This window comes from Martes martes, assembly GCF_963455335.1.
Source record: "Martes martes genome assembly, chromosome: 7".
In the NCBI taxonomy this organism is placed as follows: domain Eukaryota; kingdom Metazoa; phylum Chordata; class Mammalia; order Carnivora; family Mustelidae; genus Martes; species Martes martes.
The window spans coordinates 100,961,723-101,033,811 of NC_137894.1; the positions used below are offsets into that span (position 1 = coordinate 100,961,723).

Consider the following 72,089-nt stretch of genomic DNA (forward strand, 5'->3'; position numbering starts at 1 on the left):
ATGCTCATTAACAGATTGATAAATTTTTTAAAATGTACTATATACTGGGCGCCTGGGTGGCTCAGTGGGTTAAAGCCTCTGCCTTCGGCTCAGGTCATGATCCTGGTGTCCTGGGATCAAGCCCCACATCCGGCTCTCTGCTTAGCGGGGAGCCTGCTTCCCCCTCTCTCTGCTTGCCTCTCTGCCTACCTGTGATCTCTGTCTGTCATAAATAAATAAATAAAATCTTTAAAAAAATATATATATATACTTACAGTGGAATATTATTCAACCTTTAAAAAGAAGAAAATCCAGTCATATGCTACAACATGGATGAGTCTTGAGAACATTACACTAAGTGAAATTAAACCAGTTACAAAAAGACAAATACTGTATGATTCTACTTATATGAGGACTCTAAAGTAGTCAAACTCAGAAATAGAAAGTAGAATGGTGATTACCAGGAGCTGAGGGGAAGAAGAAAAAGAGTTCAATGGATATAAGTTTTCAGTTTTACAAGACGAAAAAATTCTAGAGATCTGTTTTGCAACAATACACATATAGTTATTACTAACCGTACACTTAAAAATGTTTAGAATAGTAAATTTTCTGTGGGTTTTTTTTTTTTTTAAGATTTATTTTAGAGAGAGTGTGTACAGGCGGGGGGGGGGGGAGGAGGGGGAGGAGAAAATCTCGAGCAGACTCCCCTGCTTAGTGTGGAGCCCACTGTAGGGCTCAATCTCATGACCCTGAGGTCATGATCTAAGCCAAAACCAAGAGTTGGGTGCTTAATGGACTCTGCCACTCAGAAACCCTTACGAATTTTTTTAGAATTAAAAAAACATCAGATCAACCAATTGCAATGTATGGATCTCATCTGTCCCTTGATTCAAATAAGCAATGAATAAATTTATTAGACAATAGGGAAAAAGTGAATGCTGACTGGATATTTGATATTAAAGCATTAATTTTTTGTGTGATAATGAATGTGGGTTTTTTTATGTGATTGTTCTCCTTTTTGATAATCTGAAATATCTTATGGGTGAAATAATATCTGAAATTTGCTTTGAAATAATCCAGTGGAGATAGGAAGTACAGGGGAATCAAGATGGCCATGAGTTGAGACTTACTGAAGCTGGGTGATGGGTAGAAGGGGTTCATGTAATTATGTACAGTCTATGCTGTATATGTTTTTTTCTGTAATAAAGACTAAAATAAAGCAAGTGCCTCTGGAGGGTTGGGGCTATTGGGTATTTACACTTGGCATTGAACTCATCTACTGAGACTCCCTCTTCTCATCATTGGCAACTTCAGGGTGAATCTAAGTTTGTACTGATGACATTCTCTCATACCTTTGGTGTTTGCAACTGCTCTTCCCATAAGTAACAAAACAAGGAACTCAGGCAATCTTTCGTGAAAAAACTCAGTAGCAGCAACTCAGGCTTACGTGAGCAGCTCACTGTTTTACTGACACCTATGTGTTGTGGTTTTAGGAATGTTTATACAAGAATCATCCCTAGTTTGGGTGACTAGATTCACTACCCAACAGTCTACGAAGTCCTTTGGGGAGCAGCAGGCCACTCCAGAGCCCTGACACCTGGGCATGCTGACATCAGCGAGTGCAGGGGCCGCTGCCTGGGTAGAGCAGAGAATGGGGCGAAGAACAGCCTGAAAGAGGGACTGATGAGGTCACCAGCCACAGACAGAAAAGAGGCAGCAAAACCTTTGCATTTATTCAGAAGTCTTGTCCAGGGCAGGTTCTTCCCTAGAAGAAGGAGTGAAAATCTCTTCCGCTCCCTGCACTGCCCAGCTCCCTGCCCTAGCCTGCTCTTCCTTCTCCAATAGCTCCCACACAGAAACAGTGCCAGTTCTCAGAAGGCTGCAGCTTCCCAAACTTAGATTTAGGATAACAGAGGCATGAGGGCCACTCAGATTCCTCACTCTTACCCCAGATCTCCTGTCCCTTACCAGCCAGAGGGTGAGGACAGTAATAGCCAAACCAAATACCAAAGGAAGACAGAGAACCCCAGGTTAATTTCTACCACTACTGGGATTTACATTCTAATAGCTTGATGACCATCAGGGAAACCCTTATGATGGGTATCTTTGGTAAAAGAGAATACAATTAAAATAATCTAATTTATTGGCATATTTATACAAATGGTTCAAAAAGAAACTACTTCCACAAGAAACTAAGTTATAACACTTTAATAATTTCAATAGAACCAACTTCAGGAACAGATACACACACACATTAAATTCAAACAATTTAATTGAACAGTGTACTTAAATGCATCAACTTCTTAAAAATCCCCAAAATGGAGTCGAGGCCACGGATATGAAAAGGTAATTTTGAAGTACTACAGACTAGAGTAAAACAGACAAGGTTATTACTTTGCATTTACTAATAAGATGACAGCCTGCAGATACATTAGACCTTTATGAGAACACTTCCAGGCAATGTTAGAACAGAGACTCATTCAAAAGAAATACAATTGATCTCAGAAAGATGAATTTATAGCTAACAATTTCTTTAGTCCTCCAAGTCACATCTGTTTTTACTTTAAAATACCAAACATGAATAGAGTGTTTAATTCTACTTCTAAGTGTCTATTAAGCAGGATAATGTTTATATCACATTAGATTTTATAGGGAACTTAAAATAAATTACCATTGTACTTCAGAAACTCCATAGAAAAATATAGGAAATAGACATAGGGAAGTTAAAAAACAAAAAACAAACAAACAAAAAAACACAAAAACAAAAAAACAGCACTTCTGCCACCCTTGTCCCCATCCTAAGGCAAATGACATCAAAATGGCAGAGGTAGGACTACCAAGGTTAGAGTAATCACTGTAGTTAGTTCTTCTTAAGGTAATGGAATAAATTTGAAGGATACAATGTCAACCAAATAAAAGACTTTTCCATGGAATGACTGTAGCTTTGTTTTTGCAGGGAGTTGGGTTTGTTTTTTGTTTGTTTTAATTTGGCCCACACTGCCCCAGTAGAGGAAATTTTAAGTAGTCATTAATAAGGCAACAGCTTCCTGGACAAAAAGACTTGTCTACCACTTGAACAGTTACACTGAGGACGAGACCCATATGGAGCACGAGAGGAACCAGTATGGGGCTTCTAATAATTTCCAGTAATTCCAGAAAATTATAGAACATTTTCACAGATACCAACAATACAGCTTTCATTGAACATTGGCTATCACTCACAGTGTAGTCCGCAGTTAGTTCATTCTGCATGCTTTCCTGTACACAGAAGCCAAGGTTCTGCAGACCTAAAAGTGATGAACATTTTTAAAAGTTTCTGGAAATACTTAGAAAAATATTTGTTAAGATAAAAAAAAAAAAGTTTTGAGACATCTCCAAGGAATACACAAAGTAAACTTGCAAGAAACTCCTAAAGGTAAAACTGTGAGGACTAGTTATTTGCAGGGTCAGTACTGAAGTCTCATAAAATAATGGCTTTTTAAAAAAGGCAAAGATATCTACACTCTAAGTGGTGTGATATTCTCATCAAGGCACAGAGAGTTAAATGTCTAAATCCCTGTATGTTCACATGAGAATACACTTGTAAACAATAGGAACTAATTCCCTGTACTTGAATTTTAAAAAGAATAGAAAGTAGAAATGTGCCTTTTTAACTCACAAAATCAAAAACATAGATATTCCACCACCTTCCTTTGGTGACTAACGTCACAGCTGGAGAGTCAAAAAATAAATATATAAAAAATAAAGTGCCCTGGCAGTTTCATAAATGTGATTAAAGTGAAGCCTGTTGGACTGTGAGTTTGCAGAGCAATGCTGCACAGTGTACAAAAATTCTTTTAAGCACTACACCATTTTTGTTTGGGGAAGGAAAAAAATAGTATTGGCCATAGTTTTCCCCCATTCCCAACATTCCTATGCTTAGGAACCCAATTATCATAGTATTTGAACAAAATACTTGAATTTTTCTTCCTTCCCAGCACCCTCAAGTTTATCCAAATGGCAGTGGTTTTGTGCATGTAACTTACACGATGGGCAGTTTCTTTGATAGTTACCACTAAAAGGTGGCAAGAAGAAAGTAGAGGTCTCACCCCTTTGCTAATTATTTTTATTTGATTTGCTATAAATAATTATTAAACACCATTAGTGACAAGGAATAACGTTCATGTCTGAAACAATTGAAAATGCAATGTACAAACAATTAAGACCAAACAATGCTACTAGTGGCACGATCCTCAAAGCACATGACATACGCTGAAGTTCAGCTCTTAATGAGAGTTAGAAACTCTTCCCGAGTCTTTGGATCTTCCCGGAACACACCCAACATCGTGCTGGTCACAGTTTTGCTGTTCATTTTCTGTACCCCTCGCATTACCATACACATGTGTCTACAAAACAAGACAACAGAGGTGGCTTAAAGGAATAGACAGTTGCTGGTTTGGTTTTTAAAGTCAAAAGCAGCTCCCAAAATTAAATCTGGTTATACTGAGTTCACAGCTACCAATTGTACCCAAATGTCACTTCTAGGACAAACGTGACCTAAAATGTTTTATTTATGTTTCTTAGTCCCACGGCTCTCATTCTCAGCAGTGGCTGAATCTTTGACGCATTTAGCAGAAGGGGAAACAAGGGAATTTTCTCCCTAGGTGAAAATAATACAAGGGATCCATAGAGATAAAACAACTTTGGTATAAAAAGCAATTCAGAATTCTCACTTGCTCCATCTGTAAGACCCAAAGAGCATAATCTTAGCTTAGGTATTTGGAGAAATACTGAAGTATGTGGTATCACCAGGCAGAATCTAGAGAACAATGGCCCCAGTGCACGTGAGCAACCTGGTGAAGCTAGATGGCGTGCACAATACAGAGCTCATGCTGTCGGAAGAATGGACAAGATGTGTGCCATTCTCGTAATTCATTCTAACTTAAGGAAGTGTCTTCAGATGCCCTTTACACCCAGTTTTTGCTCCATTTTTAAAAATGTGTGACAAAATATTGGGAAAAGCCTGCTTGGAGCAACAAAGAGCTAAAGAAGAAATCAAGGGAAGACATAAAATGCTTCTGGTTGCACACATCGCTCCGCTTAGGCTGATGACTCCCGACACGGCCACCAGCCCCATGGAAAACAAAACAAAACCCGTTTCCCATCTGGTTCCTGTATCGGCCACGCAGTCAATGCAAGAGGTAAAGAAAGCTTCGGGTCAGAGGCAGAAAACATGACAGTGTCAATGATGTGACATCACGGGGTGCTGGAAAAACTGAGCAACGCTAAATACCACTACCGGGCACCACAAAGACAATCGTTAAGGGCAAGCGTGGACTTACGTGGCTTCCACCACCACCCCGACTCCAGCAGGTCGCAAGGCTTCTGTGATTGCTACGGCAATTTGCTTCGTCAGCCGCTCTTGAACTGTGGGGGTGACAAGAAGCTCCGTTGGAGAGTCTGACACAAACAGCGGTCTTGAGAATATTTGTTGTTTCTAGAATATTTGAAATCTTAAAAAGCAGACTTTTGTGAGGCTTCAGAACCCAGACGCACCAGCTTTTACAGGTCTGCTTTGTCTGCGGCCCACAGGAGGCAGCCGTTCAATTCCCTCACCCGCAGACCCAGTACTGAAGAGCGTTTGGCACCCCCGCAGGGAACCGGTGCGAGCGACAACTGTCCCAGGCGTGCAGGAAGACCAACTGATAATGAGCTCCTCCACGCAGATGAATAAATAGCTCACGACAGGATTAACAGAGGCACTAAACCCAATTATTGAATTGTACATGGAGCTCAAAGCCAACAATCTAACCTAAACAATGCGGTCCCTGTGCTGAATAAACAGCTCATCTTTGAAAACATATTAAGAGTGTTCACTGCAGCATTGTGTCTATTTGAAAACTGACAAAAATCTGCAAACTTCTATTAGAGCAGGGATTGGTTAAATCAAGCCCCAGCACAGCTGGACAATGGAATGCTAAACAGCCAGCAAAATGAATGAGATAGTTACACGCATGTAGGAAAAAAAATGTTTGATTTGTTAAGTGGAAAAAAAAATTGGGGCAAAAAAAGCCCATTACATACAATATGAGCCCATTAAAAAATGTAATATATTGATTTCAAAATGTTGGTAGACACACAAAATATGAGGGAATATGCAAATACAACAATGATTTCTTCTGGAGGCCTGAAACACTGCAGACTTTCCCTTTCTATATTATATTCCTATGAGGTTTTAAGTCATATGTATTACACGTGAAATAAGAGCAACAAAAAATACTTTTTCCTTAAGAAGAAAATGTTTTTCTGTAAATAAAAGTTTAAAAGCTTACCTTGTAATCGTCTACTATAGATTTCTACAATCCTAGAAAAGAAAGAATTGTTTTAGTTAATCATAAATTTGTTTGAGAAATGGAATTGGCTTCCTCAAAGGACCAAAAGGACTTTTTTGAAGAAATTGTAGGGTTGGGCAGGAGATCACTGCTTCTAAGAGGAAGAAAGATACAAAAACTACATGGAAATGAGAAGAGGGAGGGTCTTGAGGAAACCACCAAGAGCGACACAGAGTGCTAGTACCCTATGTCTCCAAAGAGAAAGAGAATGACAAGAATATTCACTTAGGAAAAACACAGTGATTTTAGAGCTCCCAAGTCATCAATTTTAGACCAAGTCTCAAGTGTTCTAATTAGTCATATTGTTTAACCAGAGCTTAAAGTTCAAGTTAAAAATAAAAAGACTATTTGTTAATTAATAGCAGGCCATTGTCAGCTACTGTACCCACTAAACCTATTAGGGTAATCGGATTAGGACTGAACAGACTTCTTCAGACATCTCTTTATAAGCTACGTCTATATAAGCACTCTGTATGATTAATTCCCCAAAATAAGAGCCTCCTGATCTTGGCTTCTAACACAATCTGTCAAGTGACAGATTTTCCCCTTTTAACACCTTTCACTCTAGTTGTGAAATGTAAAGATGGGCACATGAATTACATATTTGAGGATAACAATTCACATTAAGGATCTTTTCTTTAAATTTGGCCTTCTAGTCATGAATTTGGACTCGATTTAAGGATCACTTCACCGAGGAGGCATTTTACAGCTCTTCCCTCTGCACCCCCCTCCATATGGTGTTCAGATAAAATTACAAAGTTGCTCCTTTATACCCTTTATAACCAATAAAGTCAGTAACAAATATGGTGCCCTGTTTACCACTCGAACTGAAGGCAGGATGCACTCTGACTCTTCTTGTTTCTAGGAGATTTAGAACATTGAATGAATACAATTATATATTTTTAATTTTGAACAAAAACCTGAAGAAGGATGCTGTTCAAGCTCCTGGATAGGAAATATGTCTTATTTCTTCTGAGTCAAATCTGTATATATTACTTTTTATAGTTTGCCAGGTAATTAATTTCTGTTGTATGACTAGGAGATGCCACTGACTTAAAAATTAGTAATATCTTCTTTCTCATAGTCATCATTTCCTTCTCTAGAGTAGAATTTCAGGTACAACATTAGATAACATTGGCAATATTGGACACCCATATTTTGCTCTATACTTTAACAGGAATGTCTGTAACATTTTACTATCATCCATGATACCTGCCTGTTTCTGGTAGACAGCCACTCTCACACCAAAGGAAGGCCATTCACACAGATCATTATTGAGTGCCTTCTACGTATATGATTATGGGATGAACAGGATCCCTATACTCAGAGTTTATAATCTATTCCTGGTTTATTCAGTTTTCCACGTAAGCAGAAGGCATTGAATTTTTTTCTTCTCAGCGCTAAAGATAACTATATAGCTTCCCTGAATTTAAAAAACAAAAAACAAAAAAACAAAAAAGCCCCCAAACCTCTATTTTGCCCTCTTTCTTGAAGATAATGTGTTTAGAGGTATTTGTTGAAAATAGAATTCTAATTTGACACTAACATTCATCTGACTTTTATTACTGCCATTGGCAAATAATCGTCAATCTAATTGCTGTTACTTTGTAGGTTATGTTTTCTATGAAGCTGCTTTAAGATATTTCAGTATGTGTACTCTGAGGTTTTCTATGTCATATCTAGATGGGGATTTAATTTTTTTATCCTGTTCAGGATTCATTAGGGTTCCTAAATCTGAAGACTGATGTTTTTTTAGCATGTGCTCCAGAAACGTTTTTAGTCATCACCTTCTCTAATACTGCACCTACTCCATGGCCTCTGTTACCTCCAGGAATTTCAATTAAGGACATATGAGACCTGCTCAGTTCTCCACATCTCTTACATTCTCACCTATATACTCCACCGAGCTCTGAACACAATTGCTTCAGACCTTTCTTCCAGTTCACTATTTTTGGCTGTGTCTAACCTGCTATCTATCGATCTGTATTTGCTTGTATTATTTATTTGTATTTATTTATTTGAGAGAGAAATAGAGTGCACGAACCTAGGGAGAGGCAAAAGGAGAGGGAGAGAGAGAACCTCAAGCAGACACCCCACTGAGTGTGGAGCTCGACTCGATCCCAAGACCCTGAGATCAGGACCTGAGCCAAAGTCAAGAGTCAGATGCTTAACTGCCTGAGCCACCCAGGCGCCCTTCAGGATTATTATATTCTAACATCTTTGTTGTATGTTCTGTATCTGTTAGCACCAGCCTCTGCCCTCTTTGACCATTTGTTTTAGCTGACTCTGCCTCATGGTGGCTTTTCTTTTACTTTTGGTGAGTTCATGCTCCTTAGAATATCATTTGTGGGAATTCTCTGAAGCCAAAATAAAAGTGCATCAGAAAAAGAGCACTTGTTTCTGCTAGGTGCTAAAAGCCTACTTCCTTGGCAACATTTTAAATTAAATTACTGCCCTGGGTGTTCTGAGGACCACCCATGGTGATATGAATTCTGAGCCTTTTTCAGAGGGTCCTTTTTCCTGCTTTTCCCAGAACAAAGCTAACAGGTAATATCTCTTCCAATTTGGGGTTGAATAGGGAGGACAGAACCCTGGCTTTGACTCCAGTGCCAGCTAATTCTTGCAAATTCTTACTGGAATTTCCTCCAATGTTTGAAATATTCATACACATTATAACTTTGTATGCTATACTAGGAGGTATATCATTACCGTCTAGTTTACCACAGTCCCAGAATCAGTAGTTCTTAATTTTAATCTAAGCCATTTCTGTATTCTTAGAATAAATCTCCCTGGGTTGTGATGGAAAGAGTACTTGTGCCTGTTAAAGTAGGAATTGATATTGGAATTCTTCAACTATATTAATAAGTGGGATTAGTCTATCATCTTCTTAAATGCTAGTTTTATCAGACTTTCATCAGGGATATACAGCTTCATCAAATTAATGGTGTAGCTTTTCAGGTTTTTCCATGCTCTTGAATAATTTATACAACACTGGAATTAGTGGTTACTTGGAAGTTGTCTATTAAATTGACCATCCACCCCTTTCCCTCCCACCCCACTTCTAACATTAATTTGACTTTTTCCAATGGTTACTAATTTATCCAGGTTTTCCAACTCTTGGTTCATTCCCTTCTCTCTCCAACTTTTTTAACTAATTCATAAAGATTGAAAGTTCTTTAAACATATTTTTAGTTATACAGCCTCTCATTTCTAGATATATTTCTCCTTTAATCAGACCACTAAGCAATCTATGATATATGATCTTTTGGATGTATGTTTTCTGTTCTTTTTTAAATTTTATAATTTAATCGTTTTATTTTTCTTTCTTCTTTCCCATGTGTCCTATTAAGCTTGCTTTTTCTTTAAAAATGTATTGAAGTTTAGTTTATTTGTTGGGTTTCTTATTCAATAATGAAAGCATTTGTGGCTATAAGTTTATCTCCAAAGCACAGGTTTTTTTTAAATTTTAAAATTTAAAATTTAAAATTTTTGAAATATTATTTTAATTAATTTAATTTAAATTAAATAAATTTTAATTAATTATACCTTTACTGAGCTATAATTGACAAAGATTGTAAAGATAAAGAGGTATAATTGTAAAGATAAAAGGCATAATTGACAAAGATTGTAAAGATAAAGTATACATTGTGATCTAATATATGTATACATTGTGAAAAAAATCCCCCATCTAGTTAATTAATACACCCATCACCTCACATATTTATCTCCCCCACCCCACCCCAGTGAAAACAATGAACACTGAAGTAGAGCTATCTCTTTAATATTCTATCTTCACTTCCTCTGGATATATACCCAGAATTAGGATTGCTGGATCATATGTCAGTTCTAGACTTAATTTTTTTGAAGAATCTCCATACTGTTTTCCATAGTGGCTGCACCAATTTATATTTCCACCAACAGTGTACAAGGGTTCCCTTTCTTCCACATCCTCACCGACACTTACATCTTATCTTTTTTATAGTACTGTAGCCATAGTTGTGCAATGATATCTCATTGTGGTTTTGATTTGCATTTCCCTAATGATTAATGAAATTGAGCACCTTTTCATGTACCTGTTGCCCATCTGTATATATTCTGTGGGAAAATGTCATTCAGTTCCTCTGCCCATTTGGATCGATTCTTTGCTATTAAGTTGTGTGAGTTCTTTATATTTTTTGCACATTAACCCCTTACCAGATACGTGATTTGCAAATATTTTCTCCCTTCTGTAGGTTGCCTTTTTATTTTGTTGATGGTTTCCTTTGTTATGAAGAAGCATTTTAGTTTGATGGAGTCTCACTTGTTTATATTTTATTTTGTTGCTTTTATGTTTGGTGTCAAATCATCACCAAGACTAATGTCAAGAATCTTACCCCCATGTTTTCTTCTAGTTTTATGGTTTAAGGTCTTATATTCAATCCCTTTTAAGTGGATTTTTGTGTACAGTATAAGAAGGGAGTCTAGTTTTCCCAACATAAATTTTAAAGTTTTATTTATTTTTAAGTTTTATTTATTCGAGAGAAAGCAAGCAAGCACATAAGCAGGGAGAGCGGCAGGCAGAGGGAGAAGCAGGCTCCCCACTGATCAGGGAGCCCAATGTGGGAATCGATCCCAGGACCCTGGGATCATGACCTTAGCTGAAGGCAGACGCTTCACCGACTGAGCCACACATGCTCCAAGTTTATTTTTTAGTAATCTCTACACTGAACGTGGGGCTCAAACTCATGAACCTGAGTCGACTACATCAGCTTAGTCACACACTCTACTGACTGAGCCAGCCAGGTGCTCACCAACACTATTTACTGAAGATACTATCCTTTCCCTATTCTTTCTTTGTCATAAATTAATTGGCCATAAATGCGTGGGTTTATTTCTGAGCTCTCTATTCCATTCCTTTAGTCTATGTATCTATTTATAGGGCAATGCCATTCTGTTTTTTATTATTATAGCTTTGTAATTTAGTTTGAAATTAGAAAGTGTGAAGTCTTCAGTTTTTACAGTTTTTCTCAAGATGGCTTTGACTATTTGGGGTTCTTTGTGGTTCTATTCAAATTTTAAGATTGTTTTTTCTATTTCTGTGAAAAATACCATTGAAATTTTGAGAGGGATTGCATTGAATCTGTAGATTTCCTTAGGTAGTATGGACATTTAAACAATATTAATTCTTCTAATCCAAAAACATGAGATATCTATTTTTATCTTCTTCAGTTTTTCTCATTAATGTCTTCAAGTTTTCAGTATACAGATCTTCCACCTGTTCGGTAAAATTTATTTCTAGGTATTGGTGCAATTGTAATTGGACTGTTTTCTTAATTTCTCTGACAACTTGTTGTTTAATGTGTTGAAATACAACTAACGTTTGCATATTAATTTGTATCCCTTAACTGAATTTATTAGTTCTAACAGTTTTTTTTTAAAGATTTTTTTATTTTATTTATTTGACAGATCACAAGTAGGCAGAGAGGCAGGCAGAGAGAGAAGGGAGGAAGCAGGCTCCCTGCTGAGCAGCAGAGCCCAATGCGGGGCTCGATCCCAGGACGCTGGGATCATGACCTGAGCCGAAGGCAGAGGCTTTAACCCACTGAGCCACCCAGGCACCCCTCTAACAGTTTTTTGATGGGGTCTTTAGGGTTTATATATAATATAGAGGGGTATATATAATATCATGTCATCTGCAAATATAGTTTTCCCTCTTCTTTTCTGATCTGGATGCCTCATTTTTGTCTAACTGCTCTGGCTAGTATTTCTGATGCTATATTGAATAGAAGTGGTGAGAGAGGGCGTCCTTTTCTTGTTCCTGATATTAACTGAAAGCTTTTCATTATTGTTATGATGTTAGCTGTGGGCTTCTCACATATGGCTTTTATTATATTGAGGCACATTGCCTTTATATCTAGTTTGTGGGGAATTTTTGTCGTGAATAGGTATTAAATTTTGCCAAATGTTTCTCTACATCTATTGAGATTACCGTATCATTTTTATCCTTCATTTTGTTAATGTGGTTTATCACTGATTGATTTGCAGATATTGAAATATCCTTGTGTCCTTGGAATAAATTCCAGTGGATCATAGTGTATGATCCTTTTAAAGTATTGTTGAATTCAGTTTGCTAATATTTTGTTGAGAATTTTTACATACATGTTCATCAGAGATATTGACTTGTAATTTTCTTGTAGTTTCCTTTCTGTTTTGATATCAGGTTTAATGCTGACCTTGAGAAATGAGTTGGAAAGTATTCCCTTCTATTTTTTAGAAGAATTTGAGGAGGATTAGTATTAATTTCAAAGTACAGTTTTTTACTTCGAATTATATACACTGACATACAGTGTTTGCATCATTATGATTGTCTGTCATATCAAAGGAATTTAAAAGAACTTTAACTTCCAAAAAGCTAGTTTTTAAAAATAGTTTTGTATTAATTTCTAATTTTCTTGTTACACAATAGCCTGTTCACTTTCTTTTTTAACTTAAAGTCTATCTTTTGGCCAAAATCCTATTACTCTGCTTTGTATAATCTTTTGTCTGCCCCAACCAAAGGCTGAGAGGTAATTAGTGTTTCACTCATTTCTTTCAGGTTTGTCAGTTTCTCTATGCATTTAGTCCAGTTTCTGTTTTCTGTTTTAAACCAATTTGACCAAAAAAAAAAAAAATTTCATGACCACTTTTTATTATACAAACTTCCTCAATATAAGAAGGCCAACCCAGTCTCCTTTGATAAACTTTCCTTTTTATTGTTAACTTTTATAATTTTTTTAATAAAGGGAACATGATTAGGTATTGGATTTAACCCAGTAGACATCTTATTGGACTTGCCCACTTATTGGTCTTATAAAATCTATGCTAGGTCCTCTGTTTCCTGTATTGCATTATGCTTCCTCTCCTCTTCTTCCTCCTCTGGTAGCTAGGAAAGTAATCTGGTAACTCCTTTGCAGGTGGATGGTATAATTTAACCCTTGCAAATCTTAATGGTATTTTTGATGCCTTCATATAACTTGACTTGTCACCAAGCTGCAAATTCTCAACTGCAAATTCTCACCAGCAAAGAGCAAAACGCAGCAGGAGGTAGAGGTGGATCACAGTGGGGCTTGTTGGCTAAAGTCAGGAGTTTGAACTTTATCTTAAAAGGTATGGGGAGCTACGAAGGAGCAGCATCATCAAACCCACACTTTGGAAAGTACATCCTAGCAATGTAGGAGAGCAGGTTTAAAGACACTGAGAGATTAGAGTCAAAGAGGAGTTCAGAGTCTTATAATCCAAAAGAACATAAGTAAGACCCAACAGAGAGTGGCTGCAAGGACAGCAGGAAGGCAGCATGGTAACAGGAAGGAAACGGCGGCGGGGGGGGGGGGGGGTGGGGGGGGTGGCTGGGTAGGTCAGTGAGGATACAATGGCAATGGATGGATTCCTCCCCACTCCTTGCACCAAACGCATTCCAGATGGAGTGAAGACTTAAATATAAAAATAAGGCCATAAAAATAAACCAAAAACATGAGTTTATGACTACATAAAAGTTTTAAAACTTCTTTGGGGAAAAATGATATCTTAAAACAAAACCAGAAGACAAATGACAAGCCTGGAAAAATTATTTGCAGCACCTGACCTAACATTCAAAGAGCTCATACAAATCAGTAATAAAAAGACAAGCAGTACAACGGGAAAATTAGCAAAGGTTAACTAAAAGCAGGAAGCTTCTATAAAGATTCAAATTCTATTAAAGAAATGCAAGTTTTACAAATGTGCATTAAAACACTAGGTACCCCTTTCCACTTATCAGTTCAGCGAAGACTGAAAAGTGTGATGAAACCCAGTGTTGGCAAAAGTGCAGAAACAAACACCATTTGACCATATAAATGGATATGCTTTTCTTTGTAGAGCAATTTGACAACATCAAAAATTCAGCTACCCTGAATCCAGCAATTTAATTTCCGTAATTTACAATATACAAAACATGTTCATGAAAGTATTTTCCCCTTTTCTGACAATAGTCTCAAACTATAAAGTATACTTCTATCAAAGACTGGTTAAATGAATTATATTGAACAATTAAAGAGATACTATGTGGTCAGTAAAATAGACTCAGACTTTTGGGACTAAAAGATCTCCAAGGGATTTCAAAGTTTTTTAATTAAAAAAACAAACAAGGGGAGGGGGGGTGCGCCTGGGTGGCTCAGTGGGTTAAAGCCTCTGCCTTCGGCTCAGGTCATGATCCCAGGGTCCTGGGGTCGAGCCCCACATCAGGCTCTCTGTGAAGTGGCGAGCCTGCTTCCCTTCCTCTTTCTCTGCCTGCCACTCTGCCTACTTGTGATATCTGTCTGTCAAATAAATAAATAGAATCCTTAAAACAAACAAACAAACAAAAACAAACAAGGGGCAACTGGCATGTGACTCTTGATCTTGGGATGTGAGTTTGAGACCCATGATGGAATTATTTTTTAAAAATTAAAAATTAAAAAACAAAAAACGTAAGGTTGTAGTACAGAATGTGGGTATGAGCTCCCTTTTTTGCTGTTTAGTTTTGCTAATTTTAAGGAGTTCCACATTTGTGTTTGCAAAGAAATTTTCCAGAAGGACAATCTCCAGTCAAGAGACAAGAAATCTCTAGTTTTAACTATGGGGAATGGAAATAGAAAGGAAGGCTTTCCCTTTACTCACTCATTCGTATTTAAGCTTAATTGGTAAGTATGTTACATTTATAATAAAAGAGGAAAAAAGAATGTTCTCCTTGTAATCTAATACCCACCCTATCTTTCCAACTATCTTACATTCATCCCTGCCTAAATCTCTTAGTTCTATCAATTAATCAGCTCCACATTCACTGGAATATGCCTTGTGCCTACCCTCTTATTTGCTTTTGCTTATTATGTATTAACCTAAAGGAATTTTATATTATGTATTAACCTAAAGGAATTTCTCTTCCATTCAGAATTCTGCTCAGTCTTCCACCTCTCAGTCTCTTCAACCCTGCCACACCACAGTCGTCTTGGCTCCTCTGAACTTGAAGCTCCAAACCAGGAATCTCAGTGGTACCTGCTACCTCGTACTGTCCACCCTCCTTGAAGACAGTGGCTGTGTCCTCTCTAGCAGTCATCGTAGCCGACACAATACCCTTTCACAGTAGATGCTCAATTGGTAGATGAACCATGGCTACCCTGAGGCACTTCAGTTCTATATTCAAGATTTAATTATGTTCACTCAGTTATTCTAAGGCAAGAAAAGGAAGATAAATTCAATGGATTTTCAGTAACAAACAGACTTTTTTCCTAAAAATAAGATTTTATTTTATTTTTTAAAGATTTGTTTAAGTAATCTCTACACCCAACACAGGGATCGAACTCATGATACTGAGATCAAGAGTCACATGCTCCTCCAACTGAGCCAGCCGGGGACCCCAACAAAAGGAATTTCTATTCAAACTGCATTTACTCTGGACTTCTACTAGAGTTAAACCAGATCAACTCACTTCTGGCATTTTCTTGTTACTTAAGGCTTTACTGTTTGATATTTGACTTCCCTGGCACTGAAAGGTCATTCATTTAAAGGCAAGCATATAACAGACTTCACATACAAGATTAAAATGAGCAGTGAAGTTTTGCTAAGACATCCACCTTTCTTTATTACTCTTCATTTCCTAAATATTCCTACTTCTTATAAGAAATAAGCAGTTGGATAAAATCTTAGCCTCCTTTCCTGTTTAATTGACCCTTCAGTCAATTTTTTTTTTTTTTTTACAAATACCTGAAAGTAACATACACTCTGTTCTTTGGTTTAGTGTTCTTTTAAGTTTTAATCCCATTAGCATAGGACAAATCCCTATGCTAATAATCAACTCCTTTATATTGTTTCATAAAAGCTTAATTATTGGAGATCTTTCCATTTCACTAGGAAATGAAGTAACCAAAGATTATTCCTTTCTACCCCTAAATTACCATTTATTCCAGGGTCTCATTGGATTACTCAAGAATCCATTTCCATAAAGTATTACCCGTGGTCTACACAGTGTGGTCTTCTAGGGAAGGCTACTTACATTAAGACCAAGGCCTAATATGGTCTATCAAGCTTCCTTATAATCTGGAAACTATCCACAACCTACTTCTCACATATGGACAGTGTGTTAAAAGCATCAGCAGTGCCAGAATTTCTACATAGGAAAGGCAGAGGGTTAGCAATCTTGCAGGAAAGGAGCATGCCATGGGGCTGGGGCTGGGCCTGGAACTAAGTTTATACAGCAACCACACTGACTTCATTTAGACTGTGTCTTACAAAACAGTAAGAATAACCAATTTTAGTAAAGACACTTCCATTCTCTGTTGACATGACTTTATTTATTATTTAGGAGTAAGTTGCTAGGGAGGGGGTTGCTAATAGAAATTATAGTGGGATTATTTCCCCCCCCATCACCACCAATACCCTTTCTCTGCCACCCCTTGGCATTGCCGCTAGGTACAGATCACTGAAAAGCGGTGAGATGTTTCTGTATTTGTGTAAAGAGCCTTTCTTCAGTGAAGCAATTACAGCCATGATGTAAAAACATCTTTTCATGGTACCAAGTAGCCCTGTCGGATGAAGAAAGTGCTGAGCAGGCATGAGGTCAGAAACTAGGGAACTTAAATGGCTCTCTTCTACCTACTCTCTCTTTAATTCATAGAGGAAATGAGTGAGAAAGTGGAAGTGAAAACAAAGTAAAAAGAAAAGCTGTGGAGAGCAGCTGTCAGATTGGCAGGGTGGTTTTTACAGATTCCAACACAGAACTGAAAAAGATCTGGACCACCATTTCAGGACGGTAGTAAATCCTAATGTCTAAGTGAAGAAGCAGGAACCCAACAGAACCATAGAATAGTTAGTCGGTCACAAAGACTCATTTATTCCAATTTTGATACAGTCACTACAACCTCAAATTATCCGCACCTAGCTTGGTTTATTTTAAGGGGCAAGGGGCATTTGACTATATTTTCATCACCTATTCCCTCATTTTGTTCTTTTTTCTTTCACATTTTATTTTTCTTTAAGATTTTATTTATTTATTTGAGAGAGAAAGTGAGTGAGAGTGCACGTGAGAGACCAAGCACAAGCAGAGGGAGCGAGAGGGAGAAGTAGGCTCCCCGCTGAGCAGGGAGCCTAAGGTGGGGCTACCCTGGGATCAGGACCTGAAGTGAAGGCAGACGCTTAACCAAATGAGCCACCCAGGCACCTCTCCCTCATTTTGTTCTTAATTCTCTCCACACATACACACACACCTCCCAACATTTGCCCATACCTAGGACTCACTAACTCCATACAAAAAAATTACAAAAAAAGAACATTTAGGGGCAATAAAGAATTGGTGACTGAACTTAGCAGAGATATACGAACACTGATCCTCAAGCTGATCTCCACTTAAACACAGATGACTGTACTTATCCATTACTTCTCCTTCCTAAGGCTGAAATAAAAATAGGAGCAAAGGAATTTTTTAAAAGGCATGAACCCACAGGATAAAGAATGGAAAAGGAGACTGTAGTAGAAAAGAAAGAAATAGGAGAGTAAGTATTATTTTGGAATATTGCTGAGAAAGCCAAGAAAGGCACAGCACAGTCATGTGTCTGCAGAGGTAAAGAAACCAGAAGTGAATGAATGGCCCTGCAAGAACCCCCAAGAGATGCCTGGAGACACCCAGATGCAGTGGAAGACAGGGTTGAGACTCCAGTAGTAGTCTGATTAAAAGCCTGAAAACAGTGTAGTGCAATTAGATCCCTGCACAGATTTCCTTTTCCCACCCGCTAGCTAAACCACCCTTAAATATGGGGGCTGGACTGAATGTACCCTTGGATCCTTTCCAGTCAAGAAAGGTCCTACAGAGAAAGGTATGAGCTAAGACTTTTTAAGGATGTGTTGGTGGAAGAAGGGTGGGAGGTGGGGGAGGAAGGCAGTGAGGGCTGAAAAGAAAAGGGATTTGTGTTTCAGGTCCTCCAAATACGTTTGTCTTTACAACCATAAATTTTAGCTAGCAATGTGACTTCCAGGTTAGAGCCACACCAGTCAAGAAAGCCTTATGAGATTCTTGCCATATAGGGACAGGTCCTACAAATCTGTTTTCCTATTCACCACACAGTCATACTTACCTCGCAAGTTTGCTGAGGCCAAGGACTTGCTTGTTGGGAAGATAACCAATATGGACCTTCAAAGAAGAGACAGAAATCATGAGACATCATGAGTGAAAATCCAATGCTTCTTTGTAACAAAATAAGGAAATAAGGAAACATAATACAGTGTATGCATTATGTAATTCAACACAATGAAAATGTATCTTTAAGATATCTATATTAAGACTTAGAAAATGAAGAACTTACAAAAGCATTTAGAAAAATTACATATATGCAGTAAAATAAAAATATACATGAATGTTAATGAAATGGCAAATTTGAAATACAGTCATGGTATTTCCTGGTGAAGTTAAACTCTTCATATAATTCTTTAAGTCCTTCTTCCATTAAGGGGACACACTATAGTATCCTGTAGCAACATTAAAATATAGCCAGGAAAGCATCCTTTATTTTTTTTAAAGATTTTTTTTATTTTGAGAGAGAAAGAGAGAGAGAATGAGCGGGGGAAGGGGCAGAGAAAGAGGGAGGTAGAGAATCTCCACAGACTCCGTGGTGAGCGTGGAGCCAGAAGCAGGGCTTGATTCCACAACCCTGAGATCATGACCTGAGCCAAAATCAAGAGTTGGTCTCTCACCGACTGAGCCACTCAGGAACCCCAGGAAAGCTTCCTTTAAATGGCTGAAACTGTAACTATAAATATTGCCATTCCACCTTAAAAATCCCACCCTGTTGCACAGAAAGAGGGTCTCTATGCTCTCTGTCATGCTTGGTGGCCTCATTTCCAAGCTGCTGGAGAACACTATCTTCCTGATGGGAGATAAAGGACACAGATACAAATGTGACTCATCAAGACCTGGACCTTAAGACCTAAACTCTTACAGGACATACATAATGCCAAGCCAATTCTGTAATCTTAAATGTCACTAACTGATATCTCCTATGTCCATGTTACCTCTCTTTGAGCCATGTATCAATTATAAGAAATCATTAGTTCTAAAAAACCTAGTAAAGGAAATGGTCATTTGTAGGCTGTCAATTAGCCTAATATAAAATCACAGATTCATTTGCATCATGCTTTGCCAGCATTTGTTGCATTTGTTCAGCTAATATTTATTATATATGTGAATAATCGATCTAGTAGTTATTAGTAACTTTTCATCTATTAGCACTTTGCTTTGAGAGTTTGAGAATAGTAATTAATCACTTTCCTGGTCAGCAGAAGGGGAAAATAAAGTAGCACCTAAACACCGGGTATTTCAAAGAAAAAAAGAGTTAAAACTTTCCCACAGAACTTAGAGCTTCTGTACCAACTTGAAATTTTTTTTTAAAATATTTTATTTATTTGACACAGAGAGATCACAAGTAAGCAGAGAGAGAGAGAGAGAGGGAAGCAGGCTCCCTGCTGAGCAGAGAGCCTGATGCGGGACTCGATCCCAGGACCCTGAGATCATGACCTGAGCCAAAGGCAGCAGCTTAACCTACTGAGCCACCCAGGTGCCCTTGAAATTTTTATACTTATATGCAAAGCCATACTTTATTGCTTGTACTATTTTTTATCTTTCTGAAGATCCTAAGTCACTTATATGTCAATTATAGAAAATCCTCACTGAATAATATATTTTTTAAAAAGTTAACAAGAACACAAACACAGAGATAATCATAGCAGAAGGTAACAGAATATAGTGGTGAGAGACTGAGCACAGACCAAGTCCTAGGTCTAGTCCCAACCAAATCACTAACTCCCTCTGTCCTCTCGGACAAGTCATAGGCTTTCTGGGCCTAAATTCTCTATTTACAATAAAAGGTAATAAGATAAGCTCAAAGGTGCCCTCCTTGAAAAACCTAAGCCCTGATGTCACATGGCCAGCATGATTAATTGTGGGATTGCCAATCAGTGCATACCTCTTGATGAGATGAAATACAGAGCCTTCAGCAACCCCATGAACTACTCTTATCAAAAATGTTTAGCCTTAATCTTAGGAAGTTTTGGATCTAGCCTAGTTTATAGGAAATCCAGATGTTGAATGGAACAAATCCAGAAGGTGGGACACTCTACAAGACAACCAGCCCCGTCCCTTCAGTAAGAGAATGTGGATGTGGGAGGGGGGAACTATTTTAGAATAAGAGACTTAAGAAGCATAACAACCCAAAGCAATACAAATGTGTGACTCTTATTTGGATTCTGGTTTATTAATTTATTTTTTTAAACATTTTATTTTTAAGTAATTTCTTTTTTTTTTAAGATTTTATTTATCTATTTGACACAGAGAGAAGGATCACAAGTAGGCAGAGAGGCAGGCAGAGGGAAAGGGGGAAGCAGGCTCCCCGCTGAGCAGAGACCCCGATACAGGGCTAGATCCCAGGACCCTGAGACCATGACCTGAGCCGAAGGCAGAGGCTTTAACCCACTGAGCCACTCAGGCACCCCTATTTTTAAGTAATTTCTACACTCAACATGGGGCTCAAACTTACAACCCTGAGATCAAGAGTCACATGCTCTAGCGAGCTGAGCCAGCCAGGTGCCCTTGGATTCTGGTTTAAACAAACCAACAGTAAGACAGTTGAGACAACTGTAGAAAGGTAAATATAAGGGTTAGTTACTAGATGCTATTTAGGAATTACTTTTATTTATGGTAGTGCTACTGTGGATAAGAAAATATTTTAGAAATGTGTGTTTAAAATTAAAAAAAAGAAATGTGTATTAATAATTAGTGATGAGGAGTCATGCTGTCTACAACATACTTTATATTCTCTAATATGTTGAAAAATTTACTGCTAACTTTTCAGGCTGATAGTCAAATCAGTTACATTTCCTTAAAAATCCTTATCTTTTACAGACACATACTAGAAGAAAATATGGAAAAAAATAATATCATATCTAGGATTTTCTCCAAAATAGTCCAGTGGGAACTTATATATAACACAATTGGTTCTTTATCGATAACTATTGAAGTTGGTTTTAGGAAACATGGAACTTTATCATACTAGTCTTTCCATTCTTACATATGTTTGAACTTTTCTATAATAAGAGGTTTAAAAGAGAGAGATACCACTACATCCATATGAAAATATTAAACTTAAAAAGACTGGGGGCGCCTGGATGGCTCAGTGGTTTAAGCCTCTGCCTTCGGCTCGGGTCATGATCCCAGCGTCCTGGGATCAAGCCCCACATCGGGCTCTCTGCTCAGCGGGGAGCCTGCTTCCTCCTCTCTCTCTGCCTGCCTCTCTGCCTACTTGTGGTCTCTGTCTGTCAAATAAGTAAATAAAAAATCTTTAAAAAAAAATAAATAAATAAACTTAAAAAGACTGAAAGTGCCAAGTGTTGGCAAGGATGTCAAGTGACTGAGACTCACCTTAGAGTACATGAAGTCTAAAGTGGTACAACTACTTTGGAAAACTCAAGATCAGTATTTATTAAATTGGATATGCATATATCCATGACCCTGTCGGTCTACTCCTAGGTATATTCCTAACAGAAATGTATGCACATATGCACTCAAAGAATGCTGGTATCAGTATTGTTTTTAATAGGAGAGAGAAAGACAGAGGTGGGGGGGGACAATGTAAATATCTACCAAGAACAGAATAAATTGTGATATGTTTGTACAATGGAATAATATATAGCAATGAAAATAAGCTACAATGACAGGTAATAATATCAATGACTTTCACAATGTGGAACAACAACCAAAAAAAGCCAGACACAAAAGATTTCATGCTATAGATTCTTCCCATTTATGAGTTGAAAAACAAGCAAAAACACTATAGTGTTTGAAATTGATATATGGGTTACCCATGGGGACAAGGGATGGGTTAGGGATTAAAAAGGGCACAAGATGACCTTGCAGGATAGTAATAATATTCTAGTTCTGATCTGTGAGGTAGTAAGGAATACCTTTATAATTTGTGCATTTTTCTATGTTTCGCTTTATTAAAGTGAGAAAATAAAATACTTTAACAAAAAAAGTGACACAAATGTTAACATATTAAATTTAGGTGATGGGTATATAGGTACTTATAACACTATTTCCTGTAAGTCTTCTGTTTTAAAACTATTAATAAAAAGTCAAAATAAAATAAAATTATAATGGGGGGTAAGGACAGCACTACTCTTGATCTTAAATCCACATGTTTTCAAAGAGATATTTCAGTAAAACAAGCTAGATAACATTATCTAGTTTGCATTAGATTCATTTTTCCTAATATAGACAAGGTTGAAAACAAATTAAATCCACTAATACTATGACCTCTGCCACAAGAAATTCTGCAATCATTGCTGCTCATGCCATATTATACAAAAGTAAACCTTGGATCAAACACTATTTAGTCAAAATAAAGAGCAAAGGTTTTCAGAGCCTATAGCAACTACCTAGGAAAAAAAATGAAACTTTAATCTCATTATTTTAACCTATTAACATGGTATTTACTATGAAATGTTGCCCTGAGGACTTTCTGCTACTTTGTTTTTGTTTAGTTAGTTTTTATTTCCTCCAAGATTTTATTTATTTATTTGACCAAGCACAAGCAGGAGTGGCAGGCAAGAAGAAACAGGCTCCCCGATATGGGGCTTGATCCCAGGATGCCAGGGTCATGACCTGAGCCCAAGGCAGGTGCTTAACCAAATGAGCCACAGAGGTGCCCCTTGTTTGGTTAGCTTCAAACTATTAGATTAGTCAAGTTGATAAAGAGTAAATGTTTTTGTGTAACTCTACATATCTGGGATATTAGGAATTAGCAGGTAACGATTTTAAATATAATAATCCCAATTTTAAAACTTTAATGTGCTTTTTAAAATTACTAGGAAACAGAGAAAACCTTACCTTTCCAACAAATGGAACTAGATGATGCTCACACATGGAAAACATATCTATGTCCTTCACAATCACCATCTCATCATGATCTTCATCAAATATAGCATCATTTAGGACATCTGAAATCAAGAGTTTTGCTTTAGTAACATTTCTGATTTTATAGAAGGATATGGAGTAGAAAAAGTAACAATCTCCATGGATAAATATGGACAGTCAACAAAAACAAAACATTAATCCTAACTAAAATATTAAGGGAATACAAATTAAAACTAGTTATTTTTCTCCCACCAAATTAGCAAAGTCTTTTTTTTAATGATGAGAAAAATCCTTAGGATATAGTATTACATAACAAATGCAGGATTACAAACAAATGTGTTTGCTGCATGACAGAAGGAGAAAGGGAGAAATTATGCAAAACAAAAGAGTGGCTATTTCTGGTGATGGAAATGAGTTGCTTTCACTTTCTTCCTTACATTTTCTTGTACCTAACACTTTCTGTATAATAGATGTGTAGAAAACCGTATCTGACTTCTGAGGCCAGAGGTCCTTAGCCATCTGACTCTAAGCTAGATCTAGATACCCATAAACTTGATATGTTATCTATCCCCTAAATAATCATCTACTCTTACAGAATTTTCTAGTTACTGTATGAAAGCATCAGACTTAAACAGTTGCCTTCTTCCCTAAGGAAATAAATGCTACGATTTTTATGTATACGCCTGTCCAGATTGGCTTTTGACCTCTGGACTCTGGTACATATGGCCAGGCATATGACCGACATTTAGAACCAAAAAGCTTTATTTTTAAAAAGCACACTGGTATCTGGACATCTTGGCAGCCTACACACATTCAAGACTCCAAGCTGTGTGATTTCAAGGATTTGGGGATACCCATCTACATAGTACGACGAGACGGAGCAGGAAGGCAACTCGCAGCAGTGTGCAGTGACCTACCATTATTTCCCCTCAGAAAGGCAGGCTGTGGAGTGAGTCACAGGGAAGAAGCGCAAACGTCCACCCACACAGCCTGACCTTTAGCAGCTCCGCTGCTACTAGAATAGAGGCTCACAGATATTGAGTCATCGTTTAACTACAGTTATCATCCCCTGAGTCAGGCTATTCCGAGATACATGTGGTGTGTAGTGGAAAAGTCCTTAGTGCGGTAAACGAAAGTGAACATGCAGGGTTTAGATAGCCACAGACAAACACCGCACTCCTGGTAGGAGAGGCTGATAAAATCAAGGGAAGAAAAGTTCTTTCTTTCTTTTTTTTTTTTTAAGATTTTATTTATTTATTTATTTATTTATTTGTCAGAGAGAGAGGGAGAACATGAGCAGGCAGAGCGGCAGGCAGAGGCAGAAAGAGAAGCAGGCTCCCCGCTGAGCAAGGAGCCCGATGCGGGACTCGATCCCAGGACCCTGGGATCATGACCTGAGCAGAAGGCAGCAGCTTAACCAACTGAGACACCCAGGCATCCCGAAAAGTTCATTCTTGAAGTAAATACTTCTCCACAATCAGCTTTCTATACTGAATACCCTGCCCTAAATTTCAGTCATAATTCTGAAAGAAGTCCCCGAGTGCTCCCCGAAGTATCCTGGATTTCTCTAAGATTTTAAAGTCATGCATAGCTTATTAAAATCTTTAGTCACCTAAGAAATGGTCCTGAAAAGAAAACAAAGTTCTTAAAGAACAAAAGAGAATTATCAAAAAGCAGCATTCATTTGTTTTCTCTGGCAGAGAACGAGGGCATCCCCATTTCTAAGCTCTGACAACAACCATATGGCCCTTGTTAAAATCTGGTCCTCAAGTTAGGCTAAGTTAACATCTGGGTCCATCACTAACCAGCTGTTGGACCCTCAGCAAAGTACTCCGTGCCTCAATCTTCTAAGCTGTAAAATGTACATGAAAATAGTGCCTACTTTTTTCAGGGGTATCCCGAGGATTAACTGAGATAACCCATATGTGTTTAGAAGTGTGCAGGTGGAGTGAGAGGTAGCTGTTGTTATTACTATTATTATAAGTAAGGTTGAGAAAGTCACTATGTGTCCCATGCACACGAACACACATCAGAATTTAAAAAGTAATAATTTTCTTCTAAGAGACAGACCACAGAAAAGGAAAACTATTAACTGCAGTGAGGAAACATGGCAAACACCACTTTATCCAAGTGATCCAGGTTAACTTCACCAGTAATAAGACATATCGATACCATGTAGCTCCTGGTATAATCCAATGAGAAATGCACATCACCTCTATGGTGTCCTTCCCCAAAGTATGTAACTGTAGTCTAATCACTAGACAAATTGAGGGACATTCTGCAAAATACTTCAAAAGGTACTCTTTTTTTTTTTTAAGATTTTATTTATTTGACAGAGATCACAAGCAGGCAGAGAGGCAGGCAGAGAGAGAGAGGGAAGCAGGCTCCCCGCTGAGCAGAGAACCTGATGCAGGGCTCGGTCCCAGGACCCTAGGATCATGACCTGAGCTAAAAACAGAGGCTTTAACCCACTGAGCCTCCCAGGCACCCCAACAGGTACTCTTTTAAAAAGACATGGAAAGATTGAAGAAGTGTCATGGATTAGAGGAGACCAAAGAAACATGAAAACTAAATGCAATGGAAAAACTAAGATCCACAGAAAGCCTGTAACTTAGTTAATAGTATTGTACCAATATTAATTTCTTAAGGGATGATAACTGTACCATGAGCCATATGAGACGTTAACATGGGAGGAAGCTGGGGCAAGGGCATATAGATGCTTTCTGTACTACCTTTGTAAGTATTCTATACATCTAATACTATTTCAAAGTAGTATTTCAAAATAAAAAAGTAAAAAAAAAAAAAAAGCAACAGGACAATGTCCATCAAGTGGAATATAAAAACAATAGAGCAATACCCAGCAATAAAATGGAACAGCTACTAATATCTGTACTAATATGGCTGAATCTCCAAAGAATTATACAACGTGGAAGAAGTCATACACATACATACAAAAAACTATGTATGAAAGTCTAGGAAAGAGAAGTATAAAGAGAGAGAGCAGACGGATGGCTTACCAGGGACCAGAGGGGTGGGAGATGGGAATGACTGCAAAAGGATGGAATGAAACTTTTTTGGGCTCTGGAAAGAGTCTATACCTTCAGGTGGTTGCGCAACCGCGTGCATTCGTCAAAATTCACATTGTACACAACAAGTTGGTGAATTTTACTGAATTTAAGGTAGCCCTTGATAGAGTTAGCTCTTTAAGATAATCTTAAAAGACTGTAGAATAACCTGAAACCTTTTGTGTAAAGAAAGTGGAAAGGGGGAGATATGAACATATATACGTTTACATGCTTATCTTAAAAAGAAACACTGGAAGAATAAATCAAAAAGCTAATAAAAATGATGAACCCAAAGGACAAAGAAAATAGGAGAGAAGAGATATGGATAGAAGGGAGATGTCTTTAAACATAATTTGTCACTCAGTTGACTTTGAAATCATGTAAATGTTTTACATACTGAAAATTAAATCAAAAGGAGGAAAAAAAAAACTAGTGACCCTCATATGTCTTAATGCTTTGTGTTAATGGAGCAATATAATGTTGCCTATATCCCATTTCATAAAAGTGAACCCAGACTATAAACTTGACCTAGCCAAATAATTTTTCTTCAATAATGAAGTTTCCCTGCTATATTTATTTATGTTTTGCTCCAACGTATCTGAAAGCTACCATCTGTGGCTAATAAGAACAAAACACTATCACAGATTGTTTTAATTTCCTGTCTGTTATCAGCAGCAAGAGGTAACCCTGGAAACAAGGATTTATGGCATTCTGTTTCCTACTGTTGGTCATAACCAACAAAGGAAACTGAAGGGGGCTCCAAAAGTTAAAGGTTTGTCGATTACAATGCCCCACAAAGAAAAATGTAAAAGTATACCTTTCTCATGTCATTAATGATTAAGCAATGTCAACAAATAGCCCTGCTGGACAGCCATCCCTTATGTCTTAAGTCCCTTCCTTAAAGTACATTAAGTCAGGTCCATAACAGGAGCCCAAGTTCCTACTGAAGCACCCTCTGAAGCAGGGTGCTGTTCAGACTCCCCCAGTGGGCTTGTTAAAACACAAATCACTGGACCCCAGTCACAAAGTTTCTAATTTTGTAGGTTTGGGTGGGACTGAGAATTGGCATTTCTAACAAGTTCCCAGAAGATGCTAACGCCCCTGCTCTGGGAACCATATTTTGAGAACCCCTGTATTAAGGTTCTAGTCCATGTTTTGCATTGCTACCAAAATCTTCACAACTTCAACATGCTCCTACTCAAACACAGTCATATAAAAAACATGGGCCTACTTCTGCAAGGGTAAAAGGAGGCAGAATCTCTTTCCTGGAAGATTCCCCACAAAAGAAAAAAGCTGGCTCACGGAATTTCTTTTGAATGAATGGTAATCGGAATTAACATAAACTAGGATGTTTGGTGATCAGCACTAAAAATTAGAGATCTCTGGGGTGCCTGGGTGGCTCAGTGGGTTAAAGCCTCTGCCTTCAGCTCAGGTCATGATCCCAGGGTCCTGGGATCGAGCACCGCATCGGGCTCTCTACTCAGCAGGGAGCCTGATTTCTCCTCTCTCGGCCTATCTCTCTGCCTACTTATGATCTCTGTCTGTCAAATAAATAAATAAAATCTTTAAAAAAAAATTAGAGATCTCTGAAGAAGCCAGAATTTCACATCCCATGCACCTTCCTGGAGAACAGTGTTAGCAGACAATGGAAGAAAGTGTGGAACACTGAATGTGCATCCATCCTAAGGGATAGCGAAGAGAATGTGTCTGCCTACCAATTTTAGAACTAAGAAGCAAAACACAGAGAGTGAGAGCTAAAAAGGCATAAAAAACCTCTTTGCTCCTGGCTGGAATTAAATCAACTCACGGGGCTAACAAAGACAAGCCTACCCTGACTTGGGGGAGAAAGGTCTGAATCACTGGCCCAAACCATCCAACATCAGAGCTGCCTCTACCAGCATACACCCCTTTCTTTCTCACCCCTCCTGGTACCACTGTCATGCATGTAATTTCTCCCAGCCTTGGAGGCAGGCATTGTAGCTTAAGGCTTTAAAGTTTCCACACAGTGCCCTATATGCCATGCACAGAATCAAGTTTAAACACAGAACTTCCACTTGATCTAGTTAATATGTCAGTCTTTGCAGTTTACTTCCTTAAGATAGATTTCAAAGAAAGGACTCCAAAGAAACTCTCATGGCCAAGGGCATAGAAGAATTATCATTGCAACATTATTGGTAAGAGCAAAATTAGGAATTTAAATGTGCATCAGAAGAACAATTACACAATTTGGGTAGAGTCATATAATAAAATATGACCCAACAGTGAAAGTAAGTGAATCAAAGCTGAATTATTTCCTGAAACAATGTTCAATGAAAAAAGCAAGTATTGGGGCACCTGGGTGGCTCAGAGGGTTAAGCCTCTGCCTTCAGCTCAGGTCATGATCTCAGGGTCCTGGGATGGAGCCCCACATTGGGCTCTCTGCTCAGTGGGGAGCCTGCTTCCCCCTCTCTCTCTGCCTGCTTGTGATCTCTCTCTGTCAAATAAATAAATAAAATCTTTTTAAAAAAGCAAGTATTAAAAGCAATAGCAGATATATATAGTATGATCCCTTTACATGAACTAGAAGCAAAATTACATGTTCTTTATGGACATATATATGAAACAAAAGTATAATAATAGACATGAGAGTAGAGGTCAAATTCAGGAGAGTGGTTAACTCTGTAGAGGAAGGGTAACAGGATTAGAAAGAGGTATCTATGAAACTCCATTTGTATTTTCAGAAGCAATTACAGCAAAATATTAAGAGTTGTTCAAACTAGATAAATGTTGGTTAAACAAATTCTTTGTACATTTCCTTGTATATTTCAGACCTTTCATTAATTTCAAAAAATTTTTATTGAGTTTTTCATGCATGTGCTGGTGTTTTGGTGTTTTTCCTGAAAAAAAGCAAGATACTGAGGTTACCTTTGCATAGAAGGTAATTGGCTAGAGGTCAATTACACAGGAAAGACAGAACCTGCTTCATGCAATGTAGCAAACTCCTTCAGAAACCTCCATAGATCACACTCCGCAATTAAAACAAAGGCTTCTGTTTGCCCTCATTGTGGTGATAAAACATTTTGTATTCTACCCCCTATTTGAAAAATTTGTCCTATATGCAAGTGTAAGTCACTATCTCAGCTTTCATGTCCATCATGATGGTACACCACTTATTAAGCACTTCCAACACTCACAGCTTCTTGCACTTAACAAGACAAAGCTAACATTTGTAAAACTTGGCCAAAATAAGCATGAATTCAAACATTCCACAGACTGATAGAATGGTGGAAACTAAGATGACTTTAGACAACCATTCACACCATCTGCTGGAGTAGACAGAGCTGTGGCACAGCTTTGATATGCTCCATGAACTTATTTCACAAACTGCAAGTTTGTCAGCAGGACAGATCTAATACATTGCAGAGAAAAGTAAAAACTGGTTATTTTGGAAATTTTCATTCCTGTCATCCCTGGCAGAGATAAATTCCCATGTTGCTTGTAAGCAATTAAAATACAGCAAAGGGGCGCCTGGCTGGCTCAGTCAGCCCAGCATGTGACTCCTGATCTCAGGATTGTTAAGTTCAAGCCCCACACTGGGTGTAGAGATTACTTAAAAATAAAATCTTAAAAAAAATAAAATTATAAAATAAAATATAGGGAAGACAACACAGATGGATCTTGATGGAATTATGCTAAGTGAAATAATTCAGAGAAAAACAAATATTGTATTATCTCACTTACACGTGGAATCTAAAAAAAGCTGAACTCTTACAAACAGAGTAGAACGGTGATTACAAGAGGCTGGGAGGGTGGGAGAAATGGGGAGATGTTGGCCAAAAAATACACACTTCTAGTTAAAGATGAATACATTGCTGGTTTTTTTTTTTTAACGCACACCTTTTTAAATATAGTTAACAATACTGTATTACATATTGAAAGTTGCTAAGAAAGTAAATTTAAATGCTTTCATCACAAAAAAGAAACAATAATTAGGTGATGGAGGTATCAGCTAACCTACAGTGGCAATTACATTGCAATATCAAGTGTATTTGATGTAAGTGTATCAAGTCAACTTGTTGTACACCTTAAACTCACACAATGTTGCTTGTCAATTATATCTCAATAAAACTGTTCAAAAAATGTAGCCAAGGATACTGAAATAAATGTACTGGCTGCCCTCAAAATATTACTAATATGTATGTTTTATTCAGCAAATAAAATACTAGAGAACTATTCCCATCCTCTTAGCTGGGCTTGTCATGAACACAGTGTTTGTTGTTGAGGGACATGTTTTCACATATGAAATTTTTTTTTTTAAAGATTTTATTTATTTATTTGACAGAGAGAGAGATCACAAGTAGGCAGAGCAGCAGACAGAGAGAGGGGGAAGCAGGCTCCCCACCGAGCAGGGAGCCCGATACGGGGCTCGATCCCAGGACCCTGGGATCATGACCTGAGCTGAAGGCAGAGGCTTTAACCCACTGAGCCACCCAGGCGCCCCTGAAATTATCTTTATTAAACAAAAGTTTCCCCTCATTACAACAGTACGGTTTGTTGTGGTTTATTTATAAGATACTGAAATGAGAAAATGGAAGTGCATACAATTTCTCTACCCAGACACCATTACTTAACTGGCTCTTTGAAAACCACACACACAGTGGTTCAAAAGTAGAATGGCTAATCAGAAGAAATGAATTTTAAAAGTCCAAAGATCCATGTTTTCATTTGAACTTTGTTCAGACAGTGACCTGAGCTACAGGCTCTTCACAGGTAAGAGGATGGTTTTAGAGAAGGAACTTAACAGGACTCCCAGGTTCCTTGCTTGCACAACTCTAGGGGTGTTAGAAATCAATGCCAAATTACAACACAATTATCTTCCCACCCCCACTGATCGGTCACCTTTTGAGATGGGCAAAGGCAATAGCTAGCAGCTTTCTGTACTGAGGTAGGGAAAAGCACCTGTTTTAAACTTCAGATTTTTTTTTTCATGGGTAAAACTGAAGGCTGCCAATTCTGTACATTATTAACTCTCAAAGTTATCCAAGCCTCCTAAGTATTCCCAATCTGGTCTCAGTTTACTACTCTGAAAATTTGTGGTAGACAAAAATGAGAACCTTAAAACGCTATCCAAGGAAAGAACGAAGAGTGTATTCAATGAGTCATTAAAAAAAACAAAAAGAGGCACACTTGCCAAATTTAGTTTTTTAATTGGATAATTTTATATATCTTTCACAATCCAGCTGTTAAACTGTAAATGGAATTTACAAAACAGATGGTGGTAACAAGGTCTGGTTCACAGCAGTTCTAAAGAAAGAACACACCAATCTGATAAACTATCCATTTGCTTCCGAAGCTTTTAATAGGCTCATCCCTTATCATCCTACATTCACTTATGCCATGAAATATCATACAGACGGATGTTATGGAACCATCTGTAATTTGTCTGACAAATAAATACCAGCAGGGTGTGCATCAATTAAACTGAAACTAACATATAGAATTGTTGAATCACTATATTGTACTCCTGAAACTAATGGAACACTATCTGTTAATTATATTTGAATTTTTGTAAAATAAGCCTCCCAAAATGGAGAGAATGCCTAGAAGCTAGACTACAGAAGCAATGGTTAAAAAAAAAAAAAAAAAGGCAATTTTTACTGAAAGGAAAAATTATGGGCCAGGGAAAAACATGTGACTATATTGAGCATAGAGATTTGATCCAGGCCTTAAGATGGATGGAAAGAAAGGAGGGTTTTCCAGAGGGTATAAGGAAGAGAGATACTGGGGCACCCTCAGTGGCTCAGTCGTTAAGTGTCTGCCTTTGGCTCAACTCATGAGCCAAAGGTCCTGGGATGGAGCCCCGCATAGGGCTCCCTGCTCAGCAAGACGCCTGCTTCTCCCTCCCCCACTCTTGTTCCCTCTCTTGCTGTCTCTCTGTCAAGTAAATAAATGAAATCTTTAAAAAAAAAAAAAAAAAAGGAAGAGAGATACTATAGGAAATAAAATACAGAAAAACAGGAAACAACAAAAAGTTAAGGACTGCCTGAGTGTCCAGAATTGGACAGAAATCAAATAACCTTCTATTTTAGAACATTTTTCAAATTAAAAATTACATTTTGCTCATGACTTCTTTCAAGTCCTGCTTTACTCTGCATTTGTCAAAAATAGTTATCATCCCCATTTTACAGATGAGCAAACTGACGCTGTATTTGGAAACATTACGTGCCGGCTAAAGAAGATCATACTTGTTAGTATAAGAGCTGGATTTTGACCCCATCTTCTGATTTCCACGGAACAGCCTGATCACCAGCCACCAGAAATCTGAACCTGGCCTACAAGAACAATAAACTCAAGGGGGAAAGCCCAGAGGCAAGAAATCAGGAGTCGCTGTAGTTCACAGTCAGCCACAAGGTAACAAGCCGAAAGCCAGTGACAGCAAAGGAAACAAAGGGAAGAAATCTGATGTTTTAAAATAGAAGTTGTATTCGTGATAAACACAGGGGTTGAAGGAGAGAAGCTATCCATCAGCCCAAGAGAGCAGACAGAAAGTGAGGCCTGATACCCAGAGGCTGCCAGAGCCCAGAGCTGGTGCACACTGTTTGCAAAAGACTGTTTTACCAGCTATTTATTTGGTTTGTATGAGGGAAAATTCAGTAATTTAATGCTACTTTGACCTTTACTTTTTGAAATGAAACTAGAACAGTTTCAGGGGAAAGGAGAATCCCATTAAATCTTCAAACTAATAAAAAGGCTTAAAAAAAAAGAAAAAGGAACATCTCTATAGAAGTTTATCCTAGGAAATCGGTAAAGAATCACTTTTCAAACTAACTACAGACTTTAAATCTTTAAGATCCAAATATATTATGTCTCCTGGTGTGATATGGTATGAAGAAAACAGCATTCTTGTTAAAAATGTTTTCCCTGAATGTAATCAAGTCTTTAGACCTAACTTCCAGTTCCAGGAATATGAGAGGTAGAGAAACAAGTTAAATGAAAACAAGAAGAAAACAATCACAAATCTCAAAGGTGGAATAGCTCATAGGACAACTTACAATCTCTGATAAGTCAGTGTCACAGGATAGAGGTAGGAAGAAATCTTCTAGGTTAAAACCTAACAATAAAAAAAATGAAAATAAAAAGTAAATTTTTAAAAAACTAACAATCAAATGCAAATGTATGGATCTTGAGGGGGTCCTAGTTTAAACAAATCATGAGTCAAAGACATTTGGGACAATTGGGGCGTAGAATTAGGTGTTAACTCTACTATTATGAATGTAGACTAGGTATTAAATGATATTAAGAAATTAATAGTTAATTTTAGTAAAGATAGTACAAGTGGTTAAGAAGAAAAACACTTTCTAGGGTGACATTTCACCTCTAAATAAATGTCTGACTTGTTCTCAGTAAAATAGACCATGTCAATAGGGCAAAACATTAATTTTGAATATAGGTAGTAAGTATGTTAGCTGTCCATACACAATTTTGTCCATTTTTGTGTGAGAAAATTTTATATAAAAAATGAAAAGTAGCGGGGCACCTGGGTGGCTCAGTTGGTTAAGTAGCCACCTTCGGCTCAGGTCACGATTCCAGGGTCCTGGGATCGAGCCCTGCATCGGACTCCCTGCTCAGCAGAGAGCCTGCTTCTCTCCCTCCCTCTGCTTGCCACTCTGCTTACTTGTGCTCTCTGTCAATAAATAAAATCTTTAAAAAAATAAAAAGTAAAAAAGTAAAAGTTAAATAAAATGTCACAGGACACCTGAGTGGCTCAGCTGGTTAAGCACCCGACACTCGGTTTCAGTGCAGGTCATGATCTCAGAGCAGTGAAATCGAGCCCCATTTTGGGTTCCATATTCAACATGGAGTCTGTGTGAGATTCTCTTGCTCTTCCTCCCCCACTGCCCCTCCCTCTGCTCCTACAAGTGTGCTCTCTGTCTCTGAAATAAATAAAATCTTTTAAAAAATTTTTTACAAAATAATAAAATGTCACAACCCTAGCAGAGAACATTGGTTTTCTTATTATTACTGTGCTAAAAGGCAATCCGACAATTCCACTTCTAATGGATAGGAAACCTTATTAACATACTAAACCTCAAGCACTAGTATGACTAGCAACTGTTTATTCTTCCTGAGGAAAAAGTCCTTAAATAAAGGCTTTGTCTCACCCATGGGGCTATAGATTGGAAGACCACAGGCCCTAAAGAGCATATAGATGAAGAACATTTTCAAAAATCTGCGTCACAAGAAGAAAAAGAGAGAGACGTGTTACCATAGAAACTATCTGTGTGGTTGAATGTTTCAAAGGAAAACAGCACCTTTAGTCATGAAAGAAGCCTGAGGTAGAACCTCACGTGTCAGCCGAAGGAAGTCATCAGAGTGAGCAATGAAACAATTCTGACAAACGTGCCTGTAGTACAGACACCTAGGTGTGACAATTCCACTCCTAGTCCAACTGCCCCTCCTGTAGACCAGATCCAGAAAGCCTTGAAAGGAACTTGTTAGGGCTTAAATTAGTTAGTGGGGATGCTGTGACTAGTCCAGACTAGTTGTTCTTCCCATTATACCAGGATGAACTTGTTGACACACTAAAATAGTTTAAGAAACACCAACTGGACCTCAGGATTCTATCAGTGAACAAAGTCTAACACACTAACTACAAAGCTGAAAGCACTCTCTTATAAAGCACTTCACTTCTAAACAGCCCCACCCTCTAAAAGCTCAGTTTATAGCAGTGGTGGAGGAATAGGAAGAAATGGATATTAAAATGAAAGGAAAAGGGGCGCCTGGGTGACTCAGTGGATTAAGCCGTTGCCTCCGGCTCAGGTCATGATCTCAGGGTCCTGGGATCGAGCCCCGCATCGGGCTCTCTGCTCAGCGGGGAGCCTGCTTCCCCTTCTCTCTCTGCCTGCCTCTCTGCCTACTTGTGATCTCTCTATCTGTCAAATAAATAAATAAAATAAAATAAAATAAAATAAAATAAAGGAAAGGAAAAAATAGTGTGGGATAAGCATGACTTATCTTGCTTATGCAGAGCAAGGGCTCTAACGGCTGGAGGCTGTAAGCTAATCACTCTGCTGCTGAAAGGCAAATTGTTTCTGGTGGCAATCAGTGGCACTTCCGTGGTTGCCTGTGCATTAGTGGAAAACACTTACATTTTGAAGGGGTAGTCAGCTCCTTGGCAAAGTCCTCACTCTCAGTTGAACTCCAGCACCTAACACCTTCATCTCTGCTCATGAACAGCTTACCATACAATAGGCATAATTACATTTTAATCTTTTTTAGTAGAGAATTTCCTTGTTTGGGACATTTGTCAATGGCCTCTGTTGAAATGGGTTCTGATTCCTACTTAGAAAAATAAATACTCATCGATGTACATAAAACATAGCATACCTCATAGAGAAGAGCCATATGTTCTGGCAAAGCTCTTCACTTGAAACAGCATTTGGACCAACTGGACCTCAAAAAAATTCAATGCAGAACTCAGCAACAGCCAATTTCCTCACCTAAATCTGGCTTCTTGTTCACAGAACTCTAGAGAAGCAATAGCTGTTGATAAATGGGTAGTGGGTGGGTCTCCTCATGGTTAGCAACCAAAATAAAAAAAAGACAGTGAAAACAATTTAGAGGAAGAGAACAGATCATAAGGGCCAAATATTTTGGAAAAACGAGCCTCACGTAGAATGTCTGCCTTGATCTCTACCTCCGGTGTGGAATGAGGCCGAGTGATTTTTCAAGACAGACTGTGCCCTAAACTAAAGGCCCTCATGAGAGGAGCAGTGATGGAACAGAAGGGGGAAAGAATGCAGTCAAGAGAATGGAACACAACAAAACCTCACAGCCATGGCGAGGAAAAACAAGAAAAAAATCAGGCAAGTATTTTCAGAAGGATGAGACCTGTTCAATTTTAGTAAAATTACAGTGGCACTAACAGCTAGGAAGTAAGTTGGGAAGTTAAGAAGTCACTGGACTTCTGGTGGGAGAGGACAAAGAGAGCAAGAGAAGATAAGACAGAGTCTAGAGATACTCAAGAAGCACAAGAGTCAGGACTTGGAGCACAAGTAAGCAAGGAGATTAACCAGAAGAATCACAGATAAAACCAACAACCAGATTGTAAAGACTAGACCAATAAACCAAATAGGCCAACTAGCAACACACATTCAGGTAAAGTTCATAGAAGGGCTGACTGGCCAGAAGGGATTTTTAAAACATCAGAGAAAGGAGCCCACGGATGCCTTCCATCCTGACCTTTAAAAAGTGGACAATAAATTGCTTTAAAAGTTTCATTTAATTTTAACTCTATGGTACCAATAACTATCAATACTAGTATATTGTTTTTAATCCAGAACACTTAGATGGTAGCCTTCTCTAAACCAGCATGGACAATTTCTGTTTAAACAACAAAAGTGGTGTCTACATGGCTCAGTCAGTTTAGCGTCTGCCTTCAGCTCAGGTCATGATCTGATGTGGGCTCCCTGCTCACTGGGGAGTTTGCTTCTTCCCTCTCCCTCTGCTCCTCCCCCTGCACCCCTCTCCCACCCCACCCCATGCTCTCTCACTCTTGCTTACTCTCTAATAGATAAATAAAAATCTTTGAAAATAAATAAATAAACGACAGCAGCAACAACAACAACAAAAACACTTGGGCGGACTAGCTGACTCAGTTGGAGCATACATCTCTTGATCTCAGGGCTGAGAATTCGAGCCCTGAGTTGGGTATAGAGAGGACTTAAAAAACAAAAATTTAAAAAAATTTTTTAAATCCTCAAAATGAATTTCCTTCTACTTTGAGCTCAGAAGTTACCACCTCCACAGTAATCTGCGGTTTCAAGTCTCTCCACCAGAAGCATCTGCCTCCCTTCTGACCACACAAAACTCCATATGCTCCTCTCCTCAGGAACTTACTGTTTGGTCCCTGCTATAGACCCTGCTTTCTCTTTGCTAGGATTCAGGAAGAAAAACAGAATTCGTACATATTATGATCCTCACATACTAAGTGGGTCTTCATATGAAAACACAGGAGCTTAAAAACTGAGGGGGCGGGGCGTCTGAGTGGCTCAGTGGGTTAAGCCTCTGCCTTCCGCTCAGGTCATGATCTCAGGGTCCTGGGATCAAGCCCCGCATTGGGCTCTCTGCTTGGCGGGGAGCCTGCTTCCTCCTCTCGCTCTGCCTACCTCTCTGCCTACTTGTGATCTCTACCTGTCAAATAAATAAATAAAGTCTTAAAAAAAAAATTGCCCCAGTTGTTATCCTCTTTAAAAAAAAACAACAACAAAACTGAGGGGGCATGATGTCGATTACAACATGAATGCTGTAGTCACAAACTACCTAGATGAGCCCAGGCAGAACAGGTATTTCCATACCACCCTTTACAAAAGGGGAAAAATGACAATTAAACTTTAGAAACATGCCAGTAATTACATGCATAGTTAAAAGAGAAAGTCACATTCAAACTCAGTCTCTTTCTACATGCAATAAAGATCACAACGAAGGGTGCCTGGGTGGCTCAGTTCCTTAAGCATCTGCCCTCAGCTCAGGTCATGATCCCGGAGTCCCGGAATCAAGTCCGGCATCCAGTTTCCCATTCAGTGGGAGAATCTTCAAAAGAAAAAAAAAGAAAATCACAATGAAGATCGAGCTCACAAATATATATATATATATATATATATATATATATATACACTATTTTTCTATAATTTCAGGGTAAACGTTTTTCAGTTATCAGGTTTTTCTTGTTAGCTAGCCCTTAGGAAAAGTTGTATTTGTTTTACTCCTAGATTTGAAACAACTTTGCCAAAATATTTTCATCTATTTGAAAATACATGCACATACCTCAAAAATCAAAAACCGGAAATAGTGAAAAGGATTGCTTCTATACTTATGTGCTATCGGCCCAGTTCATATTCTGATTAACATGTAATACCAATATAAGCAACATTTTACTGTCCCCCATGCCCCATTTTTCCTACAAAATATAACTCCTCTGAGTTAGCCATTCTAAAGGCCTAGACATTGAGGTTACTTCCACATTCAAGGCTATAGTGGCTAACTTTGAGCATACGTATTTAATGTGTCCAAGTATCTATCTAAGATAAATTCCTAGAGGCTGGATTTTCAAGTAGCATATATAACTCTGTATATGATAGATGTTGCCAAATTGTCCTCCATAAGGATAGTATCCTTTCAACAGTAATAGTTTTTGCCCTAGCACTTCAATAACATAATGCAGTATCAAATTTTTGGACTTTTGTCAATCTAACAAGGAAGAAATGTCTGTGTGCATTTCTCTTACTGAAAGTGAGGTCAAGCATCTTTCCAAGTGTTTAAGTCATTTTTATTTCCTGCCCCATGAGCTGTCTGCTTACAGGTCTTCTCGATTTTTCAGTTCTGTTTTTGACCTTTCACATTAATTTCTAGCCTCTCTTTTTATATTAGTTTGATTACCCTGTTGTCTCAAGAGGAGTTGTAAATATTTCTTCCCATTTTGTCATTTGACTTCATTCATGTTGGTATTTCATATGTGACAATTCATAGTTTTTATGTAGTTAAATTATTTTCTTTTATGGCTTCTAGATTAAGTCATAATAAGGTAGAGCTCTACTTTAGAATTAAAGAAATTAACAGTCATATTTTTAAGCTTTATTTTAAATACTTTTAAACTTACTAAATAGTTGCAAAGATAGTCTCAGACATTCTTCTATATCTTCTTTATAGAAATTCAGTCAATAAATTCAAAAGGAATTAAAGAACCAAACATCATTATTTTGCAAATTATAATTACTGGGTCTAGACAATCACCAATGGCTATTAAAAGTAGTAGGTGAAAGACTGGTGAGGCACTTTATAATGGATGAATAAGGCTGATAACACCTAACACTGATCAATTTTAATGTCACAAAAAGACAATTAGATATTTAGTTGCCTCCTGATGGAAGCATTTGCCACCATTTATAAATTATTCTTTACTAAATTTAAGAGTTATTTTTGGGTGGGAGCAGGGAGGCACACCTCTAAATCCACTAGTATTTAAGGAACATGTTAAACTAAATCATGAGGAAATAATGAGCAAAACCTAAAATGTGGAAAATTCTATAGGACAAATGACCCTGTTTCTTCAACAAATTATAGGGGATAAAAAGGAATAGCAAATTGTAACAAATTAAAAGAAACTTAAGGACATTAATCAAATACAATGTGTGAAGCTCGTTTGAATCTTTATCCAAAGAAACCAATTTGTAGGAGTGCCTGGGTGGCTCAGTAGGTTAAAGCCTCTGCCTTCGGCTCAGATCCTGATCCCAGGATCCTGGGATCGAGCCCCACATTGGGCTCTCTGCTTAGCAGGGAGCCTGCTTCCCTTCCTCTCTCTCTGCCTGCCTCTCTGCCTACCTGTGATCTCTCTCTGTCAAATAAATAAATAAAATCTTAAAAAAAAAAAAAAAACGGGGGCGCCTGGGTGGCTCAGTGGGTTAAAGCCTCTGCCTTCAGCTCAGGTTGTGATCCCAAGGTCCTGGGATCGAGTCCCACATCGGGCTCTCTGCTCAGCAGGGAGCCCGCTTCCCTTCCTCTCTCTCTCTGCCCACCTCTCTGCCTGCTTGTGATCTCTGCCTGTCAAATAAGTAAATAAAATCTTAAAAAAAAAACCCAATTTGTAAAGAGACACCTGTGGAAAAATCAGAGAAATGTAAATACTGGATAGATATTTGGAAACAAGGAATAACTGTTAATTTCAAGCATAATATTTTTAGGTCTTTTTATTTTAGATATAGTGAAGTATTTATCAATGAAATGACGTATTTGGGATTTATTTTAAAACAATTCAGTGAGGGAATGTGAGGCAGAAAAGTTGAAATAAGATAGATCTATGTTTATGCTAACGGTTGAGACTAGTAGGCACACAGCAGCTCATTATACTATGCTGTGTACATTTGAACATTTCTATCACAGCTTAAAAACTGATTGCAATCTTGACAGATTTTCTAGAGATCCTTCCCCATAATTTTTATGTGCCACGGAACAGACCAGTCACTTCAGTGATACCTTGAAATAATTAATATGTTGACTGACTCTAGGAGCTATCTCAAACAGGTGAGTTTCTGCATTGCAGACTGTCTGACTCTCCACACTTGTCTAAAGGATGACCTCTGGATTCAGGAGACCCAGCAGGAATAACTTGTGGCTTTTTTTCATAAAGACAAGTCCTCTGAATTTTTCTTCAGTGTATAAAACAAGTAGTATTTATTGAGCACCTACGCAGAGAGGATTGTGGTAGAAAAAAGATAAGAGTTAAGAAGGGGTCTTTGTCTTTATGAAATTAATTCAAACACATGCTGGGAAGTTTGCTAGGGATGCAACGTGGAGTACAAACAGTCCTTCTTCTCTAAAAGGGACTAAAAAACTGCCATTGAGGCTTATAATCAGACAAAATTCCAGTGAGTAAATGTCCTCTCAGCCTTGAGTATAAGAAATTTACCTCAGTTCAGACAATCTTTGATTAACCGAATCCAAATTATCCCCAGATCTAACTGCCATAGATTCAAAAGAGAATGTAGAACCACAGGGAATATATTCATTTATATAAACTGGAATTAGGAATGGTTTATATGATCCAGGATTCATAATCTAGCATTCATCAAAGATTAGATAGTTGCCCTCTCCTGGCAAATTTTAATACTGCAGTCTGACTCAGCCTAATATGGGACTCAAATTACAGGAGTATATTGCTAATGAGTCAGTGGGGGAAACCCAGCCATGGAAGAGTTTCAAGAGCTGAACAAAGAAAACAGCAGAGAAAATACAAAAAGGGAGAGGAGAAGGAGGGAATTTAAATAAATCAGCACAGTATTATGATTAAACAGAATGACAGAGAATATGACTCTCATTTTCTATCGTCCTCCCAGCACTATTGTCAAGATACGATCTTGGGCAGGTCCTCTCTGTGCCTCAGTTTTCTTATCTGTACAATGGGAATACATCACCTACCCTCTAGGGCTACTGTGAGGGCAACTGAGATGATATATGTAAAGAACTCAGCACCTAGTAAGTCATCAGTAGTATCTGTTTTTACTCACATGTCAGCTCAGGCATCCACACTCCTATCTCCCAGCACAGATAAATTCCTTTGTTAAGCGCTCTCATTGAGCTCTGTCCATTTTATCCTTAACATTTCTCAATCTGTAATCCCACACTCACTCATGTGATTTTGATGAATATCGGTCTTTGTCCAAAAGTCTGTAAATTCCATAACAGCAGAAACCATATCTGGCTTTACTCATCCTGTGTTCTAAGCATTCGGTGCAGGGCCTGGCACTCAATAAATTTGTTACATGAAACTGTAAAGTTGCCAGTCTTATGAAGAATAGTATTTAGCCCTGGTATAGGTATAAGGTGAATCGTATTCCCTCCCCAAAAAGATAAGTCGGAGCCCAAAACCCCAGTACCTCAGAATGTGACTTATTTGGAAATTGAGTAATGGCAGATGTAATTAACTATAGTAAGAAGGGACATAGTGGAGTACAATAGACTCAGTCCTATGTGACTGGTGTCTTTAAAAGAGGAAAATTTGAACACCAATAGAGACAGAAATTGGAATAATGCAAGCAAATGAACACTGAGGTTTGATACCTACCACCATGTTGGGAAAAGCAAAAAAAGGTCTCTGCACTACAATTGTCAGAGGGAGTATGGTTCCACCCACACCCTGCTTTCGGACTTCTAGCCTCTAGAACTGTGGGGCAATAGATACCTGTTGTTTAAACAGCCCAGTCTATGGTACTTTATACCAACCCAATGAAACTAAAACAGGTACCAAACTGATGGCTTTGTTTGGTATTCCGAAGTTATCTGTAGTGAATTTTTTTTCTCCCAGGCCAGAAAAATTGTTAATAGATAATATATTTTTAAAAGAAAACCTTAGGGGGCACCTGGGTGGTTCAGTCAGTAAAGTGTCTGACTCTTGGTTTCTGCTCAGGTCATGATCTCAAGGGTCATGAGATCAAGCCCCAAGATGGGCTATGTGCTCCGTGTGGAGTCTGCTTCAGATGCTCTCCCTCTGCCCCTCCCCCCACTCCCACTCTCTCTTTCTCTACAAAATAAATAAATAGATCTTTAAAAAATAATTTAAGGGGCGCCTGGGTGGCTCAGTAGGTTGAAGCCTCTGCCTTCGGCTCAGGTCATGGTCTCAGGGTCCTGGGATCGAGCCCCGCATCGGGCTCTCTGCTCGGCGGGGAACCTGCTTCCTCCTCTCTCTCTGCCTGCCTCTCTGCCTACTTGTAATCTCTATCAAATAAATAAATAAAATAAAAAAATAATTTAAAAATAAAAGAAACCATTAGGACAAGCTGTTTTCCTCCATTCTCAATGGCTTAACAGCTTTAATCAACTTTGACTATTCCTAAATTCTAGGCATGTACTTCAACAACTTCATTATTTTTTCTTCTTTATTCATAGTACACTTTCTAGCAGTAAATAGAACTAAGTCCTATAAAAGTATTCATTAGCAAAATGATTTAAAATAAAAATTACTAGTGAATCAAAATTTAGATGAACTACACACATCCAAAAATAGCACCTCTCCATGATGAGATTAACATTTCTTTAATATATTTAAAAACTTGGGACATAAACTCACATTTCACCCACAATATGGGAGGGATAGTAAATAATTTGATTCTTATCCCCATCCATACCTTATAAATTGTTACAATTTTTAGTTCATCATTGGTCTGATTTGGTAAATCACAAGGATTTGTGATTCAAAAAGAGAAAAAAACCTTTCATGAGTACTAGCACATTTCAGCATGAAGTTACTAAGACTCATTTTTGGATAAACAGAGTCTCTAATTGCTTTGTATTATCTTTCTTTCTTTCTTTTTGAGAATGAGAGAGTGCTCGCATGCAGTGGGGGTTGGGAGGGCACAGGGGGAGAGAGAGGATCTTAAGCAGGCTCCACACCCAGTGCAGAGCTCCACACAGGTGATCTCATAACCCTGAGATCATGACTTGAGCCAAAATCAAGGGTCAGAGCCTTGACCAACAGAACCACCAAGGTGCCCTGCCTTGTGTTATCTTTAAAGGATAAATACCATCTTGCAGTGAAAATTACTGAGGCAGGGCTCCTCAACCCTGGTGGGAAGACAGTCAAGAAGTCCATCACCTGTGGTACCTTCTCCTCATGCTCCACACATGCTCAAGTGCTTCCTAAAAACTGATTTATGAAAACTGTTTTGGCATCCTGGATAAGACAAGCTAAAACCTACATTAATTAGAAATACGACACAAGAGTTGTGTGTTCCTATAAACGCATAAAGAGGACAATTGATGAAAAAAAGTAGATGCCCTTAACATTTGGTAAATAATGCTCATTAAAAGGTTATTCCCATCTAAACCCAGGAGGGAACACGGAATGGGAAATGTCAGACACAGGGACAATAAGGCCAAGAACCTCAAAGAAAAGTAGACCCTCCAATTTATTTAAAGTTCTGAATAAGATATTGGAAATACAGGGAAGATTCCTTATTAGAAGGGAGACCTCATTGGAAGGCCTGGGTGCCTAAGTCAGTTAAGTATCCAACTCTTGATTTCGGCACAGGGCATGAGGTCAGGGTCCTGAGATCGAGCCATGTTGTGTTAGGTTCTGCGCTCAGTGGGGAGTCTGCTTCTCTCCTTCTCCCTCTGCCCCTCTCCAACCCCCTCTCTAAAATAAATAAACAAATCTTTTTTTTTTTAAAGGAGACCTCATCAAGGTAAAACTTAGAATATATAAGAGAACTATGATGTGTTAAATGGAAATAGGACAGCAACAGAGAAAGATGAGCTGGTCCAAGGATCACGATGTAGTGGCAGATTCAAAGGAGAGCCAGTTCCTGGGAGAGGGCACAGTGTCTCTTTCAGCATTTCTTCCTAACCCAGTGGTGAACGGTGACCAGAAGACTTGCACAACCCTGACATAGCCCCATCACTGGTGATCATAGATGTACCCATGGTAAGGTACACATTAGAAAGTAGATGAAAGGTACACTAGGCAAGGGTCATGCAAAGAAGGGGCAGTACAGGGAGAAATGACAAATTCCCCAGAATGCCAGAAGTTAGCATCAATCCACTAAGGAGGGAAGTAACAAAAAATTATTTAAGGAATGTAAAGCACCAATTTTATTTTCTATTTTACAACACTGAAGTCAACATCATTAACCATAAAAGATATGAAAGATACAGAGTATCTTGTTTACAAGTAAAGAAAAGTGAGAGTTTTAAAGCAGTTTGTTTCTTCCCAAAACAATTTATAGTGGTCACTAACTTATGCTCTCTAAAGAAATAAAAATTAGAGATTGTTCAGGATTGTTTTATTACTCTCTGCCATATTGTCTACAGATTTAAAATATCCTTCCTTCTCTCTCCCACCCAGGCTGGGCTAGGGTCTAGACCACCACCATTTGAGGTTTATTCCTTTAAATTCAGCACTGTCCTTGTTGTCCTCTCCTCTCTGTCTTCTAACTATGTGCCTCTAAGAAATGTATTAAGCCCTTAAGTATGAGCCCTTAGGTAGAGGCTTTCAAACTTTTTACCACAATCCACAGTTAATTATATTTACATCTGGAGCCAGTACACACACAAAACAAAACAAAACAACAACAACAACAAACCCTACAAAACTCACACAGAAGCTCCTCACAACTTGTAACCTTACTACATGAGATAAACTGAACTTTTCAATTCTACTCCACCTTTTTTTTTTTTTAAATGCTGCTAACCCAGCTGTTAGGTCATAGTTCAGTTTGAAATATTTAGAGATAAGGTACACTGACACATCAAAATAACAACATGAGAAAGTAGGTAAGAGTTCCACATTCAGGCTGTCTGAACTCAAATACCAGCCCTACCACTTGAAGCTGTTAACCTCTCTGCCTCAGTTTCCTTGCCATGGGGTTAAAAGAACAGTGTTTACCTCAAAACTAAGGATTAACCAAGACCTTTCCACATAAAGCAGATAAAACATAAAAAGTATTCAGTTAATGGCTAGTATAATTCTTAAATGGCCTGTGGACTCTTTTTATTGTGGTAAACTATACATAAAATTTATCATTAAAAAAATTCATTTTAGCCATTTTGAAGTATACAATCCAGTGGCATTTAATATACTCACAATGTTGTGCAAACACCACTATCACCACTCTCTAGTTCAGAACATTTTCACCACCCCAAAGGGAAACCCATGAAGCAGCCACTCCCCATTCTATCCTCCTCCCCAGGCCCTGGCAACCCCTGATCTGCTTTCTGTATTTAGGTCCATGCACTTTTGAAGTAATAAGTTAACAGGTGTAAAACCATTTTCTAAGGTAGATTGAAGTGTTCTTTGGATTCATTAGCCCTATGGCTCATAAGACAAACTTATGCTCACCATTTGTTTAAATAAACCTTGTGAACCACTTTAGGTAATTTTGTGACCTGCCTGAGAGTCAGAAATACCTCTCTCGCGGTACCTGGGTGGCTCAGTGGGTGAAGCCTCTGCCTTCAGCTCAGGTCATGATCTCAGGGTCCTGGGATCGAGCGCCACATTGGGCGCTCTGCTTAGCGGGGAGCCTGCTTCCCCCCCTCTCTCTGCCTGCTTCTCTGCCTACTTATGATCACTCTCTCTCTCTGTCAAATAAATAAATAAAATCTTTAAAAAGAAAAGAAAAGAAAAGAAATACCTCTCTCCCGTGAATTTGGGCAAGATTCCCAAAGTCTGACCCATGTTATGAAGGGGACTGAATTCAGTGTCCACAAGAGGCAGAATGAGTAAGTCCCTAAAAGAGGTTTCTTCATTACACTGTGGAATGTTACAAAATGATAGAATATTCACCAAATGAAGACTGTTTATTCTTCAGTCTTTGCAGTTTGAAATTCAGCTTTTCCGTCTCTGAACTGTTACCATCAAGAGGTAAAAAAGAGAACTTGGACACAGAACTAGGACTTTCTTGGCTTTAGTATGTAGTATTATTTCCTTTTGGGGCCCCACCCCTCTCACACTGATTTCCCACCCTTCCTCTGGGGTGTGGAAGACTGAGCAAAAATAACTTAGCTCTTCCCGGGATCTATAAGGGGAGTCACTGGATAGGCCATCAAGAAAATAACGGGGCAGGGAAGTTACCTTGCAAAGCAACACTGTTCTTTGAGACACGATGAAGGTAGAGGCTTCTTAGGCCAAATAACTAAATGTCACGAAGAGGCACCAAAGATTTAAACTGAAAAACAACATCCTTGGTCCCAGTTGCAGAAGTCAGAAGCTTTCGTTCTCTTTTTTTGGTAAAGAACAGCACCATTCACCCAGCAAATAGGCAGCGAAGTCCTCATTTTCCATTCTCCCTCCCCTATCCCCTACAGCTTTCCAACCTTCTGGGTGAAAGTCTGACCCGCCTCAGGCACGGATAACATTGGGCAAACCCAGCTTAGAAGTACTCCCATTCGGGGTCCTAGAGCCCAGCGAAACTTCCCAACTCCCAGGGAGTCACTTTATTGATTTTGAGCCTTTAGAATGGGGACGGGGGCTTCAAACAGCAAAATGTCACGCCTCAAACTCTGGGCAAGTCCATGCCCGGAGCTGGGCCAAATCCTGGGAAAGTCCTGTGGTGGGAGTTAACTTGCAGTGGACCAAAGAGAATTAGAACTATTCCCAAAACCCCGGTGCTCTAGCAAGTCAGTTGAGCGTGCGGGTCTCCGAGTTTGCCACAAAGAATAACCCCCGCGCTCCAAGCAGACCAAGCCAAAGCTTCACCCCAGACCTATCAAAAAATTAGACCTCGAGAAGAGGGACGATCTAGGAAGCCCTCCCTTCCACAAGCGCCAGGCGATCCTAATCCTGGCAAGTCTGGGTTCGGCACGTGCTTCAAGCATCCGGCCCTGGGCGCTCGGGCGACAGGGGATCCAGCCTCCCACCTGGCAGGTAGCTCAGTGACCGCGGTCCCCGCAACCCGAGGCTCAAGAACAGGGCTGCGCGCGGGACCGGGAGGACCCCGCAAGGACTGCTGAGCCGGACGCCGGGCACAGGGCCCTCGCCTGGGCGGGACAGCTGGGCCAGGGCCGAAGGTGGGGTTTGGAAGTGACAGCACTCTACCTTCTGCCAAGAGTGAGGCAACTCCGGAAACTTCCCTGAGCCGACGCGCGCCTCCCGCGGCCACCTACTCCGTGCCCGCAAGCCGGAGCAGCCCGCGCCCACGAGGCCGGCGGGCGCACTGACCTGAGATGGTCTCCTGGTAGCCCTTCGTGAAGAACTGCATGGCTGTGGCCGCCCTCCAGGGCGTCTTGAGCAGTCCCTGCCGCTGGGGGTCCTCGCCCAGCGAGCGCAGGATAGATGAGTAGGCGGCCGCCAGGTTGGGGAGGTTCAGTTCATTATCCTCCTCGCTGCGCGGCCGTTCGCCCTTCCAGCCGTCCGCCGGCTGGACGCTCTTGGTCTCCGGCCGCGGCGGCTTCTCGGCCGGCCCGCTCGGCCCGGGTAGCGGCGGCTCCCCCTCGGGGAACCCATTACTGCACCTGGCGCCCCGCGGCTTCGCGGGCGCCCGCACCGGACCCTTCTCCATGGACCCGCCCGCTGCCGCTCCGGAGGGACTCTGGGACGCTTCGGGGACTGACACTCTAGTGCGCCGGCGGCCGCAGGCAATAGGCTATGGCCAGGATCACCTGAGGAAAGTAGGCGACCGGCCAGGGACACGCTCCTCCGCCAGGGACAGTGGCAGGCTGGAGAGCGCGGCCGTGCCTCCTTTTTATCTGCGGGCGGCTCGGCCGGCGCCGCGGGGCGTTCCCATTGGCCGGAGCATCCGCGCGTCAGGCGCTCGCCCCGCCCCCTCGCCTGTCCTCCGCGGGGCTCCTCACAGGGGCGGCCCCGAGGGAGGGGCACGCGGGGGGAATGGACCCCGCGAGCTCCGGAAAGGCCCCCGCCGGGGGCGGTGAACCGGCCTCGCGGGGGACCCCTCCGGTGCCAGCCGGGAGGAAGGGGTGGACCACTCGGGCTGTTGCAACGTGAACCGAATCCGAAAGGAGGCCGGCGTCGGGTGCAGGAACCTTGGCGAGGGGGGGGTGGGGGGGCATGCTCTGCGCGAACGGTCAGCCCTCTCTTGGGCGAAGAAAACGCTGCTTCAGAAGTGCTCTGGTCCTCTCGCTCTGCAAAAGATGACCCAACAGGTGGTCTCGAGGGGAAAAGACTGTGGGTAAGGAAACCAACTCTTAACGCTTTGGGGGCAAGAGAATAATACGACACGAAACTCCTGCGTTGGTTGGTTAAAAATTGTCCCACGCACGTGCCACCTACGAGAACCCTCTCGCTGCTCCGAGGGAGAGTGGTACACCAAGTGGTCCTCGCGTGAGTCTCTGTATCTAGGACAATGGTGTTTGTGAGGGCCTGGAGAAAAAATGATTTACAAGAGAAGAAAAGTTAGGAGTTTGATTAAAAACCCATTTGTGCTCTGGGGAAATTTGGTACTGATCCGTTTTAGAGTGACGTGCTAAGCTCGCTCCTTTCCCCTAATGTTGGTACAAATTGTGAAACGTTATTGATCAGCTGGATTTGTAACCAGGGACATCTGCTTTGACTGTTTTCCTTAAGATTAAAAAAATGGGATTTTTTTAATTGGCTGTTTTCCTCACTTGAATTATTTCATAATGCCAAAGGTAAGTTTTAAAACACGAATCAAATTAATAACGTATGATTTGCTGCAGAGGGTTTCTAATGCTGATTTTCTGATAAATATTACAGATATTAAAAAGCTTCAGATCAGACAAACCAGGAGAGAAGCCCCTGAAATCATTCCATACGAATCTGTGGCTCAGTCATTGTAATTACTAATTAGTATTTATTGGATATCTGCTCCAGACATAGCCCTGTTCTAAGCATCAAGGAAAGAAATAAGGAAATTCCTTGGCCACCTTGGCACCTTTAGTCTAAAATAGCAGTGTTCCCGGAGCCTGGGTGGCTCAGTGGGTTAAAGCCCCTGCCTTCAGCTCAGGTCATCCAGCCCCGCATCAGGCTGTCTGCTCAGCAGGGAGCCTGCTTCCCCCTCTCTCTCTGCCTGCCTCTCTGCCTACTTGTGATCTCTGTCTGTCAAATAAATAAATAAATAAACAATCTTTTTTAAAAATAAATGAATAAAATAGAAGTGTTCTTGCCAATGTGGTTTTTAAAGATAGTTATAAAATTTCTATTTGCATTAAATACCAAGCTGAATAAGTCAAGAAATATGACCATCCCTTGGGCTCTTTGTTAGTCTGCTAACATTTTTGTGAGTTTTTTCCCCCCTCAGCAAGATCCTGCAACATTTTTTCCCTGTAACTGCACTGCCCACTGTCCACTGGTATTTTCTGGTCAGAGTTATCCACTGGGTCTCAAACTGTTTCAGCATAGTTGGAGACAACATTAAAGAATGGCCTTGTTTTAGCATGAAAACAAAGACACCAAGTGAGGTACTTTTAAAAGCGGAAGGATTCTGTGGAGACATTTTCAATAAGATTTTTTAGTGGCAATCTTGTGCCTACCTTTAAAAGCATTTGTAAACATTAATTAGTGTTCTCTAAAGACAATTTCTAATTAAATTTTTACCCTAAAAATTAAATTTTCTTATAAACACTGCCACTGAGGCATCAGCACTTTTGTTACCAAATAGTACAAAGTCTCTGGATTTGTTCTATGAAATATTTACTTGTTAAATGCAGGCAGTGCCTTTCAGCCAAATGCCCAAAGGTAATACAAGGAAGTTTTACAATCACCGTTATAGACACAGTTTAACAGTGAAATGTAGGTTGTTGGTGAGGTTGGTTATAAGTAGAAATGAGAGAAGAAAGAGGAATAAACTAAAATAAGAGGGACGTATTCCGCAGAATTTATTAGCACAAAATTATTTCAACAGTAAAACTATGAGCTTTCCCAGCCAGAAATTGTAATGGCATCTAGGTTTTCTAATCCAGTAAGGGACCCATTTTCACCTTGGACAAAATTATTTCAACAGTAAAACTATGAGCTTTCCCAGCCAGAAATTGTAATGGCATCTAGGTTTTCTAATCCAGTGAGGGACCCATTTTCACTTTGGACCCAACCTGGGAATTGCTTTCTATCAAAAAACCAAGGAATTTTTTTTTTAAATTCTCTCATTTTTAGGATAGTAGCAGAACAGAGAAGCAGATGAGTAAGATACACAGAGATTGAATACCGTAATGCTATAGAAATATATAGTCACTTACCAAGGGTAACAGGTAAACTAACCTTAGGCATTCGGCAATGACAACTGGAGAAAAGTAAATTTCTTTAAATGCACTGGATGAAGATTTTATATTTGAGATTCAAACTTAAGAGGATATTCTTGATTAAGGTGGAAAGATGGACAAGAAAAGTGTCATCATTCCACTCCTAACTTCCAGAAGTAGGACTGTGAAGTCAATACAATCCTGAGATGTCTCACTAAATCCCCCAAATGTCAGGGGAAGCAAACTAAATTGAGGCCCTTATCTTTTTTCTCCTCTGACTGAGGAGGAATGGAACAATGTTTGGAGAGAAAAATGGAACATTGAGCTGATTCTCTGAGATGGAAAGGAATGATCAAGGGCTCTATACTGAGTTGAGGAAGGTGTCCACAGCCCAAAATTACCTCACAAGGGAAGGGTAGATGTATGCCAAATGTCACATGTCCCTGTCAGAGGATCTTAAATCACCTCAAAAGAACTAGCATGTGCTAAACAGAGGGATACTAATGAAGAGTGTGCTTTATGATAGATGAACACCATCCCAGCCTTCATAGTCCCTTACAGAAGAAAGCATATATCACAGTCACCTCAACCCCCAAACTGTAGCAGAGGCAGGAAAGCAAATGAGCTTCCACAGTAATGGGAACACAAAGAAGTCATCTCAATAATATTATGCATGGATGGAACAGAGAAACAGCATGGCAACCGTAGCAAACATACAATAGCCAAACAAACAAAACTAAACAGTGGTGGAAATAATATACCATATAGAAGACACGAAGACAAAGAATGCAGCTGAGTAAGAAATAAAGCTCCTGTAACAGAAGAAAATTCCTCACAAATGTTTTATGCTACCAAACAACTTAAAAAATATGAGTTCAATATGATTTAAAAAACTGAGATAATCGAATAATAAAATCGAAAAAGGAGTTACAGATCTAAGGAAATGAATTGAGGACCATCATTATTATGGAATTTCTTAAAAAGAACCATGTATAAAATAGATACTGCAGAAAATGTAATTACTGACATGAAGAAAGCAGGTAAATGAATGCAGAATAAGAGAGAAAGATGAAAACTTTTAGAGAAGACAAAGATGATCCAGCATAAGAATTAGGGTTCCAAAGATGGAGAACTCAACAAATGAGAGAGAATGTAGTCAAAGATATAATACAAGCATATCTCTGTACCAGAAAGAAACCCTTATATTTATATGCAATTGATTTTCAACAAGAGTGTCAAGATAATTAAATGGGATAAAGAGTCTTTTCAACAATTGGTACCAGGGCAAGTGGACATCCTCTTGCATGTAGTAAAAAAAAAAAAAAAAAAGAACCTGGGGTGAGGATTGGTGAAATAGGTGAAAGGGATTAAAAGGTATAAACTTCAAGTTATAAAATAAATCATGAGGACAAAAAGTATAGCCTAGGGAATGTAGTCAGTTATATTCTAATAGCATATGGTGACAAATGTGACTACACTCATTATGGTGAGTTCTCTATAATGAATAGAATTGTTAATTCACTATGTTATACATCTGCAGCTAATATAACATTGTATGTCAGCTATAATAAAAGAAAAGAAAGAAGTTGGATCACTATCTCACATCATATACAAAAATTAAGTAAATTAGATCAAATACCTAAACTTAAGAGCCAAAATTATAAAACTCTTAGAGGAAAACATAGGCGTAAAACTTCATGTCCTTGGATCACCCAATTAGATTTCTTAGAAATGACACCCAAAATGGAAGTAACTAAGGAAAAAAGAAAAGATAAATTAGACTTCACCAAAATTTAAAACTTTTGTGCTTCAAAGGACACTGTCAAAAAAGGGAAAATATAACACAGAATAGAAGAAAATACTTACAAATCATGCATCTGATAAGGGACTAGTATCTAGAATATATAAAGAACTCTAGGGCGGCTGGGTGGCTCAGTGGGTTAAGCCTCTGCCTTTGGCTCAGGTCATGATCCCAGGGTCCTGGGATCAAGGCCCACATTGGGCTCTCTGCTCAGCAGGGAGCCTGCTTCCCCCCACCCCCTTCCTGCCTCTCTGCCTACTGTGATCTCTCTCTCTCTCTTTCAAATAAATAAATGAAATCTTAAAAAAAAAAAAAAAAAAAGAACTCCAGCAACTCAATAAAAAGACCAAGAACTGATGGGCAGTAATTCAGTGGACAGAAGAATTGAATAGACGTTTTCCCAAAGATATACATAGTCAAGAAGCACATGAAAAGATTCTCAATGCTATTAGCCTTCACAGAAATGCAAATTAGGGTATGAGTGAATACTGCCTCACAATCCCTAGGACAGTTGTATTCAAAAAGATGATAACAATTGTTTCTGAGAATGTGAAGAAATTGGAATTCTCATACACTGCTAGTGGGACTATGAAACAGTGTGGCTGCTTTAGAATATGGTCTGCAGTTTCTCAAAAAGTTAAACATAGAATTGCAATATGACCCACAATTCCACAGCAAGTAGAAACCTAGGAGTAAAAAAACCCACAAAACTTGTACATGAATGTTCATAGCACCATTATTCGTAATAGCCAAAAAGTGGAAATAATCCAAACATCCAACAACTGATGAATAGATAAACAAAGTGTGACACTAAGTGTGATATACATGTACACTGGAATATTATTCAGCCGTAAAAATGAAGTACTGATATATGCAATAGCATGGATGAACCTTGAAAATATTATACTAGGTAAAAAAAAACTACATGCAAAATGTCACATATTGTGTAATTCTGTTGTACAAAATACCTAGAATAAGCAAATCCATCAAGAAAGAAAGTAGATTAGTAGTTGCCATGCCACTAATAGGGTATGGTTTTTTTTTGGGGGTGGTGAAAATCTCCTGGAATTTGTGGTGATATTTGTACAACTTTGTGAATATATTAAAAACTATTGAACTGTATAGTTTAAAAGGATGAATTTTATGGTATCTGAATTATATCTCAATAAAAAGGATATTTCTCTTAAAAACTAAAAATAAAATTTGCAGAATATATCTATAATTTTCCTAGAACAATATGTTCTAGAAAAAATTTGAGACAGAATGCTTAACGCCAAGCTGGATAAACTTCAAAGATAAAGACAGTTTCAAGGATAGAATTTTTCAAGCATCCACAGAAAAACAAAATAGAACAAAAAAACAAACTGCCTAAAAAGGTTTGGAAGTAAAGACACAAGCTATCCTCTGGTTTTTCCACAGCAACAGTCATTGCCAAAAAAAAAAAATTTTTTTTTTGGAGGAGACATCTTTATAGCTTTAAGTAAGTTATACCTACTCAAGAGACCATTTAAGTACAAGGGGACACTGTCTTAAACATGTATGAACTCAGAAAACACAATTCATACAAGTTCTTTATTGAGAAAACCACTTGATATGACATTCTGCTAATTAAGAGATAATCAAACTAAAGAACTCAATAATAAAGAAGTTATGATAAACATTTAAATATAAAATCAATTTAAATTTGTTAAATAGTAAAACAATTCTAAGTACAAAGCCAATACTAAGTCACTTGAAATCATTGTTACAGAACAGAATATGAACAGTATGAACCCGGACGTTATAAGAATAATATGACTAACCAAAACCAAGATTTGGAGAAGGGAGATGGGTAGTCTTCACCCCTCATAAAAAGGAGTCAATAATATTATTTAAACTGAAACATATTAGGGGTACCTGGGTGGCCCAGTCAGTTAAGCATCTGCCTTTAGCTCAGGTTGTGATCGTGGAGTCCCAGAATCGAGGAGCCCTGTGTCTGGTTCCCTGCTCAGTGGGGACTCTGATTGTCCCTCTGCCCCTCCCCCAGCTTGCGTGCTCTCTCTTTCTCTCTCTCTTGCTCGCTCTCCCTCTCAAATAAATTTTTTTTAAAAATCTTAAAAAAAAATAAAAATAGGCAGAAACGTATTGGTAAAAAAATCAAAAAATTTTTCATGGTTTTTATAATTTTTTTGTTTTAACTTTAGAGGAATTGTTAAAGAAATACCACAAAGAAATTTTGTGTCAACTTGACTGGGTTAAGGGTTGCTCAGATACCTGGTAAAACATTTCTGGGTGCATCTGTGAGGTGTTTCCAGAAGAGAGTAGCTTTTGAATTGGTGAACTGAGTCTAGCAGATTGCCCTCCCTAAAGTGGGTGGGCATCATCCAATCTGTGGAAGGCCTGAAGAGAACAAAAAGGTGGAGGCAGGGCAAATTCACTCTCTCTGCTTGGGATGAGACATCCATCTTCTCCTACCCTCAGATGCTGGACATCAGTGCTCCTGGTTCTCGGGCTTTCTGACCCAGATGAGGACTTATACCATCAGCCCCCCTCATCCACCCTGTTCTCAGGCCTTATGGACTCAGACTGAAAGTACAGCACATGCTTTCCTGGCCCTCCAGCTTGCTGAAGGCAGATTGTGGGACTTCTTGGCCACATAACAAAATGAACCAATTCTTATAATAAATCTCCTCTTCTATATATCTATATATATTTTATTGGTTCTGTTTCTCTGGAGAAATCTGACTAATACAGATTTTTCAAAATATCTTCCTTCAGATTTGCTTCAGATCCCTTTTCTTCCTATTACATTAAAATAAAATGAATGTGTTTCTATTAAAAATAGAATTTCTGATAGGATGCCATTTGGCAAAGGGTTTCAACCAGCTTTTAGTGAAGAGCTGAAAATTCATATTAGAATGCCACTGCATGGTGTTCAGTTACCACTCCAATAAACTGTATGTGGTTCTCATTCTGTAGGGTAGGCTCAGTTATAAATTCCATTAAAATCCCAAGTATGGAATAAGTCACATAGTACCCCAACTGAAGATTGGATACCGATGCCCAGAGTGGGCAATCAGATTAATGTCACTCTGGAAAGGCTGTTGTAGCCGTGTTTCTTCTCTGGGTGAGCTACATGTTAATTGCAGCACAGGAAATATGGTTAGAGAATGCAAAATCTAAGTTCCTATTTCCTGAGTAGATATGAAAAAAGTCTGGCAGCACATGCATCACCACCCTAACTTGTGCTAAGATTGTGGAATTCACAGGGAGAGCTAGATGTGAAGCATTCTTTAGTCTGCTTGACAATGGGGGGTGAGAGTGGGGCTTCAGTCCTGGGATTCCTTCCTTTAGTTACTGCCTTGACTCAGGACGATCTGCACACTCACTGTAAAATGCAACAAACCTCTTTCCATCCATGTTCCATTTAACTTTGTCAATGTCAGTAGGCACCAACAGAAGACCCCTAGAGACAATTTCCCCTATTCTGTATTGGATCCAAAACCAGATGTGGACCTTAAGGTTGAGAATCCCAAGCCAAGAAGGGGAAATGTAAAGTTTCATGAAATCGTCCAAATGCTTTCACTTTGAGTTTATTCTTTCAGGATTTTAGTCCATTTCTAGGTATGTTTAGGGGGCCATTTTTGGTCTGAAGCCTAGAATGTGCAAAATATTTGTGGTTTTGGAGATTACCAAAATTAAGCTTACAGTCTGCTCTAGCTGAGTCAATAAACTTCAGAGAAGGGTTCCATTACTATGGCCCCATTGGTCCCATCATGTCATCAAGATCAGGTGTCATTCATTCATTCAACCAATATTTAGTGAACATGTACTCTATGTCAGGTTCTGTGCAAGGGACAGGGAATGCAACAGTGAACAAAAAAGAAAACAAAAACTCTATGCACTCAAGGAGCTTACATTCATTCATTCAACAAGTTCTTTGTTGTTTCTACCTCTACAACATATCTGCTTTTTTTAAATTATTGATTTCAGAAAAATTCTGGAGACCATTGCCACTTAAAAAGTAAAACTATGTATGGGGCACAAGGGTGGTTCAGTTGGTTAAGTGCCCGACTCCTGACTTCAGCTCAGTTTATGGTCCTAGAGCTCCGGGTGTGAGATAGAGCCCCGCCTTAGGCTCTGCACTCAGTGGGGAGTCTGCTTGGGATTCTCTCTCTCTCTCTCCTCTGCCCCTCCCCCTACTCACACACACACGATTTCTCTTTCTCTCTCAAGAATAAATAAATCTTTTAAAAAAAAGTATCACTATTTAAGTTCACTAGCTAAAAAAAATAAGGGTCATGTCATATAGTGGTTAAGAAAAAAACCTGCGGTGTCACACTTTCCGGGTTCATGCCTTGGCTCCAACAGTTTTCAACTTGGTAACTATGGGCAAGTCTCCTAACTTCTTTTTTTTTTTTTTTTTTAAGATTTTATTTATTTATTTGTCAGAGAAAGAGAGCACAAGTGAGGGTACAAGCAGGCAGAGGGAGAGCAGACAGAGGGAGAAGCAGGCTCCCCACCGAGCAAGAAGCCTGATACGGGACTTGATCCCAAGACCCTGAGATCATGACCTGAGCAGAAGGCAGCCACTTAACCAACTGAGCTACCCAGGGGCCCCAAGTCTCCTAGCTTCTTAAAGCTTCAGTTTCCTTATCTGGAAAATGGGCTGGTTTAATAATAGACCTTCTTCATAGACTTGTTTTGAGGGTGTGAGACAATCCATGTAGAGTTTTGCAATAGCACTAGACACATAACCATTGAATGATAAATATTAGCCATTGTTAATGGTAAAGGCGTTTAAAATGCAAAAAGAATATTTTAACTATCAAAAGATCCTTTTTGGGACGCCTGGGTGGCTCAGTTGGTTAAGTGGCTGCCTTCGGCTCAGGTCATGATCCCAGCGTCCTGGGATCGAGTCCCACATCAGGCTCCTTGCTCAGCGGGGAGCCTGCTTCTCCCTCTGCCTCTGCCTGCCACTCTGTCTGCCTGTGCTCGCTTGCTCTCTCTCTCTAACAAATAAATAAATTAAAAAAAAAAAAGATCCCTTTGACAAGGGGTATTTAAGTGTCAGTTTACCCAAGGGAATCTAAGTTCAGACCAGAAAAGCTTAATATTATCTCATGATTAACTGAAAATTAACTCAGAAGTTAAAATAACATAAGAATACTTGTTTTAAGTTTTTCAATAATAGATTGTGAGGTAAAACTGTAAATACTGTAAGTTTGGTATCTTTCAAATGCACTTTGTACAACCTCTGATCATGGAAGTACAGAATTATACCTATTCACTGAGAAACATTTCCCACTAAACGCCCATACTTTGAGCTCCCAACCAGACATTGTGAAACAGCAGGATTCAACAAGAAAGGCTGGCAAACTTATGTATGATGGAAAGAATGAGGAAGTGCTCTGTCATCTGAGACAAAGTTGATCTGGACACTGACCCATATATATCTACAAAGAGTGCCATCCCCAACACAGCCAGGTCTGATGGTAAGGCTGCACATCTCATCCTAGAATTTCCACTTTTCCCAACCTCCTCTATCAATTAGCATGGTACTTATTTCTGGAGGATGCCAAGTTTACCCATAGTACAGGATTTATTTTCTAGTCAGCAGATGCTTTCAAGTGGTAATTTAACTGTCAATGAAAAATAAATAAAAGGTGTTGCAAATTCTGTAAGATCTTAGCCATTCATGGAAGCTCTGTTGTTACTGAATGCATCTTCCTCTCAGTTGCCTGGGGAACTGCATTTTAATGTCACACATCAAGCAGTTCTTTCCTGAATGTAATTGTAGTTTTTCTGATGCTATGGTTAAAGCTGTTCAAATGTTTGGCTTCTGGCAAATATTTCCTAACATCATTCATGACAGTGATGGATCTGAAGCAATTTTAATACATTTTTAAATTCCACTAGCTTGTTAAATAACCAGAGAAAGAATCCTATATAAATTGACAATATCTTTATTACCCGAAGAGGTGTCTGGGAAGACACACTCAAATTTGTAATGATCTGATGCTTTCAAGATTGTGGTTGGTCCTTTGCAGAATCACATGTAGAGGGCAGCCATGATCTCTCCTCAGAGAGGTGTCTTATGGCAAGAGGAAGCCCTGCACTGGCTTGACCATTGGTTTCTTGCAGTCACTGCTAGATGCCTACCCAATATTTTCTCTTGCCTTTTTTTTTTTTTTAGCTGAGAGATCTCCAACTTAGTTCAGAGAGGCAATGTGGCTGGACTTGGCTAAAAACACATATTTTCCAAGCTCTCTGCAGTTTCAATGGTCTTATGACATCATTCTATCCAAAGAGTTATCAGTCACTGGGTGGCATTTCTGGGAAAGATCTTTCATGGCACATAGATAGGTGCTCAGCTGATAGGCACCTTATGTCCTTCATATTCTTTCTCTTAGCAGGAGTGCAGAAGCCTTGCTAGAAGTGGATTAGTCATCTTTGCCCAGGAAGCCACATACATGTTCAAGATGGCTGAGCAGAAAGACAGGAAGATCCTAAGTCCCTGATAGCACAGGATAGTCCCCATCGTAGCCTGGGACCACCTCCCTCCAGGCTTCCCACTACTTGAGAAAAGTGAAACAATTTGTGCCACTAGTGTTTGTGTCCCTATCATTAAAAGCCAAAAACAAATCTTATCTGATACAAAATTTGGTACCTGTAAATGGAGTGCTGCAGGTAAAATTGGAAACTAAGTGTTTGGACAGAGGGCTTTAAAGATCCACCTGTTGGAGGCTGGAAAACTAGTGGTCCCTGTTTTGGCAAGGCATTTGACCAAACTGTCTCTGCTATACCTTGCTTGCTGTGCCTCAGTCAGTCTATGGTGGCAGATTAGGAAGACCGATGAAATCTGGTCCATTGCGAACATTGCCAAGTCATTCTAGATGAGCTCTGCCACCCCCAGACTCCTTATTGGATAAGAAGAATGGTCTTTTATATTTTCTTTGTATTTTATATTATAGAATCCATAGTTAAGGCACATAGAAGAAAGGAATGACTCCAAGTACTTTGCATGGTGCCTGGCATATGAAAACTAAAAGGAATTTGTTAAATAAACGGGACACTCTTACCATCTTATTCTTGTCTCACTTCAGAATGTGCATCGATAAGGATGTTGCTTTTGTTGGTTTTGCAATTATCTGCTAGTTTATCATCCTTCCTTCAAGAAAGTGAATAATTTAAAAATTGATTAAATGACTAGGTTGGAGAAGCACTTGGCTGGTTCGGATGGTAGAGTATGTGACTCTTAATCTCAGGGTCATGAGTTTGAGCCTCATGTTAGGCATAGAGTTTTCTTAAAAAATACACACACACATGCATATATAAAGTTGGACTTTCTGATAGTCAGGCCTAGCCCAAATCTTAAGATAATAATACCACCTAGCACTTTTTGAATGCTGTCATGTGCTGTTTCTAAGAACTGTTCTAAGAACTTTATTATCTGATTTATTCTTCACTACAACACCATAACATACGATTACTATTATGTTCGTTCTGTCAGTGGGAAACCATTAGTTTTGTAGGTACAGGGGGCACACGTAAGTTAGGCATCTTATCTGAGATCACACAATTAGAATGAATGAGTAGAGTGAATAGAATGAATGAGCCAGGATTAATCCAAGTGTTCTAGCTCTTGACTACCACACTTTAATGTTACTTCAGTATTAATTTTCTTCATTCTTCATCATCATCCTCATTCTGATCTTGGCCTCTGTGATAGTTGCTATTACCTTATGAGTTTGGGAATTTAAAGTCTTTGGTTGACTTTGCTATGTATTTCTCCTTCTACCCACCTGTGAGAAGATGATTGGGTTGGGCATCATGGCCCCATGGAGGCAGGCTCTCTGTAGGAATGATTAATATTTGTACTTAATGCTTTAAAAAATTGTAAATTTGTTTTATTATAACAGTAAGGCATAAACATTTGCTGGTTACTATATTGACTGGGTAGCAGAGAATTCTGGATGTCTCTATCTCCATTCTTCCCTTCTTCTAAAGCAACAGAATCCTAATATTAATTGGGGTACGTGGCTACCCTCAATGAAGATACTTTCCTGACACCTTCACAGTTAGATGAGGACACTGATTTCTGGGGGTATGGGTAGGTGCTCAGCTGGACAATGGGATGTTAAGAAAAAGAATGTATTCAACTTTAGGTTGCATCTCACTTCTTGTAGCCTGGAATGGGAACATAGGGGCTTAATGGATTATGTAGACAAAGCAATTCCCTAGAGATAATGGAAAAAGCAGATAGATGGAGTCTGGAGCCTTAGTGACTTTGTGGAGCAGAACCACTATGTCAGTCCAGTCACATACTTGACAGAAAAATAAATTCCCCTGTTGTTTAAGCCACTGGTGTTTTGGACTTCCAATATTGGAAACAGAACCTATGTTCTAATTAATACAACTGGGATATATAATTTAGACTTCAGAGCCAGACCAAAAGTGATGCAAATGTCAATCATATGATATTGGCATCCTGCATATTTATCTGATTTGTCAACATTTAACTGACATCATTGTTGTAGAACTCTGTATTGATTAGAGAAAATCCCACATTTTAATAAAAACAACTTTGAATCTTTCCTGGAATTAGACCCTTCTCTGATGACTTCTAATCTCAAAGCCTCCAGATTCCTTTCTGTAGCTGTTAAGGACTGTTTACCACTATTAGAGAAATGATCTTGCCATTCCCTTTGACTTTCTATTTTTTTCTTGTTTGATTCGGTGTATGAATGTCTAGATTTGACAACCAGGGTCTACTGTAAGACAACACCCATCCCAGTTTGCCTGGTACATCCCTAGTTTTAGCACTGAAGGCATAGAAAACCCCTCATTCTTAAGAAACCAAGATGGTTGTTTACACTAGTTATGCTTTAAATATGATACCCTGTTACTTTTCCCAGCGCTTCTGAGTTTTTATCTACAACTACCTTTCTACTTTTTTCCCTTTCATTCTCAACTAACATTTGTTGATTGTCCATTATATGCCAAGTATAATGTTAGGTTTTGGAGAAGTACAAAGGATAATGGGAAACGGACCTTTTCATCTACTAAAGGAAACAGATGTGTAAATCTAATTATAATAAAGTATAATAAATACAATTAAAGAGGTAAGTGTGAAATATTTGGGGAGTACAGGGGAAGCAATAGTTTGAAATAATGTTTGAGTTAGGAAAGGGCTTTATAGAGAAGGAAGCATTTGCTATACATCTTAAAGATGGTTAGGTACTCATCAAGCAGGGAATTTGTTTCTTACCACTTAGTCCTTCCTTTATAATGGAACTTTAATCTGAATAGAAGTTCAGTACAAAACAAACAAAAAGAAAATGGAAATGGATGCTCATTATTCAGATTTCTTTTTGTGAAATTTTTATCTGAATTTTTTCCCACCCAGAAACATGTCATAGTAGTTCTGATTAAAGAAATGCAAACAGAAGTTGTTAGATAGATAGGAATACTAATTAAAAGGGGCATACAGTTGATGTAAGCCCTTTGACATTTCCCCTTACCGTTCCTGAGATCAAAGGTGATGACTGGGCTCTGACAGCCATCTTGAACCATGGACATTGAGGAAACTTTCAAAATGAGTGCACTAATGATGGCAGATTAAAAAATAGGATGATACGTGGCTCCTGATAATTGTGGAGCAACCATAGGGTCCTGGACTATCTACGTCAGGACTTTTACAAGAAAGAAAATTAATCATTTATGTATTCATACTATTGGTATTTACAGGTTTTGGATTATATGAAGTTAAACCTAATCACAACAGATATAAGTGACAAGTCAAATTTTTAGTGATTACTGTATTAGTAGTCAAACACCCACCACTACTATGACAGTTTAAGAATTCTCTGACATAGTATGTAGACATCATTCTAGATAATAGAAAAATATCAGACAACCTTTGGCCATATCCCACTTCAGCCACGCTTAAGCTCCCATCTCTCTTCAGATGCTGGGTCCCTCTCTTACCACTTCCCTGCTTTTCAGGTTTAGCTCTATTTGCCCACCATGGCAACCATTACATTCGTGTCCATTTATTTTGTTAATTAGTTTATCTATACTCTAGGTCTCAGCCTAGCTAAGCCCTGATGATCATGTAATTTCTACTCCCAAAAGACATTTTGCTTATCATAGACAACTTTCTTCCCTGTAAAGAATTCTATATTAAGTCAAACTAACATTTTCCCCTCTATACATATGTTATCTCAAAATCCCAAAGCTTCCTCAACAAACCTGTAGCCATTTGTAGCAGTTCTATATCATTTAATACCCATGGAAAAGCTTGGCCCACAAAGGAAACTCCTAACTGAAGATGTATGGATTAAGTTTATACTGTTACATGATAAACTGAAGCAAATTAAATTTTCAGGATTTTGAGCAAAAAATTGATTCCAGTCAGGCAGCACCAAACTGGAAGTGGTTAGGAAGGCTCCACCAAAAGGAGCCAGAAAAATACTTTTATAGAGAAGATAGGGAAGAAAAGCAAGGAAATTATTTGGTCGGCGATAGCTTAAACAGTTGCCTTATTTGGGAAAGTGTAGTTGGCTGTTTGTGATTGATTGTCCTTGGGTTTTGATTTCTTTACCTTGAGTCATTTATAAGCTTGAGTTTTGGTTTGCTTGCTCAGGCCACAAAGACATTAAAGTTACCTCAATCTAATGGCCTCCTTGTTTAATTAACCTAACAATCTAAAACCCTAACAATTTCTTCATACTCCAACTGTAGAATACAAATTGCTTTTCTAAATCTAAGGAATGTGATCATTAATACCAATGTTATATATGTTTGTTTAAACCCATCAGGTCCCAGAAAAAAATTCTGAGTTAATGTACTGTCCTGTTCAGGTATCAGACTTACATTTTCGTGAGAAAGCCTAGAGACAAAAACTGTTAGAATTTAGGCTGATAGGGAGGTATTCTTGAGCAGGAAAGCCTCAGTGCCCCTCAGTTTTCAATGAATAAGAAACTCCCACTCCAAAAAAAAAAAAAAAAAAAAAAAAAAAGAAAGAAACTCCCACTCCCAATCTTCAGCCTCTAAATAGAGCTTTCTTTGCCTTTCAGGTGCTACGAGGTATGAGGGAGATGAGAGAGGCTTCAACGGAATTGGAAAAAGGGATATATCCCAGCAACCATAGTAAGTCCTGGGTCTTGGGAAATAGCATCACGTGGGTCTGTAGATCTGCAAAGTTGTGAAAAATCTACAAGGAGAGCTATATAAACTTTCCTCTGAAGGCTAAGTCAATTTCCTTCTCTTGACTCCCTGGTTTTACTTGACCTGTTTCTTTCCTCTTCTTTTGGCTTCTTCCACATCTGCCAAACCCTGCCCTCTCGCTTTTGTTATATACCTAATATCAATGATTATTTAAAGAAATGAAATGTATTTCCAAACTGAGTGTGTTTGTGTGTAACAATAATATATACATATATCTTCTTATTGAAATCTACACAATTTTATAGGAGTAGGCAGATGTAACTTTTGTGAGTTTGGGAAATATAGTTTACTTAGAACAGTGAAACCTCTCAGAATGCTAACACAATAGGAGTATGTGTTTAAACAATATATTCCAAGCTTCAGTCATTCAAGTAGCATCTGGTTCTCATGATTGTCCTTATTTCTGAGGATATATTAAAAGCCTCACGAGCCACCGCATACAACCAAAAACTTGGAGGGGTGTACAGAGATATTCCCAACTTTGTACGTTGTAATCACCTACCTTAAATATGATTCAAACCATAAAAGAGAACAGGCCCTTTAGTCGCTAGGCCAGGAATGGTGTCCAACTAAATAAGGATCAAACACAAATCAAGAAATGACCAGGGGGCGCCTGGGTGGCTCAGTCCTTAAGCGCCTGCCTTCGGTTCAGGTCACTATCTCCGGGTTCTGGGATTGAGCCCCACATCAGGCTCCCTGTTCAGTGGGAAGCCTGCTTCTCCTTCTCCCATTCCTTCTGTTGGTGTTCCCTCTCTCGCTTTGTCTCTGTCAAATAAATAAAATCTTAAAAAAAAAAAAAGCTTTAAAAAAAAAATAAAAAGAAAGAAATGACCAGAAGGCAGAGAAACTCAACCTTCACCCTATATCCTCGAGCCACACTCCCTCAAGCCAAAGGAGAAAGTCTAGCTCCACTCTAGGCTAATAGAACCTTTACATGGAAACCTGTGAGCGGTGGCAGAGATTGAGAAGAAGAGCCTCCAAAAGCCATTCATCCTGATTTGGGCAATTGTGTAGAGAGAGAAAACAGTTTGGCATTCAGACAAGCCTGTGGAATTACAATTTAGCCACTTATTAGAAGCTCTGTGCCTGGGCAGATCCCTTAACCACTCTACTTCATTTTCATTTTCTGGAAAATGGGACTAACAATATCCTCCTTATAAAGCTACTGAAATAACTTTTTAAAATATAATGTACATGATATGATCCCATTGATATAAAATCTACAAACAGGGAGAACTCATCTGAGATGTTAGAAGTTAAGGTATTGGCTATCTTTGAGAGAGAGGAGGGTCTTCGTTGAGAGACGGGAGCAGTGATAACTGACTCAGCTTTCTGCTTATGTTTTGGGCACGTTTCCATATGTAAGTATATTTGACTTTTGTTAAAGTTGAAAGAAATGACCTACGTAAGAGTCCAGTACTGTGCCTGAGAGATTCTAGGCCCTTGGTGAATGGCAGTTGTTATTTGTTGTCTGTTTTAGATGTTAAAGCCTGTTGAAAGGTATGCAGTTGAGAAATCAATAAGACTGAAGCCAGATTTTAAGATTCCAATAGTTTGTGCAGAAGCACAACATGTCATTAACAGCCCACATGGGCATTTGAGAAATACTGTTATTAGCACCAGAGGAGGAAGTAATTGCAAGGTGTGAAAAACTGTGTTTCATATAATTGAAGAGGATCCATTGTACTGTTATACGGCACTTTGCCTAGTTCCCATGTCCAACTAGAGATACCCTGAAATCTTTCCCTCTACTCTGATCCAGTCACCATTTAGGCCTGCTTATGTCCATTTTAAATGAAAATTCAGTTTCTGCTAGTTAAACACACAATTTTTTCCATTGAAAAACTGGGGCGAGCCTTGTTCTAATCAAAGGGGTTGATCTAATCAAGCTTTGATTGGTAGCCCTTCTCGCAACATAGCAGAAGAAGGCATTTAAAATGAAATCTTCAGGGATGCCTGGGTGGCTCAGTCAATTAAGCAGCTGCCTTCAGCTCAGGTCATGATCCCAGTGTCCAGGGATCATGGAGCTCCCACATCGAGCTCCTTGCTAGGCAGGGAGCCTGCTTCTCCCTCTGCCTCTGCCTGCCACTCTGCCTGCCCGTGCGCGCGCTTTCTCTCTCTCTCTGACAAATAAATAAATATAAAAATAAAATGAAATCTTCATTTTCATCATTTTCTTTCTCTATCACAATCCAATCAGTTTGGATACAGGATCTTATCGATTTGAGCCTGCATTTATTTGGATGTCAGCAGTTGGAGGACTCCATAAAATGGAGTAGGGAATAACAGCCCCGAGTTACTTCCCCTTGACTCCTAATGCCCTCTTTCCCCTACCCCACAATCCAAGTTTCCCAGATTGTCACCCTTTAATGTGTCAAAATTAAACTGAAACATTAAGTATTGCCCAAAAAAGAAAAAAAAAAAAAAAGACAGCTATAGAGGAGCGAAACGTACCTTTAAAGAAGATATGAAAGTTCACTTAATTGGGCTTAGCCCGGACCCCGGGGAAAATTAGGATCAGATCTCTGTTATCAGCTGAAAAGAACAGATCAACATGAGTTGCCAAGTTTAAATAAATAAACAGGGGTAATTGGTAGGAAAGAGGCCAGAGAAATTTAGCAGGAAGCAGCATTTCAGAGGTAAGGATTGTTATTCCCATTTTACAAAGGAAGAAACTGGTTTTTATTTGCTGGATGTTACTAATTTGTTCCGCTGGTGAGTATCATGAAGCCCCAACTGGGCCAACCCACCTTTGAGCCCCTGTGGAGAAAAAAGGCAGGCCAAATGACCAGCAGGCTCTCTTCCAGATACAGTGCCTGCCCTAGGAGAGAGAGAATGCAAGACCTCCCTCCTGTCTCCAATGACTCTTGGAAGGCCCAGGGCTGACAACCAAGAGCCTAGATTGTCACTGGGACACTTTCTTCCACACACCATTTGTCTTCCATCTGTCGCCTTGCCCTAAGACCAAATTCCAGTGGGATGCACGGCCATTTCCGTATCATTGATGTCCCCTAGTCCTTGGATATCAGCCTGTGGCAGTTTTTTTGTCCCACTTCCCCTTCATAACCCCTGTCTGACTTTCTCAAGAGAATGCAACCCTCCTCAGGCATCGCGCTTTTTATCTATGATACGCTGCAAAGAGGCAGTTAAGAAGGTTGGCATCTGTATGGTGAGAATGAGTAACTCTAGGGACATGCAAGTTAAATGGTTCTCACTTGGTTTCCTCTAGTATGTATTAGGAAAACATCAGAAACACTTTTCACTGGTAAACATACATCCAATTCCCACAAACAGAATCTAAAGCCATGTCCAATACCCTCTGAGCCCATAGAGAAGTTTCTTATTGTTTATTTTATTTTAGTATTTTCCTCTAACAACAAGGAAGATGATCACTTGGCAGCTATGATGAAAGGAGTCCAGCCGAAGTCTGACAGACCTAGATTCCAAATCTTCTAACTCTTCTCTATACTGTGTGACCTTGAGAAAATACTTAACCTCTCCTCTCTGGGCAATATTTTCCTCACGTGCAAAAAGGGACAATTTCTTTTGAAAATAATGAATGCAAAATGCCTTGTTAATAATTATTACGATTATAGCAAATATTTTTTAAGATTTTACTTATCCATTTGTCAGAGAGAGAGAGAGAACAAGCAGGGGGAGCAGCAGGCAGAGAGGGAGAAGCAGGCTCCCCGCCGAGCGGTGACCTGATGCAGGTTTTGATCCCAGGGTCCTGGGATCATGACCTGAGCCAAAGACAGACGTTTAAACAATGGTGCCACCCAGGCACCCAATAGCAAATAATTCTTTATTCTTTTTTTCCCTTAAAATCTTCCATCACCTTTAAACAAAATAAGAGCAAAATAATTGTATTTCATATAATCTCTCACCTCTCTAAGAACAAAAAGCCTAACTGTGTGCGTGTGGCTGCACCTGCCTGTTCACTTGCATAGTGTCACCATTTCCCAGGAATCAATACAATTATTTGCCCCTAGACATAGTTTCCCAGCAACACACATCTTGAACCAATTCAGCTGCATTTCCTTTGTCATTTATTGCCACCTGGCTCCTGCATCAAGCGACTCTGTAACCTTCCACAAACATTAGGATTATGCCGACTTAAGGGAAATGAGTAAATGTTATGTTTATACACTGTCTTTCTCTTGGGATTTTACGATACAGAGCGAAGAGCCATTGCCAAGGCCACCATAGTCTCTTCGAAGGCAGTTGGGTAGGTATTTTGGGGCCATGCAAACAGAGCAGAACAGATTCTCTCCCAGGGTTTTCCGACCGGGAGGAAAGGCAGGACTTGCGACAACTATTGATGATCAAGAGAGACCCAGGAAATAATCTGATTTTTCTGCACAAGAGTCTACCTTGACATTTTCTCTTTCTTTCCACTGGGAACAGGCTGACAAGTACCTTTAAGGCAAAACAATAGTCAAGTTATTGCCAAACCATTTAGCAAATAGTATATAAATTTCCCACGTTTTAAGTGTAAATATCCTTCACTTTAAATTCTCTTTATCCTTCCAAATCAAATTTTTAAAACTTCATTTTGTTTGGATTCTTGTAGGCAAGATGTTTACCTTGGTATTCACTATATGATTGCTAAGCAAATTAATCATTTTAAAATAATAATGTACAGTATTTTTATTTGAAAAATGATAGATGTTTTTGATAGGGTTAAAATCTCCCATAACTTCACCACAATTGTTATCAATTTGCTATATTTCTTTTTAATCTTTTTATTTTCCTGTATATAGATGGTTATTTTTATATCATATTGTTATATTCCATTGGCAACCTGCTTTGTATTCTATGAATTTTTCCACGTTACAACAAAATTTTTGTAGCCACTTTAAAAAAATAGCTTACTATCCAGTTAATTTGATAAATCTCTTATTAACAATAGAGCACATCATTATCCACTATTACTTAAGGATAATCACTCTCAAATGACCTTTGCCAGGGTCTTAAATTTGTACCAGGCATAGATAAGTAAATTACTCTTTACTTTTAAGTTACTTTTCCTTAGCTTGTACTTGAAAAAAATCTGTATTACAAATGATGTGAACTTGCATAAGTTATTTAGCTTCTAAACTCAGCCCTTTTATGTGTAAAAAACGAGGATGATAACAGAACCCCGTTCAAGATGATGTGTGATCAATTCCTCTCATATACTAAGCAATCACTGAATGCTACTGATAAATGAATGATATGGGTTTTTGTTGTTTTTTGTTTTGTTTTATTTTTAGAGATTTTATTTATTTGAGATCAGTTCCTCTCATATACTAAGCAATCACTGAATGCTACTGATAAATGCATGGTATGGGTTTTTGTTGTTTTTTGTTTTGTTTTGTTTTTAAAGATTTTATTTATTTGACAGAGAGAGACACAACGAGAGAGGGAACACAAGCAAGGGGAGTGGGAGAGGGAGAAGCAGTCTCCCCGCTGAGCAGAAAGCCCTATGCGGGGCTCCATCCCAGGACACTGGGATCATGCCCTGAGCCAAAGGCAGACGCCTAACGACTGAGCCACCCAGGCACCCTGAATGGTATGGTTTAAGCGAGATTCATCTCCAGTCAAAACAAATGGAAAAAGAACTGTTGGACTTTTAGTAACAGATATTAAATTAGGTTATGATCTTGCCCCAAGTGTAGGGGACAGCCTAAAGAAATGTAAGTCATACAATAAATGGAAAATGTTAACTTCTGATCCAGCAGTGTCCAGCTTGCCTTTGTCAGGCACTGCCAGCCTGTCTCCTTGGTAGTCACAGACCACAACACAGCGAAACAGTGGCTCTCTGCACTGGCCAGCTCAGTGCCTCCAGGCAAGCTAAGGCCAGTCCTCTCAATTGTCAAGCAAATCTTGAAGCTCTACCAGACAAACAAGATGCTTTCCTGCAAAGAGCAGGATGTATTATTTTTCTTTAGCCTTTAAATGTCTAGTTGTTATTCTAAACAAAATTTTATAATGGGGCCCACATTTGGAATTTACTATAAGGTATTTTCCGAAGATTCTAAAATGCCTTGTATGGGGTTGAGGAAGAAAAACTACTAGATTTTTCGGGTTTTTAACAAAGTTGAATTTAAATAAAAAAATTTTTATGGGCACCTGGGTGGCTCAGATGGTTAAGCGTCTGTCTTCGGCTCAGGTCATGATCCCAGGGTCCTGGGATTGAGTCCCACATCAGGCTCCGTGCTCAGCAGGGAGTCTTCTTCTCACTCCTGCTCTGTTCCCCCTGCTTGGGCTCTCTCACTCTCTCTGTCAAATAAATAAATAAAAATAAACTCTTAAAAAAAACAAAAATAAAAATAAATCTTTTAAAGAGATGAGAAAAAAAAGAAAAATTCGAAGAAACATTTATTTTGAAATAATTTTAAAGAAAATTTGCAAAAACAGCACAAAGAATTCCCATATACCTTTCTATGGGATCCCCTAAATGTAAGCGTTTTATTGTGCTTGCTTCATCATCCCTCTCCACTGTTTTAAGTCACTGAATACTGTGTATGAGTTCAATGTGTGTTCCTCCTTTTTTTTTAAGTAAGCTCTGTGCTCAATGTGGAGCTCAAACTCATGATCCCAAGATCAAGAGTCACACACGCTACCAAGTGAGCCAGCCAGTGGTAGTGAGCCAGCCTCAATGTGTTTTCTTTACAATCACTTCCTTCATGTGAACTGGTACTTGTTTCCTATAATTGACAACTCAGCGTATGCTTTTAACATATATATAAAAGTATACACACACAGATACATACATTTAGATTTTTTCAAAGTGATCAACACATATGGCCAAACAGTCAGATGGAAAAGATGGCTTTATAATGGAAGGCTGTAGTTCTGCACTCAGCTCTGCTCCTCAGATGCAATAAATAATTTAACCAGTCCTTTTTACTTTGGGTTCTTCCCCAGCCTACACATCTCTAAATCATACACTTCTACTGTTATTTTTTACTCATCAACTTTGGACATTTCCTTTTAACTTTCTACTTTGAAAACCAAGAATTTAGCCGACTTCCTCCCTCCCTCCCATAGAGTTATCGCTATTCTTATTCTTCTGCTGGTCACCTCCGTATCCTCAACTAACATACTAAATCTCCACTTTTGTTCCATAAAAAGACAACTGCTCTCCCACTTTGTAATCAGAGGATATTAGCATTTTAATTATTTACCCTCTCCCATTCATCTAAAGGCTGCCCCTTTACTTTACTTTTTTTTTTTTTTAAGATTTTATTCATTTATTTATCAGAGAGACAGAGAAAGCGCAAACAGAGGGAGCTGTGGGCAGCGGGAGAAGCAGATTCTCTGCTGAGCAAAGAGCCTGAGCCGGAACTTGATCCCAGGACCCTGTGATCGTGACCTGAGCTGAAGTCGGGTGCCTAACCAACTTGGCCATCCAGGCACTTACACTGTCAATTTATAACATTTTCATCTTGTTCCATAACCGCCATTCAAATGTCCATTATTTGTCTAAGTTCATTTTACGAAATGGAAAACTAATATGAATTTACATTTCTGTGATGATGTAAACATGAGTCATTGCAGAGCAAGTAGCATGCTAAGAGCCCTTTTCCACAAGGCCAAGATCATGACCCCCTGTCACTTAGTGGAGAATGTTCCCCATGTCAAATTGAAATGGGGATTCTACCTTTCACCTCCACCAAATCCCTTAATGGAATCTTCATGTTTTTCCAACTTTTCACTATTACCTGATCAGTTGCTGTCTGGGTATCTTTGGGCTTACCCCTTCTTTCTCAGGTTTTGTGAGCACAAAGGAACCCCTAAAATTCCAGAATGTGCTTCCCTGGTTCTCCATGGAAAATTTTCTCTCTTTCTTTAGAGCAGCCTTCCATTTTAGTTGGTTGCCAAGAATGAAACCAATTCGGAAGATTTCACATAAATTCTAGATTTCTGTCTTCTATTGAAAAATTATAAGATTAGTTAAGTGGACTCAAATTCTACAGTAATGTGCAACAGCACTGTTTCCTCCCTTTCCTTGTCTGGCCCCTGAGGTCATGGGTTTTCAACTCTTGAAATACAGACTTCCACTTAATCTCCTTGGCTCCAGCCCCACATCTCACTCCTGCCTCTCTCAGGTTCCGGAGGGCAGGCCATGCCTTTTTGGGACTGTAGTGCCTCCTTATGTAGTCCCCCTAACTTACTGTGTGGTCCACAAACCAGAACAGTTTCAATGGCATCAGATGCAGAAGTTCACGCCCCATCCTAGACCTACTGAATATAATCTGCAGGTTAACGACATTCCCTTGGAGACTCTCAGGCAGATTAAGAAAAGAACTGGTCTAGACTGTAGTTTCCCTGCTCTTGCTTCCTTGGACATTCCCTCCCCACCCCCTTTTTGTCTTCCTAGGTTTACTCAATTATCTCATACTTAGATGTTCCCCACCCCTTCCACTTCATCATCAATTTTGTAGATGTACTTTTAATTTTCATTTATTTTCCATTATTTAATAGGATCTCTAGAGACAAGGGGGAAAAAATCTGTGTGGTCAGTAATACAGCAATTTGATAGCTCTTAAAACACTAGAGCAATAGAAAAT

General features: G+C 39.0%; 1 protein-coding gene across 1 annotated transcript; it reads right to left on the reverse strand.

Annotated features, from left to right (window-relative positions):
- Nucleotides 1–2,365: 2,365 nt before the first annotated feature.
- GCH1 (GTP cyclohydrolase 1) lies at nucleotides 2,366–48,025 on the reverse strand. Its single transcript, XM_080809319.1, has 6 exons — nucleotides 47,527–48,025; nucleotides 23,251–23,360; nucleotides 18,449–18,504; nucleotides 6,291–6,322; nucleotides 5,301–5,385; nucleotides 2,366–4,364 (listed from the first exon to the last, which is right to left on the reverse strand). The coding sequence occupies exons 1-6, from the start codon at nucleotides 47,864–47,866 to the stop codon at nucleotides 4,238–4,240; spliced, it is 750 nt and encodes a 249-aa protein (XP_080665445.1). The 5' UTR covers nucleotides 47,867–48,025; the 3' UTR covers nucleotides 2,366–4,237.
- Between the last annotated feature and the right edge of the window lie 24,064 nt (nucleotides 48,026–72,089).

What these genes read in the sequence shown, in the direction of transcription:
- GCH1 (XM_080809319.1), bottom strand. Translation starts at nt 47,866, where the DNA reads ATGGAGAAGGGTCCGGTGCGGGCGCCCGCGAAGCCGCGGGGCGCCAGG. An exon ending in TAGTTCCATTTGTTGGAAAG is followed by an intron (nt 18,505 to 23,250) that starts GTAAGGTTTTCT and finishes TCTTCTTTGAAG; the next exon opens with GTCCATATTGGTTATCTTCC. An exon ending in GGGGTGGTGGTGGAAGCCAC is followed by an intron (nt 4,365 to 5,300) that starts GTAAGTCCACGC and finishes CTTGTTTTGTAG; the next exon opens with ACACATGTGTATGGTAATGC.